Source organism: Physcomitrium patens, chromosome 14, assembly GCF_059467195.1.
Source record: "Physcomitrium patens ecotype Gransden chromosome 14, ASM5946719v1, whole genome shotgun sequence".
Taxonomy (NCBI): Eukaryota; Viridiplantae; Streptophyta; class Bryopsida; order Funariales; family Funariaceae; genus Physcomitrium; species Physcomitrium patens.
In genome coordinates this window covers 3,620,752-3,692,840 of record NC_143423.1, presented here as the reverse complement: position 1 = coordinate 3,692,840, position 72,089 = coordinate 3,620,752, and the positions used below count along the sequence as shown (strand labels likewise).

The window sequence follows — 72,089 nt, the reverse complement described above, 5'->3', positions numbered from 1 at the left end:
GTTTATCAGCATTTATTTGTGTGCCGAGTAAGAATTTAATCAAACAACTAATATTTGGTGTGTGAGTAAGTTCATTTGCATTACAAAGTCCAAAAAATCACTAATCAACTTTTTTAAAAAAACAGATTATTGAACCATTCTTAAATTTATTTTGTCCTTACAAATTGCAATAAAAAGTAAACGTGTCAGTAATAGATGTTTCATTCTATCCATCATCTTACCCAAGTGTTGAAATTTTTTACATTTAACTTTTAGCTTAGCTTAAGCATAAAAATGAAGTGCAAAAGAAATTGTGATACATAAAGGAATAAAATGAATCAATTAATTGTCAATGGCTCATGGAGTAACTTTGGTTATTGTGATTTGAAAGAATATCTGTAAGATGGGCTTTGAACCAGCATTGCTGCTTATAATAAAGGTTTCAGATCTTAATAAATTTTTGAAAAAAAAAAAAAAAAAAAAACCCCTTTGAAGTATGAATTACCTAAGGTTTACAATACTTGAAATTAAAGTCAAGGAAAATTTGAAACCAAAAATAATAGGTGAATTTAAAGTGGTTTCAAAAGTTTAGAGATAGATTAGAAAAAACACAAAAAGAATAAAACTACAAAGCAAGAGATAAAATTTAATACATTTCTAACCTTAAAATTGTGTAAAATCTTAAATTTAATAAACAATTATATAGTTTTTAAAAGTAATATTTCCTTACATTTATATGCAAATGTTATTCAAAAAAGATAGTATCAAAATGTGTGCTGATAAAAGAAAGAAAGAAATTATTTGTTGCTTTAAAATTAACCTTTATTCTTTTTATTAATTTCCTTGATTACAAGAGTATTATTGTATAAGTAAAGATTGTATGCATAAAAACCATCATTAAGTATGTAATCAAAAATTAAATAAGAATGCATGACAAATACACTCCTACAGAACTCTAAGCCTTTACTTGACAAGAATGTCAAGTCAAAGGGGCTCTTCCACATAAATCCCTCAAATCTTAGTTGGTACTAACAAAATTAACTAACATAAAATAATAAGTGGATGAAAATCTATTAATTTAAAATAGAGTATATCTATCAAACGTGGTTTGGTATGTAATGCCATGTCATATGACAATTATTATATAAATAAAAATCATTATATACAATAGATTAAATTTTAGAAACTTTTATCAAGAATGCAATAAAAAACGCAAATAAAAATGTATAACAAACATGGTATTAAGTAATTTCTTAGTTGATTAGGAGTCCTACCAATTAGTTAGGACTATAATACATATGTCTCAAGGATATGAATCTCAAAGAATAAAAATTTCAATACACTCTTATATCACTCAAAAAGACTAAAAAATCACTCAAAGATGGTAATATATTGAACTAGAATGGCTATTGCCAAAAAAAACAAGACTACAAAGTCTTGAAACAAGACTACAGATTAGTTTGGTATTGGCAAGAGTAAAAAAAATCTTTATTCTTGCTTCTATATATGCTATCTAATTAAGAGCTAAGTGACAACATTCTATAGGACCTCCAACACGTGTCTAATTTGCAAGACATGTGTTTTAAATTATTAGACAAGTTTCTTATATATGCACCACATTATTAGCTTGTACTACAAGTTAACTACACGTGCAAGACATAGTTAATTTTTTAATCAAATTTCTAATCTATCAATAAATTATAAATATATACAAAGTCAAATATGTGTCTATGAAGCTTCTAAGAAGCTTGCCATCAAGATAATATCAAATCTACCTATATTTATCTTCTATGTAGCACTTCTTATTTATATAAATATATATGTTCGTGATAATATGTAATCAAAAATAAATAACATAGTGATGGTGTTTCAAAAATTCTACACAACCAAGCTAATGTTGTAGTATAGAGACTATCAAAACATGTGATAATCCTAAATGAAGAACTTATCAATTCTTATTAACAAATGGAATGTTGCTAGAAGACTTTCTATAGCAAGAACAATTCTAATCTCATGAAAGAAGAGTTAAAAGAAGTGGTGTGAATTATGTTATATGCCACTTATATTAAAATTAGTCACACAATAATGTAATAGCAATTTTTTTTCTTACTACATATAAAATAAAAGATACTATTTGACACAAGTCTAGTTAAAGATGTATAGAATCATCAATAGGAAGATGAGAAGGAATACTATTTCTTAAATGCTTCCAATAGTCTAGGCTTTTAAGCAATTAAATGATACTAAACATCACATCCTTCCTACAAAGAATTGTATGAGCTTTCTTTGATATTTGGTATTATAAACTTGATCAACAAGTTAGCCACGTGTCACACATTGTTGTGTTGTAGTTTGACTATCATGTGAAAATAATGTATATATATATATTTAATATACAACTTATTATATAATGTGATAAGAGCCATGTTATTAGATTTTAGTTAATTATAAAATATAGTTAGATTAATACTTTAAAGTAGTTAGTTTAAAATAGCTATTATTGAGGTTGATTTTATATTGATAATAGTTTTATATATTTAGAGCCACCTTTATTAGATATTGGCGACTCTTGAAATCTTGTTTGTTTCTTTTATTTGGTGTTTAGGGCATATATTATACAAAACTTATTAGAAAAAAGATTAGAAAAGGATTTTTTGTATAAAAAAGAGTAATCAGGCCAACCATATAAATAAATGGAGATAGATGATAAAAATCTCTATTCTTATTGGCCAAAATTCATATCTAATGGACTTCAAGGAAGCTACTTGAGGCCTTATTAAAGATTAGAATTATTTATTTGAGACTATTTGAACTTGTAAGGCTAGGATTAAATTTTTTAGATATTTGACTATGGTTATGGTGCAAATTTTGTGTAATTTGAAGTTTTTATGAAGGAGATATAGGTACTCAAAGTTAAGGTAATGGTTTTGTACCTATTATCATTCTTTTGGACATAACGTATGCATATAAGAAATAATGAAGGATTGGCAATAAGAATTGGTGAGAGGATTTTTTTGGCTATACTTTTTATATATTATTTGATGAATTAAAAGCTGAAATAAAAGAGATGTAGGAAGTTGAAGTTAGCACTTATAATCTAAAAATAGTAAGTAATCTAATTTACTAGTGGTTATATTTTAAGCTATATCTTGAGCAATTTGACAAGATTTTGGCTAAAATTATTCAAGAATGTGTATTATCATGTTATTAAACTTTATATATAAATTTTATAAAATTGGAATTTTGGATTTTTAAGATATGAAGAAAGTAGTACTCAAGTACTTATAAATTAGGGTTTAAAGTACATTCTAGGATTTTTAAGATGCCACACAATTTGTAGTAGATTTACAATTGATTTTGATGTAGTAAAGTTGAAGAATAAAGTCTACATCATCTAGAAATTTGAGAAATATTGAACGGTTAAGTTAAAAGATATGAATTTCTAAAGTTTTTAGAAAAAAACTTTTGCAGGAGAAAAATATTTTGAAAAGATTTTGCTATAATTTGGAAATTTTATACAAAATAAAGGAATTTTTGGAAGCCAAGACTTTATATATATGTTAAAAATGCAGATGCAGAGCTATAGTAAAATTGTGATATAATGATAGATTTTGTAAGAAGGTTATGAATTATCTTTGAACTTATGGAAAATCTAACTTATTGAAAAATATTTATTTTTTACTTGGTATATCAAAGGATTTTAGGATATTTTTACATGCTATAAAAGGATTTATATACAAACTTTTTAAATATAAAAGATTCATATTATTAAAATATTTTTTTATCTTTTTATATTTATTTATCTTTTATAATAAGAATAAATCATTTATTGGACCTTAGCTAATAAATAAAATCTAAATTTTTTACAATTAGATATTCATTATATTTTTAGATAGAAAATCACACCATACAATAACATATTGATAGTTAGTAGAACAAGTTCACTATGTGGCACACATATAGAAAACTTGCTTAGCAAGTTAAGACATGTGGCTTATAAAGTCAATACATGTTAAAGGTCCTATAAAACATTGCTACATAGCTCTTAGGTGGATAGTATATATAGAGATAAGAGTGAAGCCTTCTTCACTCTTGTCAACTTTTTTCTTGCTCTAGTCTAGATTCAAGAATCTTTAATCTTTTTATCTTTTTGTAATAATTTTTTTAGTTTTTTTTAAATATGTATATATATATATATATATATATATATATATATATATATCTTATTTCTATTTTATCATAATTCTTTAAAAATAGTCTTACTTAATTTTTTTTATTGGGATCTTATCTTTGATAAATTGATAAGAATACACTTATAATATTTGAGCTTTGTCTTTTTTTGATTAAGAGTAGTTTATTACTTTTTCTTAATAAGACATAAACATTTTAGAAGTTACAAATTATCTTTTTTTAAATTGATATTATCCTTAGTAATTTTTTTGCTCTTAAGTCTTTTCTTCAATTTGTCTTGAGTGATATTAAATATCTCTTCTTCACTAAGTATTATCATAGTAGAGCTTCTTGAAATGAAGAGTATAATAGTACAAATACAAGAATAATTAAAAGAGTTAATGCTTGCAATGCATCAATTCAATTTACTACCATAAGAAATAATAAGAATGGTAAGAAATAAAGATATAGATATGATTGGAATTGCTTCAATATTTTTACTAAATCATACCCCTTCTCTTATGATGGAACATCCTTCCAATATTCAAGAACCAAGGATTGCACTATTTGAGAAGTTTGATGGCATAAAATCCAAATTTTGAGGATTTATCAATTAAGTATAACTTGTGATTGAACTTTAATATCAAAGCCATGTAATTATAGGATCTCAAGTTAGATTCATTAATATACTTTTTTTAGATTCAACGTTGTGGGGATAGAGAGAATTTGTCTCAAGACAGCGTTGGACTTTTGGCTGCTACTAAATATTCAATCAAGTCTAAGATATAAAAATACCAAATTTATACATATAATATTTTCTCTTTTTGGGCAATTATATCAAAACACAAGTCCAAGTACTAAGAAAACACCCAAATGTATGATAAAGATCTTAAAACCTTATATATCCTTATAAGAGATGTTTTCCAAACTTCAACAACTCATATCTCATGATTGGACCGTCCAAAAAATCCTAAATTTTACATAAAGTACTGATATACTTTCAAAAACTTCCACAAAAGAAAATCAACTACAAATTCGTTACAGATCTTGAGATATCACCAAAACCGTAACAGTAGCTTTAAACCATAGCTTATTTACACCCACATGCTAATTTCTTCATATCTCACAAAATAAGTACTCAAATACCATGAAACTTTGATCTTTAGCTTCTTAACTTAATAACTTACACTTATAGAAATTTTTAGCCAAAAATTCGTCCAAAAACTTAATATATGGCTCCAACCATTACTATCAACAAAATGACTCACTTATTGCTTTTGAATTACATATGTTGTCTTCAAATGTCTATAACTCCTTCATTCAAACCTGAAATTCGTCAAAAAATATATGTAAAGTGTAGTCAAAAAAGTTTCCTCTTTAATTCTAGTTGCCAATATTTCATTGCTCTCCGTACGCATATATTATGCTTCAAAGAGTGATAGTAGGTACAAATTTGATATCTTAACTTTGAACACCTACATCTCCTTCACAAAAATTCGAAATCATACAAACTCTTCACCCAAATTATACTCAAAACCCTAAAATTACTGATCCCAGTGTCTAAAACTCGAATGACTTCGAAAGAGAAACCCTAATCCCTAATAAGGCCTCGAGCAGCCTCCTTGAAGCCCATTGGACATGGCCTTCGACCAATAATAATGAAGTTTTCTATTTCTTGCCTTTATCCAACCATGCCTTGCTTTCATCCCTCCCAATAAGCCTCCTATTAGTTAAGATTTTCTTCTTTAAACTCTAATCTCCTTTCAAGGCTTCATAGTAAATATTTAGGTTCTATAATATATTTTTTTGAAATACTATAAGTAAAAAGATAAACTCAAAATAATTTTTTTTAAATCCACTCTTTTAAAATTAATCTATTTAACCATTCTAACATACACCAAGTCTTATGAACATATTATATGTTCTAACTAATTTTTACATATTATAAACTTTTACAGTACGACAACGTTATCATAGACCTCATCTTTTTTTTAAACAATGAGATCTTATACTGATTAATTTGAAGGCTTTTTTTATCAAAGTTTTGTTTCTTGTATGGAGAACATGATACAATTTGTGTTGCAACCAATAAGATCTATATTATGCAACAAGACAATTGACTACTACTATTATATGCTTCACAGTTTGAATAACTTGTAATTAATATAGTTTATAATAATATTGTACTTATTAGCCAATTTTTTTATAAATTATAATATAAGATAATGAATGTTATTTTAGAACCTAAACATTACAAAGCCTCTACTTTGTTAGATTCAAAAGCCTCAATTAGTTTCTTAGATAAAAAACTTCCTAAAAGATATAGCATACTTTTAATAAAAGAAATTAAATTTGTTTGCGTAGAAGTCATAGATGGTCATCCATTATCTTCAAAAGTTGTTACTCATAAAATCTTTTCTATAGAAGTAACAACTATTACTCATAGTAGCTTTATAATATTTAATACCATTATATTTTTTTTTCTAATCTAGTTATTTTAAATCCATCATGGTTAAAAAAAAATAATCTTAAAATAAATTGGATTTTTCATAGTTTTGACTTTTTTAAAAGTATAACTAAGAGTGTAGTTAATCAAGTAAAAAATCATAAATTTACTATAACTAAACTTGTATTTATAGGTGTAAGAACTTTTTTACATACTACAAAAGAAGGATTATCTTGTGTCATTTATGTTGCACTTAATTTTAATCTTGGAAAGACTTCAAGTGGCACTTTAAACAAATATCAAGATTTTTAAGATGTATTTGAAAAGAAGAATGTGAAAATTCTTTTGGAACATTGTTTCTATGACTACTCAATTGACTTTCAAGAAGGAGCTCAATTTCTATTTGGATTAATCTATAGTTTTTCAAAAAATAATTTAGTTGAATTCAAAGAATATATTAAAGAAAATTTTGCCAAAAACTTCATATGCCATTCCAAATCTCCAATAAGAGCTCCAAATTTATTTGTGAAGAAAAAAGATAGATCATTGCAAATATGTATTGATTATCAAGGATTCAACAAAATCACCATTAAGAATAGGTATTCACTATCTTTGATATCTACACTTTTTAATCAGATAAATTAAGCTAAGATCTATACAAAAATAGATTTACAAAGAGTATATAATTTGATACGCATTAAAGAAGGAGATAAATTGAAGATTATATTTCAAACAAGGAAATGATGGACTTATGATAGATCCTAAAAAAATTGAAATTATTATGAATTAGAAGTTTTCAAAAATAGTAAGAGATGTCTCATATTTTTTAGGATTTTTTAACTACTATTGGATCTTCATCAAGGATATCTTTCAAGTTATAGCTCCACTTATTTGTTTGACTTGTAAAAACAAACTTCAATAGAATTAAGAAGCAAAAAGAATATTTGAAGCTTTGAAGACAATCTTTATTTCTGTTTCTGTACTAATATTATATTATGTTGGCTTTTTTAAGCCATTTTTTATAAAAATAAGTGAATCAAATTTTTCTATAGATGTTGTATTATCACAAATGAGAAAAAATGATATACTTTACTTGGTAGCTTTTCATTCAATTTTTTTTAGTAGTTGAGATCAATTACAAGATTTACAAAAAAGAACTTCTTACAATTATAGATTTATTTTAAGAATGGTACTAATATCTAAAATAAACTTTCAATCCAATTTTTATTTATATGAACTATAAGAATCTTGAATATTTTATGTCAGCACATATTTTGAATTGTTGTCAAGTCCATTGGAGCATTTTTTTGTAAAGATTTGATTTTAAGATTACTTATCTATCCAAAAAATAATAAGGTTTGTAAGATGCCATTTCTAGACATTCTAATCTTGGGCCAAAAGAAATAGATGCATCTTTTAAAAAATAAAGAAAGATTTTTTTTGAAGCCAAAGCATTTTTATCTTTGAATAATAAAATCATCATTGACTATTGATTCAACTTTTGTCAAACAAATTCAATCAAGTATATCCTTTCATTTTCTTATTAATAATATCAAGAATCCTTCTTTTAAATCTTATGATGCTTTCAGGTTCAAGTTCAAGGAAAATCTATTCTATTTCAAAAGATGCTTATATATTCTAGAATAAAAAATCATTTAGATGAAGAATAGTAAAACTTTACTATAAAAGAAATAAGATGAAGAGAAGATAACATTCTATCTTCTATCATTGTTTGTATCTTTTGTATATATTGTGGCACTAAAGAGATGGAGAACCAACAATAAACAAATTCAACTCAAGAGCTATCATTTGCTGACTTGCTAAATGAGATATTGTAATTATCTCAATTATTAAGATAATATAATCAAAATAGAGATCTTCAAGAATGACATTTTTTTTTTGAATAAATAGCATGATATAATGTATTTGGTATCACAACCTTGGAAGAAACTCCCGATGTTTAGTGATTTTGTTAGAAGTAGAAACAACTCTTCATGGTATTTCAATTGTTTATTTGAAGGAAGTTATGAAGGCCTCAACAATGATCAAATAATAGAATAGTCTTCTTGCCTTAGTATGGAATATTATCAATGGCTAAGAAGATCTATTAACTATCTTTAAATAAAAGAAAGAAAAAGTATTTAGTAAATATAATTTGTTGCATCTTATATTTTTTCAAGATATAATGACAGTGCCTTGTGAAACTTGTTCTTAGAAAGAAGAATAATGTCACAAACATATTATCATAGATACATATATTTATTCTAATAATTACCTATATAATTACATAAAAATAAGTAAAAGTAGAGAAAAATAGATTAATTTCATAATATCTTTTTAAAATAATTTTTAAAAGCTCTATAGACAAAATTTTGACTTTATATATATTTATAGTTGACTTTTAGATTGAAAACTTGGTCAAAAAATTAGCCATGTGTTACATGTCTGGATAGCTTGTAGAGTAAACTTACTATATAGTGCATATATAGAAAACTTACCTTAGAAGTTAAGACATACGGCTTGCAAAGTCATCACACGTTGGAGGTCATATAAAACATCTCTATGTAGCTCCTAAGTGGATAATATATATAGAGGCAACAAAAAAGTCTTCTTCACCCTTGTCAACTTTTTTTTGCTCTTTTCTAAATTCAAGGGTTTTTAATTTTTTTTTCATATATATTTTCCTTTATATCTATTTTATCATACTTCTTTAAAAAAAGTCTCACTTGATTATTTGCTTTCATCAAATTCTTGTCTTTGATACTACTTTAGAATGATTTATACAATGGTTCAAGAATCTATCAAAGCTTTAGTTTACAAAGCATCAAAAGATCCAACTAATTCTTTGTGTTGATCTATCAAGATTTTTACAATTATTCTAAAATAGGCCAACAAATATTCAAAAAAAACTATAGTTCTTAAATCTTAAGAGTTTTATAGCAAAGCCACAAGTTCAATGCACTTACTAAAATGCTCCTCCATCACCAACATATATTAAGGTCCATATGGAAAAATAATAAGAAGCTCAACAAGGTCCAAAGATCAATAATGACTCAAACCTATGATGGATAAAGATTTCAATTTTGGTATTAAAGTATTATAAGTTGGTTTGGCTTAATTACATAATTTATAGCAAAAAATACATATGATAGCTTATTAATACATCTTAATCTATTAATATTTATTATACAATAAAAAAACATATTATATATATTTTAAAATATTTAAATTCTTTATGTAATTATTGTACTACAAAAGCTCTTTGATCTAACCTTGGAACTACAAATTGAATTCTATTAGGCCATACACAAAATAATAAAATATTATTTTAATAAAACCTTATTATTTGATGATTAATCATATCTTACTTTATAGAAAAGATATCTCATAGAAATGTCTCTTATTGAAGCTTGTATAAGATCAAAAGATTCTTCCATATATTACTAATTACTTGGATTTTATCAATTTTTTTATTTAAATATTAATCAATACCAAAAATATAGAACTTGATATCAAATTAAAATAGGTGGTAGCATGCCATCCAAAAATTATAACTTTATTACAATCCCTATGTCATTTATATCAAATTAAATCTTTTTTTAAAAGAGTTAGATTACAAGAAAGTTTATTCACATCCAAATTGGTAATTCATGCTTAATATACAATTTTAAAGTCATATTTAGGAAGTAACATTGCAAATCTAGTAAACTTGCTAGTAAGTTTATCTAACTTCATAAGTTACTTCAAAGATTGATGGTCAATCACCAATATAAATTATTGCTTATACAAATAAAGTTAGAAGTGAGCAATAGCTGAAATTGTCTACAAAGCTTATCTTCAATAAGATGAATAGTTAGACTTTATATTACTATTTCTTCTAAAAATAAATATAATAATATATTCCTACCTTATATTTTTCTTTTATGTCAAGACAACTTCCAATCCTACTATGCTTGAATTTATGTGCAGTTAAAAAGATCTTACAGTATCTAGATATTAAAGCATTAGAGTTGAATCTAATTTTTCCTTCAACATGTTAAATGCATGTTGTTGCTTATAATACAAAGTCTATGGATAAGCCTTATTTGAAAGAATAATAAAAGATTTTTATATTCATCAATTCTATAAAATATTATTTATAAGAAATCTTCAATAAATAATAGTAATTAGTGATAAGCACATAATAAATCCAAAGTCCTTCATATTTGAAAAAATTCCTATTACATCCAATAATTCTTCTAGCATTTATAAAAAATATTAGTCTAATTTAGTCTTATGATTAAATTAATAGTAATCTTTATACATCTTTTTTTTACTCAATTGCCAAAAATATCCTTTTTAGAAGGCATGACTATAAATCAATTATATTTATCATGAAAAAGTTTAATCAAACTTACTACCAACAACTCATACCAACTAATTTAAGTGTTAGTATTTTTTAAGATATTAATTTTTTAAGGTTGTCAAAAAAATGGGTGATTATTTTACAATTAAATATAAATAAATATGAAAGATATGACTTATAAATAAAAAACCTCAATATAATCTTAATCAAGAAAAGACAAAGCTCTAATATTATAAGTATGCTCTTATCAATCTATTAAGGACAAGAATTCAATGAAAGAAAATAAACAAGTGAGACTCTTTCAAAAAAATATAACAAAATAGAAATAGAAAAGTATGTATATTAAAAAAAGAAATTAGAATGGCTATTGCTAAAAGAGAAGAAAATTTGAGACTCTTGAAACTAGACTAGAATCAAGAAAGAAGTTGACAAAAGTCAATAAGACTTGACTTTTGTCTCTATATATACTATCTACTTAGGATCTATGTAGCAACGTTCTATGGGACTTCCAAAAATGTGTTGACTTTTCATGACATGTATTTTGACTTACAAGGCAAGTTTTTTATATGGGTGCCATATAGTTAGCTTGTTTTACAAGCTACCAATACATGTGGCACATGGATAATTTGTTGATCAAGTTTCTAACTTATCAATTAACTAAAATCATATATAAAGTCAAAACAATGTCTAGAAAGCTTCTAAGAAGTTTTTCTATATTTCTTTAATGCCACAATTATATAAAAATTACATACAAAGAAATGAGATAGAATGTGATCTTTTTTAAATTATATTTATTTTATAGCAAAGATTTGCTATCCTTCATCTTGATTTTGATGGATGTTGTTGATAAAAAGCTTTGACATTTTCTATTGTATTTGTAAGATTTTTTATTGGCTCCCATGTGGATTAGCTAATATTATATTTGTACTAATAAATAAGATATTCTAACCTATGTCAGCGCTTCTTTGAGTCTAAAACTTCTTCTACTTTAAATTTTTAATTATTATCCACTTCTATAGGAGGCAATGGTATTTGTCTTCTTTCCAAGATATTCACAGTCTTATATGACTCTAAAAGAGATACGTGAAATATGGGATGGATTATTATTGACTCCAATAGATGTAATTAATAAGCAATTAGATTGACTTGTTCACAAATAGAAAATGGTGTAAGTCTATAATAATCCAACTTGTTATAAGAATAAATAGTTTTAATATTATGATGAAGTAATCATACCTTATGACTAACATGAAAATATGGTTGTTCTTTGCAATCAATATCTGTGTTACTTTGTTGTTATTCTTGAGCCTCTTTTAATCTTGTTTTTATTATTGTATGTAGCTCAAATAAATGATTTACCAAATCTTTTGTTATAAGATTATCAATTTTTAAAAAGTCAAAAGCATTAATTCATGGATGATATCCATAATTAATAAAGAAAGATGTTTGTTGCAAAGAAGAATGTATCATATTATTATAAGCAAAATCTATGAATGGCAAAAAAATTGTTTAATCATCTTCTTAGTAGTTGATGGTATATCTCAAATATTGCTCCAAAATTTGATTTATATGCTTTGTTTGTCGATTAGTTTAAAGATAAAAAATTGAAGATAGTTTAATGTCCACTTTTAAAATCTTAAAAAGTATTTTTCAAAATCTTGATACAAATTGAGTTCTTCTATCTGATATAATATCCTGAGGTAATCCATGATAGCAATAGATATAATTAAGAAAAAAATTGGTTGTTTCTTTACTTGTGATGGTTTTTGTATATGGTACAAAATGCGCCATTTTGGTGAAACAATCTACTATCATGAATATAGAATCATAAGAACTTGAGTCTAAAAGATCTATGATAAAATCAATAGAAAAAGAAGACCATAATTTTTTTGGAATAGATAATGGTTTGAAAAAGTCATAGAGTTGATGACGAGGAGTTTTTAACGTCAAACAAACATCACATAATTGGACAAAGTCTTTCACTACCTTTCACATTTGTAGCTACCAAAAATCTCTAGATATAAGTTCTAAAATCTTATTCTATCCAAAATGTCTGACTATTAGAAAATCATGACATGTTTGAAGAATATATTATTGTATTATGTGGCATTTGGCTTGAGAATGCACCAAGCACCTGACTGTAGAAGATATATATATATAAAAAAAAAAAAAAAACAAAAAAAAAACAAAAAAAATGCAACAACAAGTCTTAACAACTCTAATAGATTCTTAAATAAATTATAATTAAAGATTAACAAATATAATCAAACATCAATCAAATTCAATTAAAATATCAAAGGAATTATACAAGAAATACAAATAATTTCTAAAAATCTTTAAAAGAAATCATAAAAAAATAACACAAAAATTCAAAAAATACATATTAAAATAAAAAATTAATAAAATATTAAAATAAAAATATTAATTAAATCATAGTCAAAATCTAGTCAAAACTTAATCAAATCTTAGTCAAATCTTGGTCAAATCCTTATCAAATCTTAATAAATACCTAAATAAGTCCTAATCAAATCCTAATTAAATCATAGTCAAAATCTAGTCAAACCTTAATTAAATCTTAGTCAAATCTTAGTCAAATCCTTGTCAAATCCTAATAAATATCTAAATAAGTCTTAATCAAATCCTTGTCAAATCTTAATAAATACCTAAATAAGTCCTAATCAAATCCTAATCAAATTCTAGTCAAATCCTAATCAAATCCTAATCAAATCTTAAATAAATTCTAAATAATTTCTGACCAAATTCTAAAAAAATTCTAATAAAATTCTAATCAAATCTTAATCAAATCCTAAATAAATCCTAATAAAATCCTAGTCAAATCCTAGACAAATAATGTAAAAAGGCAACATTAGCACTTTTAATTTTTCTACTCCTTGTCTAAATTTATTTTTTCAAGATAATTTATTACAATATATTTAAAATAAGATCTTTAAAAGTATGATATTTTTTTCACCTTTTCATCTATTAGCCATTTAACATCATGACAACATAAACTTGTTTCTTCTTTAACAATGTATAAGCGTCTTTTGAAATAGAGTAGATTGTTTTTGAACTCAAACTTAGAAGTATCATGAGACTTAGAAGAAGAGTTTTTAATACCATAAACAAAAAGATTAGGAGATATATTTGATTGAATTTGCTTAATAAGAGTTGAATCAATAGTCAATATTGATTTTATTGTTCAAAGATGAAAGCTCTCTAGCTTTAAGAGAATCATTCTTTATTGATCAAAAGATGCATCTCATTCTTTTGGTGCAAGTTAAGAACATTTAGAAAAGACATCTAACAAATCTTATAGTTTTTCAAGTTGATAAGTGATCTTAAAATCAAATCTTGACAAAGACATCTTTCAATGGACTTGGTGACAATTTAAAATACATTTTGACATAAACTATTCAAGATTCTTGTAGTCAGTATAAATAATGACTAAATTAGAAGTACCTTCTAAATAATGGCACCATTCTTGAAATGAATCTACAATTGTAAGAAGTTTTTGTTGTAAATCTTGTAATTGATCTCAATTACTAAAAAATTTCTTGAATGAAAAGCTATTGAGTGGAATTTATTATCTATTTTCATTTGTGATAATACAATACCTAAAGCATAATTTGATGTGTCAATTTCAATAAAAATGGCTTAAAAAAGTTGATGCAATACAAGATTGGTGCAGAAATAGAAGCTCTCTTTAAAGCTTCTAATACTGCTTTCACTTCTTGATTACATTGAAGTTTGTCTTTATAAGTGAAATATGTAAGTAGAGTTGCAATCTAAGAGAAGTTCTTGATAAAGATATGGTAGTAGTTAGAAAATCCTAAAATAATAGTTTAAACTTACTTAAGATCCATCATAAGTCGATCATTTGAAATGATATATCTTAAGAAGTCAACTTGAATAATATGAAATATGTAATTTTTTATTATTGTATAGAATCTTGAATTTCTTAATTTTTGTAACACATGAAAAATAGGAAATTTATGTTCTTTTATGTTTTTAGAATAGATTAAGATGTCTTCTTTGTAACAAACAACAAAGTCATTTAAAAACTCTCAAAAAATATTATTCATTAGATGTTGAAATTATTGGTGCATTTGTAAGTCGAAAAAGCTTGACATTATATTCAAAATATCCATACCTTATTTGAAAGATAATCTTCCATTCATCTTGTTGTTTAATGCATATCACATTATATGCTCTTTGTAGATCTATTTTTGTATAGATTTTAGGTTAATTTAATTCATTAAGAAGTTTAAATATCAAAGGTAGTAAGTACTTATTTTTAATGGTGATTTTTTTAAATCATCAATAATCAACACACATTCATAATGATCCATCTTTTTTCTTTAGAAATAAAATTAAAGCTCGTATTAGAGATTTGAAGATAATGGACGACCATTCATAACTTCTATGAGAACAAATTTATTTTTCTTCACTAGAGGTATATTTTGTCTTTTAGCAAATTCTTCATCTAAAAAATACGCTGATGTTCTTGAATTTAATAAGACAAAGGCTTGTAATGTTTAGATCCTAAAATAATATTTATTATAAAATAAAGATAAGTTTTTGAAGAGAGAATAGGACCTTTACTAGATGTTGTACAAGGTTCCAATTGCACGATTTCTATTGTAAGTAAATAAACTCATTTTTTGACATACTATCTTCTTTGATAGTCATATTCCTCATTTGTTAATTGTGCCATTTCTTTAAACAATGTTGAATAATGTGCTTAGGTTCTCTACAATATAAGTACAATCTTTCTAATGATGATGAGTCTTTTTTTGTTCAATAAGAGGTTTAAAATGTATCGTATCAATTTATAGATCCTCTACTTTCAAATATATGTATTGAAAAGACATTAGCGTTATTATTGAATTATAATAATATTGAAGTGTACTTGTATAATTTTCAGATCAAAATTCAAAAAGTCAATTATCACATTTCACAGCAAAATCAATTGCTTGATTCAATGTTTGAGGATCAAGTAAGTTGAGCATCAATTTTTTTACTTCACATTATAATTTATAAAGAAATTGGCTAATAAGTATAGTATCATTATATTTGATATCATTTACAAGTTGTTAAAATTATAAATCATATAATACTATTGATTGATTGTCTTGTTGTAAGATATGGATCTTATTGGTTGTAACACAAATTGTATTATGTTCTCCATATATGGTTTGAAATTCTGCCAAAAAAACCTCCAAATTATTCTATATAAAATCTTGTCGTTCAAGAAAAGATAAAAACCATAACAATATTGAATTTAAAAGGAATGTACCTATGAATTTAACTTGTGATCATGGAGTTGGATAGCTTTGGAATTGAAGTTCAATCACAAGTTATACTTGATTAATAAATCCTCAAAACTGAGATCTTGTACTATCAAACTTTGTTGACAATATAAGCCTTGGTTCTCTAATATTGAGAGGATGTTCTATTTTAGGAGAAAGAACATGATTTGGTGCAAATATTGAAGCAACTCTAATCATCTCTATATCTTCATTCCTTACTATTCTTGTTGCTTTCTATGATAATAAATTGAATTGATGCATTGCAAGCATTAGCTCTTTCAATTGCTCTTGTATTTGTGTCATTGCACTCTTCAATTTAAAAAGCTTTTCTATGATAATTATTAAAGAAAGAAAGATGTTTGATATCGTTCAAGACAAATAAAAGAAAGACTTGAAAAGGAAAAAAAATAAAAATAAAAAAAATACTAATAACAATATCAGTTTAAAAGAAGAAAATTTATAATTCCTAATATGCTTATGTCTTATTAAGAGAAAGAGATAATTCACTCTTAATCAAAAAAAGATAAAGCTCCAATATTGTAAGTATATTCTTGTCAATTTATTAAAGATTAGAACTCAATGAAAGCAAATAAACAAGTGAGATTCTTTCAAAGAAATATGACAAAATAAAAATAGAAAAATATGAATATTAAAAAAGAAATTGGAATGGCTATTTCCAAAAGACAAGAAAACTAGAGACTTTGGAAACTAGACTATAAGTAAGAAAGGAGTTGACAAGAGTCAAGAAGGCTTTACTTTTGCCTCTATATAAATTATCTACGTAGGATCTATGTGGCAACGTCCTATAGGACCTCTAAAAATGTGTTAACTTTGCATGACATGTATCTTGACTTATAAGGTAAGTTTTTAATATGGACGCCATATAGTTAGCTTGTTCCACAAGCTAATAATACATGTGGTACATGGGTAATTTGTTGACTAAGTTTATAACTTATCAATCAACTACAAATATATGTAAAATCAAAACAGCATCTAAGAAGCTTTGTCACGGCCATAATCATGTAAGCTAATAATTACATATAGAAATAGGTAGAAGTAAGTAAAAATAGATGAAAGTAAGTTAATTCTATAATATTTAATATGGAAGCTTCCTAGAAACTTCTTAGACGTTGCTTTGACTTCATAGGTGTCTTTAATTGACTTTTTGGATTAGAAACGTGGTCAACAAGTTGGCCATGTGCCACACATGTTGTTAGCTTGAAGATCAAGCTAACTATGTGGCCCACACGTAGAAAAACTTGCCTTGTAAGTCAAGGCATGTGTCCTACAAAGTCAACACATATTGGAGGTCCTATAGAACGTCGCCACGTAGCCCCTAGTTAGATAGTATATATAGAGACAAGAGTGAAGGCTTCTTCACTCTTGTCAACTCCTTTCTTGCTTCTAGTCTAGTTTCAAGGGTCTCTAGTTTTCTTGTCTTTTGGCAATAGCCATCCTAGTTTCTCTTTTCAATATACATACTTATTATTCATATTTTGTTACTTTTCTTTGAGTGAAGGCTTACTTGTCTGAACTATTTTTTCATCGAGTTCTTATCCTTGACAGATTGACAAGAGTGTACTTATAATATCAGAGCTTTGTTTTTCTTGAGTAAGAGTGGATTACCCCTTTATCTTGACAAGGCATAAGCGTATTAGAAGTTTACAGATTACCCACTTCTAAACTGATATTGTTCTTAGTATCTTCTTTGTTATCAAGTCTTTCTTTTCTTTTGTCTTGAGTAGTATCAAACAAATTTTTCTTCTTAGTGTCATTATGGCAGAGCTTCTTGAAATGAAGAGTGCAATGGCACAAATGCAAGAGCAAATGAGGGAGTTAATGCTTGCGATGCATCAACTCAATTCACCAACATAGGAAAGAACAAGAATAGTAGAAAGTGGGGATATAGAGATGATCGGAGCTGCTTCAACATCTACAACAAATCACGTTCCTTCTCCAATTGTACAACACCCTGTAAGCACTAGAGAACCAAGAATTGATGGTACGAGATCAAAGTTTCGAGGATTCATCAATCAAGTACAATTGGCAATTGAACTTCAACCACAAAGCTATCCAACTCCAGGATCACAAGTCACGTTTATTGGCACTCTACTTTCTGGTTCTGCATTATCGTGGTTTTCATCTTTTCTTGAACAACGAAATCCAATATTGGACAATTTGGAAGTTTTTTTGGTGGAGTTTCGATCTATGTATGGTGAACACGATGCAACTCGTGTCGCAACAAACAAGATCCGAATTCTGCAACAAGTAAATCGCTCAGTAACAATGTATGCTTCACAATTTCGACAACTTGCAATTGACATCAAGTGTGATGATGCTGCACTCATCAGTCAAATTTTTTATGGATTGCATTACGAAGTAAAGAAATTGATGCTCAACTTACTTGATCCTCAAACTTTGAGTCAAGCAATCGATTTTGAGATAAAATGTGACAATCGACTTTTTAAATTTCGATTCGAGAGTCGTACACGGGAACCTCAATGTTATTACTCAATGGCAACATCAACATCTTTGCCAAACATACATTCAGAAGTAGAAGACATGCAAATTGACGCGGTACGTTTTAAACCCCTAACTGAGCAAGAAAAGATTCATCGTCGTCAAGAAGGATTATGTTTATATTGCGGAGAACCTAAGCACACTGCTCAACATTGTCCAAAGAAACGATGCAGCTATAAAATGAGAGGTACGACGGTCAAAAAAGACAACATATCGGAAAACGGATTCGTCCAGCTACAATAGGGACCGTGCAGCTGGAACCTTGTACAATTCCTAATGAAGGTCCTATCCTCTCCTCAGAACCCTCTCCTTGTTTTATAATAGACTTATATTTAGGACCTAAGAATTACAAAGCCTTCGCTTTATTAGATTCGGGAGCCTCAGCATGTTTTTTAGATGAACAATTTGTTAAAAGTCGTAAAATACCCTTTGTACAGAAACCTAAACCAGTACATGTAGAAGTCATAGATGGTCGTCCCTTGTCTTCTGGAGATGTCACTCATGAAACTCATCCTATAAAAGTAACAATAGACGGTCATGATAGCTACATAGCTTTTAACATAATTAAATCCCCGTCCCATCCAGTTATTTTAGGTTTATCCTGGCTAGAAAAATATAACCCTCGAATAGATTGGAATTTACGTAAACTTGACTTTTTTCCAGAGCGTTATTAATAGTTCTACCAACCAAGTAAAAAATTATAAGACTAGTATAGTAAAACCCGTACTGATACGTGCAAAAGCATTTATACACGCAGCAAAAGAATGATCAACTTTTGCTATTTATGCTACAGCTATTTCTGAAAATGTAAAGACTTCAAGTGGCATTCTAAGTCAATATCAGGAGTATCAAGACGTTTTTGAGAAAAAGAATGCAGATATTCTTCCTGAGCATCGCCCATATGATTGTTCAATCGACCTCAAGGAAGGAACTCAGCCACCATTTGGACCAATTTATAGTTTATCGCAAGATGAGATGGCTGAACTCAAGACATATATTGACGAGAATTTAGCAAAGAATTTCATACGCCATTCAAAATCTCCAGCAGGAGCTCCAATTCTATTCGTAAAGAAAAAAGATGGATCTTTACGAATGTGTATTGATTATCGAGGACTCAACAAGATCACAATCAAGAACATGTATCCATTACCTTTGATATCAGGACTCCTTGACCAGTTGAATCAAGCTAAGATCTATACAAAAATAGATCTAAGAGGAGCATATAATCTAGTACGGATCAAAGAAGGAGATGAATGGAAGACTGCGTTTCGAACCAGGTATGAACATTTCGAATATAATGTCATGCCCTTTGGACTCACGAATGCACCAGCTGCTTTTCAACATCTCATGAATGATGTATTTCGTGAATTCTTAAATAATTTTGTCGTCTGCTATCTAGACGATATCCTGTTCTATTCTAAGAACGTCGAAGAACATGAAATACATGTTCGTCAAGTATTACAAAAACTTAGAGATGCAGGATTGTACGCCAAGATGGAAAAGTGTGTATTTCACACTACTCAAGTTGACTTTTTAGGATACATCATTTCAAATGATGGTCTTATGATGGATTCTAAGAAAGTCCAAACAATCATGGATTGGAAGATTCCAAGGACAATAAGAGATGTCCAATGTTTCTTGGGATTTGCCAATTACTATCGGATCTTCATCAAAGATTTCTCACGAGTTGCAGCTCCACTTACACGCTTGACTAGTAAAGATAAATTCCAATGGAATCAAGAAGCGGAAGCAGCATTTGAAGCCTTGGAGACATCGTTTGTATCTGCACCAGTCTTATATCGTGTTGACTTTTCCAAGGCATTTTCTATGGAAACAGATGCATCAGATTTAGCCTTGGGTGCAGTTTTATCACAAATGGGAACAGATGACAAACTTCATCCGATAGCTTTTCATTCAAGAAAATTCTCAGCAGCCGAGATCAATTATGAGATCCATGATAAAGAACTTTTTGCCATCGTGGATTCCTTTCAAGAATGGCGTCATTATCTAGAGAGCACTTCTAGTCCAGTCACTGTGTATACAGATCACAGGAACCTCGAGTATTTCATGTCAACACGCATGTTGAATCATCGTCAAGCTCATTGGAGTATGTCTTTGTCAAGATTCGAGTTCATTATCACTTATCGGCTAGGAAAACAACAAGGTTTGTCTGATGCCCTATCTAGACGTTCTTATTTTGCACCAAAAGAAGGAGATGCAGCTTTTGAGCAACAAAGAACGGTCCTCTTGAAACCGGAGCAATTTCATCTCCGAGCAATGAAATCAACATTGACTGTTGATTCAACTTTTCTCAAGCAAATCCAGTCCAGTATGTCCTTAGACCCTCTTGTTTATGATATCAAGAATAATTCTTCCAAGTCTCATGATCCTTCTAAGTTCGAGTTCAAGAATAATCTATTATATTTTGAAGGACGCCTATATGTTCCAGAAGGAGAAGCACGTTTACGTGTTCTTCAAGCACGTCATGACTTTCCAGCAGCAGGGCACTTTGGATATAATAAGACTTTGAAACTCATATCAAGAGATTTTTGGTGGCCACAAATGTGGAAGTCAGTCAAAGACTTTGTACAATCATGTGATATTTGTTCAAGATCAAAAATTCTTCGTCATCGACCTTATGGACTTCTTCAGCCATTACTTATACCAGAACAACCATGGTCTTCTGTTTCTATGGATTTCATCACAGATCTTTTAAGCTCAAGATCTTATGATTCTATATTTGTGATAGTAGATCGTTTCACCAAGATGGCACATTTTGTGCCATGTACAAAATCTATCACAGGTGAAGAAACAGCTAAGCTTTTCATTGATAATATCTATCGCTATCATGGATTACCTAAAGATATCATATCGGATAGGGGAACTCAATTTGTATCAAGATTTTGGAGGACCCTTTTCAAGATTTTAAAAGTGGACATAAAGCTATCTTCGGCTTTCCATTCTCAAACTGATGGACAAACAGAGCGTGTAAACCAAGTCTTGGAGCAATATTTAAGGTGTACTATCAACTACCAACAAGATGATTGGACAACCCTTCTGCCATTGGCAGAGTTTGCTTATAATAATACGGTACATTCTTCCACGCAACAAACATCTTTCTTTGCCAATTATGGCTATTATCCACGACTTGATACTTTTGATTTTTCAAAAGTTGATAATCCTGCAGCAGAAGATATAGCAAATCGGTTATCAGAGTTACATGCAATAATGAAGACGCAATTGAAGGAAGCTCAAGAACGACAAAAGATAAACGCAGATCTATATCGTAAGGAGCAACCACAACTCAACGTAGGTGATAAGGTATGGCTACTTCGTCGCAATATCAAGACTACTCGACCTTGTGACAAGTTGGACTATCGTAGGCTTGGCCCCTTTTCTGTTTCTGAACAGATCAACCCAGTTGCATATCGGTTACATCTATTGGAATCAATGAAGTTCCATCCTGTATTCCACGTGTCTCTTCTTGAACCATATAAGACAGTGGATATACAAGGAAGAAGACAAATGCCACCGCATCCTATAGAAGTAGATAATAATGAAGAATTTGAGGTGGAAGAGATATTAGACTCAAGGCGGCGTCGAAATAAAATAGAATATCTTGTTCATTGGCGCGGATATGATATTAGTGAACGCACATGGGAGCCATCCAAGAATCTAGCAAATGCATCAGCTAAAGTCAAAGTTTTTCATCAACGACATCCATCAAAACCAAGATGAAAATCTCTCTTATAAAAGAGACAAGATTGAGGCAAGATAACATTCAATTTCCTATCCTTGTTTGTAACTTCTTTGCATTTGTGACGCTAATTAGATGGAGAGCCAACAACCAGCGGATTCAACTCAAGAACCTTCGTTTGCTGACCTATCGGAAAAGACATTACGATTGTCACAACCTTCAAGACGACGCAATCGAGATGAAGATCTTCAAGAACGACATGTTCTTCCTCGAATAGATGGTGAGATACAACGCGTTTGGTATTACGATTTGGGAAGGGACTCTCGATGTTTGGTGATTTTGCTAGAGGTAGGAACAACCCCTGATGGTGTTTCGAATATTCTATTCGAAGGAAGTTACGAAGGCCTCAACAATGATCAAATAATTGGGGGTCTTTCCGCCCTGGTATGGAACACTACCGATGGTTGAGAGGCCCTATCAATCATCTTCGAAGAGAACAGAGATCAGAGTATGTGGCGAATACAATTCGTCGCATCATAGATTTCCTCAACATATGATGACCGCTCCTCGTGGAACTCGTCTCTAGAAGGGGGGGTAATGTCAAGGCCATAATCATGTAAGCTAATAATTACATATAGAAATAGGTAGAAGTAAGTAAAAGTAGATAAAAGTAAGTTAATTCTATAATATTTAATATAGAAGCTTCCTAGAAACTTCCTAGACGCTGCTTTGACTTCATAGGTGTCTTTAATTGACTTTTTGGATTAGAAAGGTGGTCAACAAGTTGGCCATGTGCCACACATGTTGTTAACTTGAAGATCAAGCTAACTATGTGGCCCACACGTAAAAAAAACTTGCCTTGTAAGTTAAGGCATGTGTCCTACAAAATCAACACATATTGGAGGTCCTATAGAACGTCGCCACGTAGCCCCTAGTTAGATAGTATATATAGAGACAAGAGTGAAGGCTTCTTCACTCTTGTCAACTCCTTTCTTGCTTCTAGTCTAGTTTCAAGGGTCTCTAGTTTTCTTGTCTTTTGGCAATAGCCATCCTAGTTTCTCTTTTCAATATACATACTTATTATTCATATTTTGTTACTTTTCTTTGAGTGAAGGCTTACTTGTCTGAACTGTTTTTTCATCCAGTTCTTGTCCTTGACAAGCTTTTAGGAAGCTTCTCTAGAAGATATTATGAAATTATTCTACTTTCATTTACTTGTACTTATTTATATTATCTAAGTAATAATTACAATATATATAAATCTTAATTGATATTATACTAATAAAATCAATTAATATAAAAAAATAAATAGATAAAAATTAATTAAATCAATATAAATTACATCCATCCAATGTAGTTTGGTATCCAATGCTATGTCATGTGACATTATTGATAGATAATGCAAGATAATATTTTAGTAAGTATGAAGCTAAAATTTCAAATCCAAAATAATTATTTTTTATGAAACTAATTAGTGAAGTATTCTTTTAAAGTTCTTTTAGAAGATTTTAATATTTTGGTACGTAATTCTCAATATTAAATCAACATTAAAACTTCAATAAGTATTATCTACAAAATTTATAAATAGTTTTAGCACATAAAAAAATAAATATAAAGATTTATGTTAAATTTTTTATATTATATATGTATGTATGTGTATATATATATATATATATATATATATATATCATTTTTTTAGATAAATATTTTGAAAATGAATTTTTTTATTTTTTTGTTTTTATTTTTATTTATTTTTGTTTATTTTTATTTTTTTCTAGTTTCAAATTTTGTTTTCTATATTGATTTTATTATTTTTAACAAATATAATAATGTACATATTTATATTCCCAAACATAAATTAGAAAAAACTATGAGCAACATCTTATAAGATTTACATGTCATAGAATAGTGAATGGGCTATAAACTTGGTGGGTTTATTTTATTTGATTTTTTTATAAAATTTTTAATCATATTTTTTTTTGTACAAGAAGGTGAAAGCAATCTTCAAAATGGTCTTGAGATGGGATTACAAAAACAATAAATTCAATTTTTTGTTGAAAGAATAACAATTATATTGTAGATTCATTATTGGTGTACATGTGAGATGAGAATAATTGTATTTTCCACTGAATTTAGAACACTATAAATGACATGGTTTTATTTTTTAAACATTAAAAATAATCACATACAAAGTTTAAATGGGTGTAACAATATTTAACAATATTTAACAGTATAAGGATGTTTAACACCTTCAAATAAATACGTTTTGAATTAAGTCTTTGCTTTAGATTTGAAGAGAATTCACCCAATAATCCTGTAATTACTAGTCGGTGAAATAACATTTTATAATCTCAGTGTAAAGTCATTGAAGTAGTAACTTCTTATTCCTACATACTTTTATCAGTTAGTTGATCAATTTTGTTATAATTCTTCATTAGGAGCCATGTGCCTTGAGTATTAAGGACGTCAAAAGTAGGCGTGGACTAGAAAAAGTTCATGGCTTCAAAGGAATAATGAAAAAATCTTTTCTCACATACATTTATATGCATCATTAAACCTAAAAAAAATCAAAACAAAACAAAACAAAACGATCATCCCAACATTCCAGAATCATGGGCAAAGTTGCTCCTCATTCGCAGGGCTCCATGAGATACCCACACTCACTCAATAATTCCAGGCAGGGCTATTATTGTCCACCGTTGCCACCAAACCCTAAAAGTCAAAGTTAAGGTAACATGAAGACTTGGAAACACATTTGCCGAATATTTCAAACGAAGAAAAAGAAAAAAAGGGGGTTTGGGTATTATTATTGTTGGATTTGGTACCGGGGGTGGGGAGAATAACCGGCATGAATGGGCCTAGAAATTGAATGACGTGGCATTTGCCATGGCTGGGAGGCCAAAAGTGTAAGGAAGCAAAGAAGGAAGGGGAAGAAGGATCATCCTCCTTCTCTGGGATTTGTATTCTGCAATGGAAGCAGTCTCAGCCTTGGAAGCAACAACAACACCTACAAAACCCGAGGGAGCCATGCTGGCAGCCAGCTGGACGCCCCCCCCCACCTTGTTGCTGCGTTGTCAAGAACCTCTCATTCCAAAGCCCCCTGCTCCGCTACAATAATTGTCGCCAAATCATACCATTCCTTCCGATTCCTAGATTCTACCGCCATTCCATCTACGACTTTTGTAGACAGTTTTGACCAGACTGCCCCGAATTATTAATGATGAAGATTGGTAGATTAATCTGATGTATGTACAATTTGTGTGGATAGAGATCTGGTGCGTAGGTGGATTGAGGGGCGTAGTAGACTGGGCCGTGTGGACAGGGATGGAGGTATGGAGGAGGAGGTCAAACGCGGAGGGAGGGAGGGAGCTCGCTGGAGGAAGGTCACCATAGCCGTGCTCTGTCTCAACCCCGCGTGCTTTGCTCGCTCTGCCGCTGGAGTTGTGGTTTTTTTCGCTCGTGCGGGGTAGTTGCATCGATACCCTTATCTTCTCCTCTCTCTTTTGCTGTCTTTCTCTCCTAATCTGACCTCCTCTCGCCTTTTTTCTGGTCGGAAACGTCACCGCTGGGGTCTGAGTTTAATCCTCTTTGGCGGAGTTTGAGTTTGTCCTGCGCTTTGGCCTCGGTTTGGGCTGCACGCTGCCGTGGTTACTGCATTTCTTTTCTTTTTCCCTTCATGGTTGTACATCAACAGCGAACTGTCGTGGATGTGTCTCGTACGGTTTGCAGCGTGGAGAATCGTAGTGGCGTTTCGGGAGTCGGAGAGGGAGGCCTAGAGGAAGAGAGAGGTGCCTTGCGCAGTTGTTGCGGACAGCGCAGTATCCTAGCGGAGGTAACTTTGTGCCTCGATGATGTGCGACTGAAGACTGCCTTGCTTTTTCCCTAAGCTTTTTGTGTGTTTTTGTTTTTTTCGGTGATAACGTCTGAGATTCTTTTTGATGTGGTGCGAAGTTAAGAGTGCTGCCTTAGACATGGCCTCGCCGGCTGCTGCGGCGAAGTTGCGAGAGTTGCAATCGCAGCCTGGGAACAAGGTGTGCGTGGACTGTTCCCAGAGAAATCCACAATGGGCGTCGGTTTCCTACGGTATCTTCATGTGCTTAGAGTGTTCCGGGAAGCATCGAGGTCTCGGCGTGCACATTAGCTTTGTCCGATCCGTTTCCATGGACTCGTGGTCGGAGATCCAGCTGAAGAAGATGCAGGCAGGAGGTAATGCTGCCCTGAATAGCTTTTTGGCAGAGTACGGGATCGCAAAGGAAACGGACATTGTGGCGAAGTACAACTCGAGAGCTGCAAGCATTTACCGAGAGAAGATTCAGGCCCTAGCGGAAGGTCGGTCGTGGAATGCTCCGCCTGTGTCAAGGGAGAGTTCCGGCCTTACCTCGAGTATCCCGAAGACCCAAGGGTGCACCAGAGCATCTCCTGACTGGGATGATTGGGACGCCTCTGAAGTGAAGATGGATGCCAGGAGTAACTCACGAGAGCTGCCACGACGAGGGTCAGATGGCTCCATATCGGGTTCAGGCGGTCACGGTCCCGTGCGCTCTCACAGTTCTGGGGATATTTATAGCAAATCACAGCTCGAGGCTTCGGCTGCTGGGAAAGACGCATTTTTTGCTAGGAAGCAGATGGAGAATGCCTCTCGCCCGGACAATCTGCCTCCGTCACAGGGTGGCAAGTATGTGGGATTTGGGTCTGGAGGTGGACGGCCTCCTCCAGCCAGGGGTCCACCTGCGGGAGGAGATGTGTTGAACGAGACAGTGTCGGTATTGACCCAGGTACATCCCCGATCTTTGTCATCGGTGACGCAAACAAGAGTTTCTGTAGTCAAATTACTGCACATTCATCTTCATGTAGTTGTAGTTTTAATTGTTCAATTTGAAACGGAAAAAATAGCTAGGGTTATTTTTCCTATCAATACCGATCGAAGTTTTGGTCAAAGCCTGATAGTGTCTGTCTTCGCGCAAGGCAACGCATTATTTCGCTTGATCTCTTTTATTTCTGAGAGCCGTATTATCTTAACAATAAAGTCACATTGTCTGCCCGAAGGACGCTATCTCTTCGTTTTCCGTTTTTCTAACCATAAGTTGACGAACAATTTAAATTTTGAGTATGAAATTCAACGATTTCTTCAAGGGTTTCAAAAGCAGCTTGTGCTGATAAAGGCTCTTATGCAGGGTTTTGGCCGTTTATCAGCAGTAGCAGCAGTAGCTGCCCAGAATGCGGCTTCTGTTCTGCAAGCAAGCACTAGTGACATTCAAGCTAAGGTACGAGTTCTTTTTGGCTTTCCTAGAGAGATTTCGCAGTTACATGTATGTTTTTGGTGACGGGTAGTGTGGACTTCATATCAACTTTCATTTTTGAAACTCTCCTGCTTTCTGATTGTGCGATGCCATAAACCCTGACTGCATTGTAACGTGGATTTGCAGGTAAGGGAAGGTGGGTACGACCAGAAGGTAAATGAGACCGTCTCTGTGGTGGCAGCCAAGGGCACAGAAGTGGGCCACAAGGCATGGGGCTTCATGCGTGGGGTCATGGCAATGGCATCTCAACAAGTAGAGGCATATACTAAAGATGGAGTGAGCGGATCCTCCTCACAGCATGGCTCGAGTTATGGTTCCACTCAGAGGTATGGTTCTCTTAATTCCAGTAACACTGGTTACCAGGAGTTGAACGGTAACCATTCTTGGGATGCTCCGGCCAAGTCCAACGACGATTGGCAAGACTGGAATACCACGACGAAGGTTTCGAGAACAGAGTATGACGAGGAAGATTGGAACGCCAAGAAGGAGCCAGACTCCAGGGCCCAAACTAACACGAACAAGGAGGCTTCAGCTGGTTGGGCTGGGTGGGATGATCACGATGATGATGGTCACGACAATGGAACTAAATCCCGTCAGAAGGCAGAGGATGGATGGGGTGATGACTCTTGGGATGCTGGTTTCAAGTAAGGTAGTGTTAGTAGGTGATCAGTACAATACCTTGGACATCTGATGCACACTTTTTTGGTTACTTTCCTGGGGTTTGCCTGGATACGATTCAGTCTATATTAAAGCTGAAGGTATATGCTTAGTTAGAGCTATACAGCTGCATATAGTTTCTGGAATAGATTCGCAGAGGTTGCAATCTCTTTGCATGATAGTTTGGGGCACATTGCTCCCATAGCATTCAAGCCTTCATTTATTCCCTCTGCAATTTTAAAAGTGATGAATAGTTGCGACTTCTCTAGTAATATGTGAACACGTTCTGTTTTGGAAGCTTACGAAACCTGCTTTCTGGTGTCAAACAGAAGTCTGTATTTGGTCACTGAAACTGTATCACATGACCCTAATCGTAGTGTGTACTTTTGTCCTGAAATCATGAATCAAAGCGGCTGTTGGTTCTCGAAAAGTGAAAAGAACATCGTTTGCTGGTGTGGAACTTGCATAGACCTTTTCAGTTCTCATGAACCTTACTTTCTAATGCTTCCGAAAATATCTTGATGTATTGTTAACACCAAGAAAATTAGTTTGTAAGATATCTTTGTCTGATTAATAAGTTTCTGACAAAAGACAAGTCCAAATAAGACAAAAGTTGGGTCATTTCATCCCCCCCTTGAGAAGATACATGGAGAACAGGAAGTATGCACACTCCCTGTGAACCATATTGTCTACCAAACTGAAATGCACAGTTTTGGAGGGGAATTTGAATTTAAAGAAGAAATCATTCATATTGTAGACACACCGGACTGAAAATTTATTTGGTTTTAGATTGAAAGCACAACCTTGTGCGGCATGAGCAATACCTAAACTACAGTAAAAGGTTTGGCCTACACATGGGAAATGTGCAGATAATATGGATTGAAGAGTTGACTGAGTAGATTAAACAGAAGGGAGACAGCCCTGCTTCAACCAGAGGATACCGATGAGATATAGACGCAATGGTTTTACCCGGGCAAACTTGCCCGAACCAGCACCAGTGCCCTAACAAAAAATCTCTGTTCACAGGAATCACAAGTTGACCACGGCTGCTACATAGGACTTCAATCTCTACACTTGTCCCATTCTTTCCCCAGTGGAGAGTCTGATACTCGCATCTCTGGAGTCCACATAAGTACCATCAGCTACAATTGATTTAATGGTCTTCTCCAGCCCAGTATGGCATCTTCAACCTGGCCAGGATCGTTCTCCACCCCTTGACAGGTCATAATGCAGCAGTCGAGTTCTGAGGTCACGCAAGCCACCCTATGTCCAACTTGCATCAGACCGAATGTCCTGAGCAGTTGAGCAGCTTCACACAAACTGAAGTGGTTAAAGCTGACTTATTCCACCATCACTGTTTTGAGGAGCAAGGTTGAACATGAGCTTTGATGGTTGTTTCGAGATCGAGTGGTGCGCCTATGTACCTATCATTTCATCTTGAATTTCAATTGGGGCTATCAGTCCAGGAATGCTGGGCATTCGCCTTCCCTCCTCATCTCTTTGAAAAGCAGCTTCTTCTGAATATAGATCCTTGTTGTCCTGCACACTGTCTCCACCATAAGTAATTACTATACACAACAAGCAACTATTTTGCATTGACAACTACTACAGGAGCCAAGTTGCGACTGCGCAGACTTCTGTGTGTCCCAGTCACAAGGAGTTGTCGCAAAAGCTTCAAAACAGTGACTAGCCATAAATTTGAAAACCAAAAAATGAGGATGTATCAAAGGTCATGTGATTCCACCTAGGCTGAAAACTCCTTGGATCCAATCAAGAAGTCACGAAGTTGGTTTTTGAAAGCTCCCGACTCATTTCGGGTCTCAAAAAGCCCGTTCACAAATGTCTACAACTGTAGACACATCCAAAATACAAAACAAGGAACTGTTCACATCACTGAGGTAATGTTTACAAAGCGCACAAAATTTCCAGGTTTCTCGGAATAAATTCTGAAAAGGAAAGTTGCGCAAAGCTGCAGATGATATAGCATTTCAAAACCACGACCAAGTTACATGGCAGAAATTCACAACTAGCACCTGACGGACGAAAACATGTTAGAAATAGTTGAATGACTTGCTTCAACGGAAGTCATGTTGGGAAATGACGTTTCCACAAGCATTTTTTGTGTAATCCCGAACAAATTCCACATTGTTAGAAAAGGCTGTGGAGCCTAATCCCAGAGCGGCTGGGTGAGCGCCCCTGAATCAACCTAAAAGAGCAGAAATGACTATGTTAGAGGTCTAAGGTAACATGCTCAACGGAACTGGAGATAAAGATACCAGAGTACAGGAATCCGGAGGTTGACAAGGCTTGGAGGCAAGACGATACCAGACAAAATAAATGTTGAAGAATCAGAACATGGAGTTTGAATCCTGGCTTGTGAAAAGTGTCAGTCAAAACTGCAAATACTTCTTGCTCAGTGGTGAGAATGTAGGTCTGATGGAACTGGTTGCAGAACTCTGAAGCCTACATCACCAAATAAATTCAGAAATACAGAGTGAGGAACACACAGAAAAACATGCACTGATTGATAGTGCAAACCGAAAATCACCCATTAAAGAACATACAAAATCAATAATGGATACGCCGATTAAATGTTAGGTTCTCCACATGCAAATGCTAACAGATAGATGCGAGGTTGAAGATTACTTGGAAGTTTGTAAGCCTTTCAAGGAGGAGATTAAGACCAGTCTCTGCAACATTGCGCTCCGTGTAGCGGAATGCCCAGATAATGGAATCCACCACGAGTTTCAGTTGCTGGCGAGGGCAAAGAAATTTAGCTGCACATTCCCCATCATTCCAAAATTACGTCAGGTTTCACATTTGAAGGATTACCTTCATTAATTGTGGATCGATAGTTGCTATCCAATGAATATCAAAAAAGAAAGCAAACGGCAGAGAAGAGAACCAGGATATTTCAAGCAAATAAACAGAGAGGGAATAGATCTCCCAAAATGACAACACTTGTCAACAACAGGATCGACTTACTTGGCTCGATAACGTCAAAAAGGGCACGGAAGCAATGGCTTGCCATTGCTCGTAACAATTAGAAAAACTTCAGACGATGTACTGGATAGTCTTAAAAGCTTTTAAGTGATCATCTACATGACCACAGAACCTAGAGTTAGAGCGTCAGCTCTAGTTAATATATTCATCGGCTCTCTATAAACTAAGGAAACTTCGACATAAAACAAGCCCTTAAAAACAATATATACCTCAAGGGTGCATGCAAAGGCAACGTCAAAGATTTGGGGACCATCATCCATCATGGCGCTCTTTGACCTGCAAAATGACCCAAATGTGTCCAAATTTGTCACAACCTAATGCTTTCATTAAACATGATACACCTAACCAACTTCACAGTAGAACAAATTCATCGATCAATCAACACTGGTAATAATCAGGCTAGAAACGGTTCTTTACAGCACTCAACAACAATAAGCAACTCCAAATAGCTGAAACCCACTATTAGGCGAGAACGCACTTGTTAGTAATGGTAGCAAACAAAGACAAAACTTCAGATTCGCGTGCATCAGAAATATTGCGGGCGTAATCACTCAGGATGGGGTCCATCATAGCAGGTACAAAGTTCATCCTGTCTTTGAAATGCAAGCAAGATGAGTTAAAGCTTAAATGATTTGATTGATATTATCAAAAATTCCAGTGACATCATCATTTTTAATAATTTCTTAGCAAAGCATGAAAAGGTAAAAACACAAACTTATACATTTTTTTGAAGTACAATGTTTTCAAAAGTTGGTATTAAAAATCATTTTGACTTTGGAAGCTTTGATGTGGATTATTTATTATTCTTCTATTAATCTTTTATTCTTTTTGTTATTATTATTATTATTATTATTATTTTATGCTTGTGGAAAATAATACAAGTAATATTATTGGATTCATTATCAAAGGATGTAATGGACAAAAACATGAGTGTGACAATTGCCTTCAACAAATTTGGATCCAATCTTATTCAAAAAATGCCAAGGTTAAGATTTATTTTTGTTTTTATGTTTTGTTGGATTTTTTTTTTGAGTTTCCTTCAAGGCCTTGGAAGTTAAAAAGAAATGACTAAATAACTTAGAAATATGTATCTTTAAATATAGAGCTTCACATAGAATTATCTACATTATCAGTAATGACTATTCAAATGGTTGGAACAAGTCTGCAATTAGTAGAAGTAAAGGTCGAATTATACTGAGCATAGACAATTATTTCAAGCCAACAAATTTTAAAGAAGTTACTAGACATTTCAATGAGCAAAAAAATTGAAAAAAATGGAATTAGGTATTGAATGGTGATTTTTTTTTGAGAGATTTTTTTTCACAAACTCAAGAGACAGCATAAACTCTAATATTGTGTACAACAAAATTGCAAGCACATTGGCATATCTTACTCAAATAGTTCTAGACATTACCAACAATATTAGACCTTTGTCTTCTAAAAAACTTCAAAATTAGATTTTTAGTTTTTGTCAAAATTCATTGATAATAATAATGATTATTAATCCTTAATATTAATAAAATAATGACTAAATTTGACTTAAAAAAACCATAAGATAGATGTGATATTTATTTATTAACATAGATATATATATATATATATATATATATATATAATCTTTTTATTTATTTTTATATTTTTAATATTTGCAATACTACATCCATCTGTGGTACACTGCAAAGATATTTTTATAAAAGTTTTTATTTATTTATTTTTAATTTTATTTATAGATTTTTTTCTTTAAAATTTAATAATATTAATAATATATAAAAAATCTAGACCTTACAAAAATATTAATAGACATTAAATCTACCATTATAAAAAAGTTAGATACATATGGAAAAGACTCATTTGTACCTTCATTTTAGAACACAAGATCTAATGATTTGTTGATGCTTGTCTCCATTATAAGAGCATTTTATCTGATCATTTCAAGCATGTAGATCCAATAATCTGAATTTGGATATTTGGCATTCCATCATATACTTCAAATTTCTAGCAATTGTGAAATGAAATAGCAATACATGTCTTATTGTAATATATATAACTCAAACATCTTTTAGTTTTTTTTTGTTTATGATGCTTAAGAATTGGTCCAAAGTTTTATAATTAAAAAAATTGATCTAATTTAAAATAAAAATATAATATAATTCAAAAACATAATTTTAAAATTTATTATTATCAACATATATAATTATTAAGATAAGAAGTATTATTTAAAAGATAAATGAAGGTTGATTTGATAATATCTTATAGAGAAGTTTATATAATCTTCATAGATGTGGATTTGACTTTATACGTATTGATAGTTGATTGATAGATTGAAAATTTAGCCACATGTTATATATGTTGATAAATTGTGATATAAGTTGGCTATGTGGCATATATGTAGAAAACTTGTTTTGTAAGTTAATCATGTGCTAAAGGTTCTATAAAAAATTGCCACATAGATCCTAGTTAGATAAAAAAATATGAAGGCAAGAATGAACCCTTCTTCATGAATACATATCAAGGATATGAATTTCAAAAAAAAATCTCAATACACTCTTATGTTATTCAAAAAGTTTAAAAATCATTCAAAAATGATAATATATTGAACTAGAATAGCTATTGCTAAAGATAAGAAGATTAGAAAGTTTGGAAGAAAGACCAAGGACTAAAAAGGCATTGAAAAGAGTAAAGAAGGCTTTAATCTTGCATCCATATATACTATCTAACTAAAAGCTATATGCCTAACTAAAAGCGATGTTCTGTAAGACCTTTGATATATGTTCAATTTGTAGGACACATATCTTAACTTGCAAGGCAAGTTTCTTATATGTACGCTACATCATTAACTTGTACCACAAGCTACGGAAATATGTGTCATGTGGATAGCTTGTTGGCCAAGTTTTTAATCTACCAATCACTTATAGACATGTATAAAGGTGAAATCATATCTATAAAGCTTTTAAGAAGCTTCTTTATATGATTTCATCAAATTAACTTAATTTTACTTATTCATAATATCTAGGTAATTTTTCAAGTAAATATGTATGCTTGTGACATTACCCCTTCTTTTAAGAACAAGTTTAATGAGGAGTGGTAATCACATATTGAAGAAGTCTATGATGCGATAAATTATATTTTGTCACATATTTTGAACTTTGTTCCCTTTGAAGGTAGTTGATAGGTACTTTCAACTACTAATAATGTCCCATTTTAGGACGGAAAGATTAACTTGTTATTTCATCATTGTTGAAGCCTTTGTAACTTCCTTCAAATAAAACATTTGTAATACCATCAAAAATTGTTCCTACCTTCAATAAAATCATCAAACATTGAAAATCTCTTCTAAGGTCATAATATCAAATCTATTGTATTTTTCCATCTATTGAAGAAAGAAAATGTCATTCTTGAAGGTCTTTAGCTTGATTATGTCATTTTGAAGGCTATAATAATTACAATATCTCATCCAATAAGTCAACAAATAATGGCTCTTGAGTTGAATTTTTTGGCTATTAATTCTCCATCTCTTTAGTCCAAAAAATATACAAATATTAAAAACAAGAATAGAAGATCAAATACAATTTTTTTTGAATTGCAATTCTTTTATAGCAAAGATTTGTTATCATTTATTTTAATTTTGATAGATGTTGTCAATAAAAAGTATCAACCTTCTTTACTATATTTATAAGATTCTTGATTAACTTTCATGTGTATTCACTAATATCATATCTATATTAATGAACAAAATAATTTAACCTTTTTTGGTGCTGCCTTGAGTCTAAGACTTCTTTGACCTTATATTCTTGGTTATTATTCACTTCTATAAGAGGAGGTGCCATTTGTTGTCTTTTTGGTATATCTATTGTCTTGTATGGCTCAAAGAAAGAAACATGGAATAGATGATGGGTCTTCATAGACTATGGTAGATACAATTAATAAGCAATTGGATTAATCTATTTACATATAGAAAATGGTCCAAGTTTATATTATCATATTTTGTGAAGTTTGCTTGAAAATCTGCCAAGTTCCTAAGTCTAGAAGATAAATTAGAACTTGTAACAAGAAGATCTTAACAATTTTAATTCAATTATAACAATACTAACCAATTTTTAATTAAATTCCAAAAAAAGTCTCAAAGAACTTTAAAAAAAATATATAAAGAAATCATATATTAATCTTAAAGAAATATATATAATAAAGAAATTTTTTTAAAAATATATTAAAAATATAAATACTAATTAAATCTTAATTAAACTCTAATATAATCTTCAAAAAATCCTCAATAAATTTTAATCAAATTCTAATAAAATCCTAATAAAATCCTAATAAAATCCTAAATTCCAATTTTAGATAAAATTCTAATAAAATCCTAATAAAATATTAATAAAATCCTAATAAAATCTTAGATCAAATCTTAATCAAATTCTAAATCTTAATCTTAGACCAAAACTTAATAAAATCCTAATCAAATCTTAAATTAAATCTTAATAAAATCTTAAATAAATATTAATAAAATTCTAATTAAATCCTAAATTCTAATTAAATCCTAATCAAATCTTAATTAAATCTTAAATCCTAATTCTAGATCAAATCCAACTCAAATCCTTAATCAATTATAATAAAACTCTAATAAAATTCTAAATTCTTAATAAATCCTAATCAAATCCTAATAAAATTCTAAACAACTTCAAAAAAAATTTAAAAAATTTAATCAACTACTATGGCTATTTTGAAACTTCAATAAATATTAATTGAATCATTGATCCTGACTAAAATTCTATCTAGAATTTAATCTACAAGAAATTTATAATTAAAAAAGTTTTTAGAAGAATCAAAATCATTAATTTAAAGAAAAGCTATCAAAACCTCTCAGATGATGGGTGCTTTCTTTTTCCAACTTGAATGTTGATCTCCTAACAAAAAAAATTCCTTGTTGAATTATTTAATTATTTCAAAAATTGGTTATTATGTAGGTATTTAAGTCTAAATTGCTTTCATTTATTTTGGCTTCAATCAAATTGGTAGATATTACAAGATCCTAAAAATTCATACTAACTCTAAATTTCAATTATTTAAGACCATAATCCACAAGAATTCTTAAAACCTTTAATATAACCACTTAATTGACATCAAATTTCTTACACATATTGAAAACAAGCACAATAACACACTAAAAAAAAATCTATCTATAAATATACTATAACACTCATAAAATCATTAAATTTATAAACTTCTTTTTATTTCTTCAAATCCAAATCTATTGAATACACCTTTCAATTTGAAAAGCCCCCAAAACCTCAATATATCTTAAAATCAAATGAAATAAACTTTCAAAAATCTTTTCACAACTTTGCTCTCAAATCTCATTTTTTAATCAATCAAAGAATCTTAAAATTTCCGTAGGTACATGGTTTTGTGCCTCAAGGTCTGATTTCAACCTTGGTTCACAATTGGTTCTTTCAAAGTATCAATTCTTCATATTTTTAGGTTATTTTTGCTAAAAACTATTTTTAATCTTTTCATAAATATGCCTTTATAAATTACATATTTTATTTAATTTTAATTGGCTCATTTTATTTTTCTACAAAGTAAATAGAAGTCTCTTTTATAAAAAGATATTATTAAGACTAAAATTTTTATTATCTTTTTATTATTTATCTTTATTTTTTTATTATATTTTTTATTAGACTCTTTTATAATAAAATAATTTTTTTCTTCTATATAATAGCTATATTATTATACAACAATAGTAATCCAACTTATCACAAGGACAAATAGTCTTGATATTATGACAAAATAATCATACCTATCAAAGATAAGAATTCAATAAAAGCAAAGAATCAAGTGAAATTTTTTTCAAATGAAATATGATAAAACAAAAGTAAGAAAATACATATATTAAAAAAAAATTATAATGGCTATTGCCAAAAGTTAAAAAAAAATTGAAAAATTCTTGAATCTAAATCACAACAAGAAAAGAATTGACAAGAGTAAAAAAAACTTCACTCTTGCTTTTATATATACTATCTACCTAAGAGCTATGTAGCAATGTTCTATATGACTTCTATAATGTATTGACTTTGCAAACCACATATCTTAACTAGTAAGACAAGTTCTCTATATGTGCACCACATAGTTGGCTTGTTCCATAAGCTATCTATACGTGTGACATGTGGCTAATTTGTTGACCAGGTTTCTAACCTAAAAGTCAATCATAAACACGTGTAAAGCCAAAATTATATCTATGAAGTTTCTAGGAAGCTTTTTTAGAAGATATTATAAAATTAATCTATTTTTATCTATTTTTATTTACTTCTATTTAATCATGTAGATAATTATTAGAATAAGTATGTATGTTTGTGATATTATCTTCCCTTCTAGAAATGAGTTCTATGAGGCATGGTCATCATATGTTGGAAAAATCTAAGTTGCAACAAATTGTGTTTGCTACATACTTTGATCTTTGTTTTCTTTAAAGATGGTTGATAGGTCCTTTCATCCATTAATAATATACCAATCCAAGGCAAAAAGACTAACCTATTATTTGATTATTGTTAAAGCCTTCATAACTTCTTTCAAATAAAACAATTGAAACATCATCGAGAATTATTTCTACCTCTAATAAAATTATAAAATATTAAGAATCTCCTTGAAGGTTGTGATACTAAACATGTTATATCTTGCCATCTATTCAAGAAAGAACATGTCTTTTTTGAAGATCTTCATCTTGACTATATTGTCTTGAAGATTGAGACAATTGAAATGTTTCATTTGACAAGTCAAGAAATGATATCTCTTGAGTTGAATCTACTATTTATTGATTCTCCATCTGCTTAGGACCACAATATACACAAAAGCTACAAATAAAGATAAAAGATAGAATATTAACTTTTTTTGATCTTTTTTCTTTTATAGCAAAGATTTTCTTTTATCTAAGTTTTAATAGATATTATTGATGAAAAGCCTCCATCTTCTTTGAAGCATTTGTAAGCTTCTTTGTTGGCTCCCATAAGCATTTATTAATATCATATCTATACCAATAAATAAGATATTTCAACCTATTTCAGTGCCACTTTGAATTTAAGACTTTTTTACCTCAATTTTTTTTTATTATTATCTACTTTTATAAAAAGAAGTGCCACCTATTTTTTTTCTTGGTATGTTTATTGTCTTATATGGCTTAAGAAGAGATACATAGAATATAGAATGCATCTTCATTGACTGTGGTAGGTATAATTAATAAGCAAGTGGATTGATTTATTCACAAATAGAAAAGTTTTCAATCTTATAATAGTCTAACTTGTCACAAGGGTAAGTAATCTTGATATTACAATGAAGTAATCATACCTTGTCATCCACATTGAATTGTGGTTGTTCCTTATAATAAGTATTAGTATTTATTTTTTTCATTCTTGAGCTTCTATTAATTGTGCCTTCACTGTTACATGTAACTCTTTGTGGCTATAAAAATTCTTTGAATATAAGCTTCAAATTATTTTTGTAGCCAAAATTTTTGACTATTGGAAAGTCATGACATGCTTCAAGAATACATAAACGTGCTTCTCGTTCTGAAATATATGAGCATGCTTTGAAATAGAGTAGATTATTTTTGAACTTGAACTTGGAAGCATCTTGAGAGTTAGAAGAAGGGTTCTTGATATCATGAGCAAGAAGATTACAGGACATATTTGATTGAATTTATTTGATGAAAATTAAAATTTATCATCTATTCTTATTTGTGATAATACAACATCTAAAGCAAAGTTTGATATATTTGTTTTCATAAAAAATGGTTTAAAAAAATCAACAAAATTTAAAATTGGTACAAAAATAAAAGCTATTTTTAAAGCTTCAAATATTTCTTTTGCTTCTTAATTCTATTTAAATTTTTCTTTATAAGTTAAATATGTAAATGGAATTGTAATTTGAGAGAAGTCCTTGATGAAGATCCAATAATAATTGACAAATTCCAAAAAGCATTAGACATCTCTTACCATTTTTGAAAACTTCCAATTAATAATAGTTTGAACTTTTTTAGGATCCATCATAAGTCTATCATTTGAAATGATATATCTTGAGAAGTCAATTTAAATAATATCAAATATATACTTTTCTATCTTTGCATAGAATCCTATATCTCTTAGTTTTTGTAATACATAACAAACATAAAATTTATATTTTTTTATGTTTTTAGAATAGATTAAGATGTCATCTAAATAACAAATAACAAAGTCATTTAAAAAATGTCAAAAGATAACATTCATTAGATGTTGGAAAGCTTCTAATGCATTCGTAAGTCCAAAAGGCATTAAATTGTATTCAAAATGTCTATACTTAGTTCTAAATACAAACTTCCATTTATCTCTTTTTTTTGATATGTATCAAATTGTATGCTCCTTGTAGATCTATTTTTATATAGATCTTAATTTGATTCAACTGATCAAGAAGTCTAAATATCAAAAGAAGTAGGAACTTATTTTTTATAGTAATTTTATTGAATCCATGATAATCGACACATATCTGTAATGATTCATCTCTTTTCTTTATAAATAAAATTGGAGCTTCTACTAGAGATTTGAAATGCCATATGAAATTTTTAGATAGATTTTCTTCAATATATTCCTTGAATTCAATCAATTATAAAAGACATGAACTGGAAGATGATGCACAAATCAATGAAATCCGTGTCAAAGAAAAAAGTAAAAAAATAAAAATAAAGAAGTACATATATTAAAAAGAAACTTGAATGGCTTATTGCCAAAAAACAAGAAAACTTGAAACTCTTAAAACTAGACTAGAAGCAAGAAAGGAGTTGACAAGAGTGCAGAGGGCTTTACTCTTGCCTCTTTATATACTATCTAATTAGAAGCTACATGGCAATGTTCTATAGAACCTCTAATATATGTTGACTTTGCAAGATACATGCCTTAGCTTACAAGATAAGTTTTCTACCTATGGGCCATATAATTAGCTTGTTTTTCAAGCTATCAATATATGTAGTATATGATTAACTTGTTGACTAAATTTTTAACCTAAAAGTCAACAATAGATACCTATAAAGTCAAAGAAATATCTATGAAGCTTCTAGAAAGTTTTCTTAGAAGATAATATAGAATTCACTTATTTTTATCTACTTCTATCTACTTCTACATATTTATATAAGTAATTATTGGCTTACATATGTATGACTGTGATATTACTCTCCCTTGTAGGGATGATACCATAAAGAGCAGTCATCATATATTAAAAAAGTCTAAGATGCGACAAATTGTATTTGTCACATAGTTAGATCTTTGTTTTCTTTGAAGATGGTTGATAGAGCCTCTCAACCATCAATAGTATCCCATACCAAGATAGAAAGACCACCCTATTATTTGGTCATTGTTGAGGCCTTCATAACTTTTCTCAAATAAAATATTTAAAACACTGTCAGGATTTGTTACTACCTCTAATAAAATTACCAAATATTGAGAGACTCTTCCAAGGTTGTGATACAAAATGCATTGTATCTTGCCATCTATTTGAGGAAAAATACGTCATTCTTGAGGATCTTCATCTCAATTACATTGTCTTGAAGGTTGTGACAATCACAATGTCTCATCCGATAGGTCAACAAATAAAGACTCTTTAGTTGAATCCATTGGTTGTTGATTCTCCATCTCCTTAGCGTCACAAATATAAAGAAGCTACAAACAAGGATTGAAAGTAGAATGTTATCTTGCCTAGATCTTGTGTTTTTTATAGAAAAGGTCTTCATATTGATTTTGATGGAAGTCATCAATGAAAAGCCTCCACCTTCTTTACTATATTTATAAGATTCTTTGCTTGCTTCCATGTGCATTCACTAATATTATATCCATGCCAATAAACAAGATATTCCAACTTATTTTGGTACTACCTTGAGTCTACGACTTCTTCTACTTTAAATTCTTAATTATTATCAACTTTTATAGGAAGAGGTGGCACTTGTCTTCTTTTTAGTAAGTCTATTATCTTGTATGGTTGAAAAAGAGATATATAGAATATTGGATGGATTTCTATTGACTCCAGTAGGTATAAATAATATGTAACTTGATTAATTTTTGCAAAAATAGGAAATGGTCGAAGCCTACAATAGTCCAACTTGTCACAAGGACGAGTAGTCTTGATATTGGGATAAAGTAACTATACCTTGTCACCCACATAGAATAGTGGTTGTTCCTTTTGATAGACATCCATATTGATCTTTTATTTTTATTGAGCTTTTTTTAACTGTGCCTTCATTGTTGCATATAGCTCTGACAAACGATTTACCAAATCTTCGACCATAAGATTATCAGCTTTTAAAAAATCAAAAGTATCAAGTCATAGATGATAACCATAATTGACAAAGAAAGATGTTTTTTTTGTAGAAGAATGTACTGTGTTATTATAAGCAAACTCTATCAATGGCAAAAGAGTTGCTCAATCATTTTATTGGTAATTGATGGTATATCTTAAATACTGCTTCAAAACTTTATTAATACACTCTATTTGTCTATTAGTTTGAGGATGGAATGCCAAAGATAGTTTTATATCTACTTTTAAAATCTTGAAAAGAATCTGCCAAAATCTTAATACAAACTGAGTTCTTATATCTGATATGATATCCTTGGATAATCTATGATAGCGAAAGATATTATAAATAAAGAGTTTAGTCATTTCTTCACTTGTAATAGATTTTGTACATAGTACAAAATGTGCCATCTTGATGAAATGATCTATTAACACAAATATAGAGTCTTAAGAACCTAAGATTGGAAAAGATCTATGATAAAATTTATAGAAATAAAAGACCATGGTTGTTTTGGAATGAATAATGGTTGAAGAAGTCTAAAAGTCAATGACAGGGAGTTTTTGATCTTAAGCGAATGTCACATGAGTGAACAAAGTCTTTTACACCCTTCTACATTTGTGGCCATCAAAAATCTCTAGATATAAGCTCTAAAGTTTTGTTTTATTCAAAATGTCCTACTGGTGGAAAGTCGTGACATGCTTGAAGAACATGTAATCATGCTTTTCATTTTGGAATATATAATCAATCTTAAAAATAGAATAGGTTGTTTTTTATTTCAAACTTAAAAGTATCTTGAGACTTAAAAGAAAGATTTTTAATATTATGAATAAGAAGATCAGAAGACATACTTGATTGGATTTGTTTCATAAGGATTGAATGAATAGTTAATATTGATTTCATTACTCAAAGATGAAAATGCTCTAGTTTCAAGAAAATCATTCTTTGTTGATCAAAAGATGCATCTCCTTCTTTTGGTATAAGATAAGAATATTTAGAAAGAGCATCTGACAAACCTTGTTGTTTTTTGAATCGATATGTGATCTTGAAATCAAATCTTGATAAAGATATGCTCCAACGGGCTTGGCGACAATTCAAAACTCATACCGTCATGAAGTAGTAGAGATTTTTGTAGTTCATATACATGGTGAGTGGATTAGAAGTGTCTTTTAAATGGTGATGCCATTCTTGAAATGAATCCACAATTACAAGAAGGTCTTTGTCATGGATTTCATTGTTACTCTCGGCTACTAAAAATTTTGTGGAATGAAAAGCTATTGAATGAATTTTATCATTTGATTTTATTTATAATAATATGACACTCAAAGCAAAGTCTAATGCATCTATTTTCATAAAAAATACCTTGAAAAAGTTGATACAATATAAGATTGGTACAGAAATAAAAACTGACATCAAAGCTTCAAAAGATGCTTCAACTTCTCTGCTCCACTCAAGTTTATTTTTGATTTTGACATAGAGTCCCACATCTCTTAATTATTGTAACACATGATGAATATGAAGTTCATATTCATCTGTATTCTTAGAATAGATGAAGATGTTGTTCAAAGTCATCCAAAAATTTTCAAAAAACATCATTCATTAGATGTTGAAAAGTTGTCGGTGCATTTGTAAGTCTAAAAGGCATGACATTGTATTCAAAATATCCATACCTAATTTGAAATGTAGTCTTCTATTCATCTCTTTTTTTAAAACGTATTAGATTAAATGCTCTCCATAGATCTATTTTTGTATAGATCTTAGCTTGATTCAGTTGATCAAGAAGTCTAGATATCAAAGATAGAGGATACCTATTCTTGATGGTGATCTTATAGAGTCATTGATAATCAACACACATCCGTAATGATCCATCTTTCTTCTTCACAAATAAGATTAGAGCTCCTGATAGGAATTTGGAACGGGGTATAAAATTCTTGGCTAGATTTTCTTCAATATATTCCTTGAGTTCAGCTAATTCATTTTGTGATAAACTATAGATTGGCGGTTGTGCTCTTTCTTGAAGGTCAATTAAGTAGTTATAGGAATGATGTTCTGGAAGAGTATCTCTATTCATCTTCTCAAATATATCTTAAAACTCTTGATATTGGCTTAGAATACTACTTGAAGTCTTTGTATCATTAGAAATAGGTGCAGCATAAATGACATAAGGTGATCCTTCTTTTGGAGCATATAAGAAAGCTATCGCACCTACAAACATAGGATTTATTATGCTAAACTTTTGACTTTCTATTGGATTAATTTTACTCTTAATATTACTTTTATAGAAGTGAAACATACGAAAAATCTAATCTATGCAACAATTATACTTTTTTAACCATGATAAACCTAAAATGATTAGATTAGGGAGAGATCTAATTATATTAAAGATTATACAACTATTATGAATATTTATTGTTACATCTATAGGAAGTGTTTTATAAGTAACATCTCCAAAAGACAACAGATGACCATCTATGATTCCTATATGAACAAGTTTAGTTTTTTGTACTAATGGTATTTTATGACTTTTAACAAATTCTATGTCTAAGAAATAAGCTGAGGCTCCTGAATCTATCGAGGTGGAGGCTTTATAATTATTAGGTCTTAAATGCACATCTATTATAAAATAAAGAGAAGGTTTTGAGGAGAGAATAGGACCTTCATTAAAAATTGTACAAGATTCCTACCGCATGGTCTCTATTGTAGCTGGACAAATTTGTTTGCTGACACATTATCTTCTTTGATAGCTGCGCTCCTCATTTTATAGCTTCTTTGTTTCTTTGGACAATATTGAGCAATGTGTTTGGATTTTCTACAATATAAGTTCAATCTTTTTTGACAGTGATGAGTCTTTTCTTGCTCGATAAGAGATTTAAAATATATCCCATTAATTTGTATATCCTCTACTTTTGAAAGAATGTATTAAAGAAATGTTGGTATTACCATCAAATTGTAGTAATGTTGAGGCCCACTTGTGCGACTCTTAAATCATAATTCAAAAAGTTGATTGTCTCACTTCACAGCAAAGTCTATTGTTTGACTCAATATTTGAGGATCAGGTAAGTTGAGCATCATTTTCTTTACTTCATATTGTAATCTATAGAAAAATTGGCTATTAAGTGCAACATCATCTTTCTTAATATTAATTACAGGTTGTCAAAACTGTGAAGGATATAATGTTACAGATTAATTGTCTTGTTGCAAAATATGGATCTTGTTGGTTGCAACACAAGTTGCATCATGTTTTCCATACATGGATCAAAATTTTATCAAAAATACCTCTAGATTATTCAATATTGGATCTTGTCATTCAAAAAAAGATGAAAACCATGATAATATTGAACTTGAAAGAAGTGTACCAATGAATCTAACTTGTGATCCTGGAGTTGAATAACTTTGAAGTTGAAGTTCAATCACAAGTTATACTTGATTGATAAATCTTCAAAATTTAGATCTTGTACTGTCAAACTTCTCAGATATGGCAACTTTTAGTTCTCTAATACTTAAAGGATGTTCCATCATGGATGGAAGGACTTGATTTGGTACAGATGTTGAAGAAACTCTAATCATCTCTATATCCTAACTTCCTATCATTCTTGTTGATCATTGTGGTGGTAATCTAAGTTGATGCATCGCAAGCATCAACTTCCTCAATTGTTCTTACATTTGTACCATTGCATTTTTTATTTCAACAAGCTCTGTCATAATAATACTTAAAAAAATATCTAATATTATTCAAGATAAGTAGAAAAAAAGTCTTGAAGATAAATAAAAATATTAAGAACAATATCAGTTTAGAAGAAGGTAATCCATAACTTCTAATAGGCTTATGTCTTATCATGGGAAAGGGATAATCTACTCTTAATCAAAACAAGACAAAGCTTTGATATTATAAGTATACTCTTCTCAATCTGTGAGAGACATGAATTAAAAGATGATGCATAAACCAATGAAATCCATGTCAAAGAAAAAAGAGACAAAATAAAAATAAAAAAGTACATATATTAAAAAGAAACTAAAATGGCTTATTACCAAAAGACAAGAAAATTTGAGACTCTTGAAACTGAACTAGAAGCAAGAAAGGAATTGACAAGAGTAAAGACGGCTTTACTCTTGTCTCTTTATATACTATCTAACTAGGAGTTAAATGGCAATGTTCTATAAGACCTCTAATATGTATTGACTTTGCACGATATATGCCTTAGCTTACAAGGTAAGTTTTGTACATGTGGACCATATAGTTAGCTTGTTCTTCAAGCTATCAACATGTGTAGGACTATTGACTAAGTTATTAATCTAAAAGTCAACAATAGACATCTATAAAGTCAAAGTAGTATCTATGAAGCTTCTAAAAAGCTTTTTCAGAAGATAATATAGAATTAACTTATATTTATCTATTTCTATCTATTTCTACCTATTTATATAAGTAATTACTAACTTACATGTGTATGTCCATGAGACCAACTCATTTTGTGATAAATTGTAGATTAGTGCAAATGGAGATAGAACTCCTTGTTAAAAGTCAATGGAATACTCATAAGGATGAAGTTCTTAAAGAATATTATCATTCTTCTTTTCAAATATATGTTAAAAATCTTGATATTTTCTTGAAATATCACTTGAAGTTTGTTTCTCTTTAGAAATAAATGTGGCATAAATGACTCAAGATAATCCTTCTTTTGGAGTATACAAGAAAGCTTTTATATCTATAAATACAAATTCAATTATACTAGACTTATGACTTTCTACTTGATTAATTATTTTTTTAGTTATACTTCTAAAAAAGTCAAAAATATATAAAAAATTCAATCTATTTTGGAATTATATATTTTTTAATCATCATAAATCTAAAATGATTGAATTAAAGAGAGATCTAATGATATTAAATATTACAAAGCTATTATGATCGATAGTTGTTATTCCTATAGGAAGAATTTCATAAGTAACATGTTTTGAAGACAATAGAGGACCATCTATGACTTCTATATGAAGAGGTTTAGTTTTCTTTATTGAAGGTATGCTATGTCTTTTAGAAAATTCTTCATCTAAGAAATATACTAAGGCTCCTAAATCTAACAAGACAAACACTTTATCATGATTAGATCCTAAAATAAAATTTATTGTAAAATAAGGAAAAAGATTACATGAGAGAATAGGACCTTCACTAGATGTTGTAGAAGGTTCCAACCACATGATCTCTATTATATTTAGTCAAATATTTTTTTTGACATACTATCTTCTTTAACAATCATATTTCTCATTTTTTGGTTGTGTCGCTTCTTTGGATAATATTAAGCAATATATTTAGATTTTCTATAATACAAGAATAATCTTTCTTGATGACAATAAGTCTTTTCTTTCTTAGTAAGAAGTTTGAAATGTACTACATGAATTTGCATATCCACTACTTTTGAATGTATGTATTGAAGAGATGTTAGTGTTGCTATTGAATTATAGTAATAATAATGTAATAATAATGTAAGATGGAAATATGTCATTGCATTTGCTTTTAGAAGTAATAACAATACAAAGTCAAATTACTTATCTTATGAAGGATAAGCTTTGGCATTAGTTTGGGCCATTTCACACTTTCAACCTTATTTATATGATCAACATTTTATATTAGTAACTAAGCATGTTTGAACCTTTTATTATATTCATGTAATAGCAATAAGTTAAAGATCACAAAGAAGATATGGTAAATAAGGCTTTACAAGAAGTTGATAAAATTGATCAATTTGAAGGAAAAGATATTATAAGATATTTAAGGTGTTACATTAAAGAAATGGAATTGAAGCATTGTTGTATTTTATGAAGTTTACTTGAGAATGCATTGAGAACTTGATTGTAGAAGGTAAAATAGAACTTGTAATAAAATGATTCTTATAATTCTAATAAAATCTTAAACAAACTTTAATTAAATTATAATGATACTAATCAATCTTTAAACTTCAATTTGTAAGACCTCAATCCACTTAAACTTCAATAATCTTCAATCTAACCATTTGATTAAGTCCAAATTTGTAATACACATTAAACACAATTATACAAACTTACAAATTTCTACCTATAGACTTATATCAAAATTTATGAAATTGTCCAAAATATCAACTCTATTTAATTTTATAAATTTAAAAATCATCTAAGACAATCCTAACTTTTCACAACTCTTATAAAGTCATTACAAATTCAAATATGTCAAAATTAATACTCAAAGAAGTTTAATCTGCTCGACTCTTAAATTTTACTTTTTAATTTTTGACATATGTGATATATGGCTAACTTATTGGTCAAGTTTTTAATCTATTAATTACCTATATATATGTATAAAGGTAAAACTGCATCTATGAATCTTCTAAGAAGCTTATCTATAAGATATTATCAGATTAACATACTTTTATCTTTTTATAATATCTACATAACTATTAGAATAAATATGTATGTCTATGATAATAGAATCTAGTTAAGATTTTCTATATTTTGATTTTTTTAAAATTTTATTTATATCTTTATTAAAATTTATTAATATTAATTTAAATTATAATAATAAGTATTCATTGCTTACAAATTAATAAAAAAATTATTCATATTTCTATTTTTTACTATTCTAAAAGATAATAGTTCAAAATAATTTTATCATAAAAGAATTTTTAACAACCATTCTACTTGCTAAAACTAATTCACATGCTTCATTATTGCATAGTGCTAGTTCTGCAACCTCAACTACTCTAATGACTAAAACTCCTATTTGAGTTAGAAAAAAATTTATAAATTACTTCTATCTAATGAAATATGGCTACATAAGATCATAACGTTAATGCTTTAGAACCAATCATTTATTTTTACTAAATTTAATAAATATTTAAAATTAATTATGATTTCTTATAGAATCACTAAGAATTATGTTGCTACAATATTTATTTATTAATTTTTTAAAATGATTTTATATTTTTATATTTTTATCTAATTAAAATATAAAAAATTAGAAAATTAGTATCCAACAAGCTTGATTGAATTTTTCCTAACAAAAAATAAATTATTAAGTAAATCTTTCCACATACCTCATACAACATTATTCTTACCTAAAAAGAACTTTTTTCTTGTCATTCAATCTAACATCATTCCTTCAAGTCTTTAAAGAGCCAAAACACATTTACATTTGGATGCAAATTTCATAAAAAAAATATGGAATTGCAAAAAGATAGTTCTATGTAATTCTTTTGATAATATTAAATGGTATCAATTACATATAGTTGAATTTAATATATCTATGGAAATCAAAGCATTATGACAAGCATAACATTTTTTCAATAATTTGAAAATAGATTTTGAAGTTTTTCAAAGCTTTTTTAAACTGAAATTATAAGAAACTTATATATCTTTATAATTACAACCTTTTATTACTAGTAATAGATGTCATGATTGAATTGTAAAATTATTTAATAAGTAAATTATTAAATTTTTTTAAAGGGTTATATTAATAGTTGTATGTTAAATTGATTCAAAATATCTCTTTTAGTATGTGAAGAAATTTTAATTATTTTAATATTAAATTTTATAAAATATTAAAATTAAGTTGTGGATTTTGCTAAAATTTCTTTATAAACTTGGAGCAAAGTTTACATATTGAAAATCTAGAGAATTTCATTGTTAAGTGACAAAGTTAAGGAGCCATAGAGAATACTTTGATTATGTATAGTGAATTGGTTGCTTACATGGCTAGGCTCTAGTTCTTCCAACACATTGTACTAATGACATAAAAAATATCTTCACATAATGATAAGATAAAGGTTTTGATATTTCTTGTACTATGAGCATATGAACTATTTAAGAATGGATACAATTCTAAACATAACTCCATTGCAAAGAAAAGGATAAAGCAAAATTAAAAATAAATAAAATAAAGTTGAATTATAATTATATTTTTTATTCTATTTATATATATATATATATATATATATATATATATATATATATATATTATGGCTACTTACTATAGGAAATAACAAAAAAAAGTTCCATAAATAAAATTCTCTCTAATATTTATTTTGTTATTATTTATATTAATAAATAATTTTTTATATTAATTTTAATCAAAAAATTTATAACCAATAAATAATTCTATCTTCTAACACTAAAATATTGAATTTCTTTAGAATATGTCATATCATTACTATAATAGATAGAATTATGCATCTCCTTACTCAAATATTTTTTTACCAATTATTAACACACTTGTCCAAAACTATACTTGGATTTTAACTCTTTTTATCTTCAACTAGGTGTGAGTAGAAAAGCTAAGCAAGATGAACAATTTGACTAAAATAAGTAGAATTGTATTGACATAACATGTTGGATGAAGTAAATAAATATATCAGTGTGCATTCTTGTTTAGCAAGAACTCCTCTAATAACACAATATGCAATGTGCAATATTTTCTTCCATTGCAGTCTCCGCATCAGGTTGTGCACACAACTGCCACCCGATGCATCCATCCAACAGGCTAGAAGAGATCAGCGTTTGGGAAGATCAATGATTCTACACACACCATCGACTTCTAGATCTGCAACAATTTGAACAATGTGGGTCATCAGCTATTGTTTCTCAGTACAAAGCTCTCTCTTAGCTTCATAGTCCTTGTGACTGGGTCCCTCGTTGCAATCTTTGTATAGGTCATTGTATTGGTTAGAGTTTTTGGGTACTCCCCATCAGGTCCTTGTCTGCACATCATCACCGTGAAGGACCAGCTCATGGAAGTCATTGCTGTTTTTATGTATTCAGCGGTTTTCTCATGCCGTGAAATCATTAAAGAATGGCCACTGGAGCTGGTGTTGAGAGATTCAGAGCTTCCAGCGTCAGAGAGAAGATGTCTGGATCCCATGTGCACGCTCAGGCTTGAGGGTCCAGGAAATCGGCGAAGTGCGCAGGAAGTGTGGATATAGATCCATCAAACTCCCTGATACGAGTCGTTACAGCTAACTCAGACGTTACTGCTCAAGCTGTCTGGAAATGAGCTTTGTTTTTAGCAGAAGCTGAGTTTTAGTAAGTACAATCTACTGCCACTTGATGTGTTGAGCAATCACTCATGAATGGTGGAATGCTTATTGGTGAGTTCTCAGATAGATTGAACCATCAACTGTCCATTTGGATCAGACATGTTACTTGTGATGTGTCCAGGCTCTGATAGTGGGAGGTGATAGGTGAGCATACTACTGATGCTTGTTGGGGGCACGTGGCCTTTGCAAAATTATCAGGTGCTTTAGCTGATTCAACCAGAATTACGTTTGATATGCTTAATAAAGCTGCGCCAGTTCTCTTGAAAACACACGTAGAACACAGTGGCAGAATGGATATCATTGTTATGGGGATGTTCACCAGTGTTCAAGGTTTATCTATTTACATCGCCACGTTCCAGAGGGTCTTCTTCCTCTCCACAGGTGGGTAAATGCCTACCTTCAACTTCTGATGAAAACTACGGTACATTGCATTCAGTTTTGATGTCCAGGTGTCTAATCAACCGTTCTCACTTTAAATCTGTACGTTTCCCAGTTTTACATTCGGCAAGTAAAGCATTTCCGCGTACTTTTTTTATTTCAAAAAAATTATATGCATGACAAATTGAGTGATAAATTTCACAAAAATGCTGCTTTACGTCACAGAATGCCTTACCCCTCAAAAGGCGGAAGAGAGAACCCACTTCCGCATCGCAAACCGTTTTTGCAGCTCTGAATCAAATATTCTTGAGGCATTCCATACCGTTCACTTAGTCTTCACCACTGCTATTACACTATCCAACTATCATCCTATCATCGTCGTCCTGACTGGCAATTGTGGCAACTTCCCCCCACAAGCACTACTACATTGATATCAATACTGTTCCTCATAAAGCTTCTTAAGCTGTGCTTACGACTTCAGACCCAAATAATCAATGAAATCTACACCCTGAATAACCTGCACATTCAGCGACAAACCAATGAGCACAATATTCCTACACGTCACCACTTTCAACAATCTCCCGTGACATGTATAAAAAATTGCTCGAAAACTACTGGTAATCTTAATGGGAAATCATGTTATGTACACAAACCATAGCAACACTACGGCAAATGACAACCTACCGAAGTGGCAGGTATTCAAATTCACTCGTTTCATATTTTAAGTATGTAGTGTTGTACGTGTACTCATGACAGCAATGTTAGACCCGCAACCAGACAGGAAACGATGCAGCGGATTACAACTAATAACTGCGAGTCTTCATGGTGAAACATGGCTGATGACCGTGGGCCGCTTTCACAACAGGGGTAAACTTGCGACAAGAGACAGCTGCGAGACAGCTGGGATTAGATTTTGTGTCTCTACGCAAATATTCTTCCTAAGCTATTCGCAGAGGCTTGGTCTGAAATGGGTCTCACTAATTCTACGACTGCCAAGGTTTGTCATGATTTCTACGAATAGTTATGGATGGTGAGTTCGTACGACTTACTTGGATCCGTTATGGTGATCACACTCGTCCCTCCAAAGTAGCAGTTCCAGTAATTCCTACCCATCTTCTGATAGTAAGTGTTGAACGCAAATGAAGCGTGCGAAAGCACAGTGTTAGGACTGTAACAAGCCCCACCGGCCTGAATCTCCCCACAATCCGCACCCCCTTCACCGCACGCAAAATTCAATGCATTCGCCACCTCTGACTCGCCCGACCCTGGCTTCGCGACGCACCATGTCTTGCCGGGATTCCCACTTTGAACCGGAGCATAATATGGAGGACTAGGAGTAAGCACAGGCGGTGTCGGAGGAGTAGGATAAATGTTCGCAGGCGGAACTGGCGGAGAGTACACAGGCGGTGGAAGCGACGGCTGCGGAGGTGGGTAGACAACAGGAGGAGTTGGAGAAATCGGGGAGGTGTAGGGTGGAGTTGCAGAAATCGGTGGATACGTGTTCGTCACTATGCCCAGATTGTACACGATCGATTTGTCGGGGTTGAAAAGGCCGAAGAATCGCTCTGATCCAGGTCCAGGTTTCATGTTTTCGTTGAAGAGCGCGAAGATGTACGCGTCGACAGATGTAGAAGGGCGGAGAGGCGTCCCCTTGTTGGATGTGACATATTTGATCAAGTTCTGATTATAGATCTGGGCGTTTGTGGCGCTGACTGCAATCTCGGTGGGGTCACCGCTGGAGGGCCAGCCGGTCTCAGAGATCAGGACTGGGATATTGTGGTAACCAAACCGCTCCATGGCGGAGTATACTGAATCTAGCTGCGCATCCAGCATGTTGTTATAATGTAGGCCTGTGTTGACGTCCGTGACGCCTGTGTTGGGCTGGAAGAGGGAGTAGTTGAGCGAGACGTTCTTGGGGTCGTCGCGGTATGCAAAGTAGGGATAGAAGTTGACCATGATAGGACTGCTGGTGGCGGACAGAAAGGCCAGCAAAGACTTCACCTCGTTGGTGATGTTAGCCCGAAAAGCGCCGGATGACGGTGGGAAGGACTTTTGCAGCACCTGGAGGTTGTGTGGAGTGCTCACCTTGATGTAATCGAGCTTGAGGTTCACGAGAGCGGTGTGTATGTTGACCATGGCGGGAACGAGTTGGGATGCCATCTGCGGGGATGTGGTGAAGACCTCGTTGCCGACTGCGAGGGCAGTTATTTGAGTCCCCGGCACATACGCAGCAATGTTGGATTGCACCCAAGCCTGCGCGGCCGTGGAGCTGCTGGCGAGAAGTGGAATGGATTCTGTCCCGATGCCAACAACAAGTTTGATGTTGGTGTTGGCGAAGGCCTCCATGATGGCTTTATCAGCGTTGTAGATCTTGACATTGCGGAGGGATGTGGAGAGGAGCAGCTGGGCGACTTGGGCTGAGGAAGGCAAATTGTTGCCTAAAGTGCCGTAGTTGACGCCCACGGTGCCACCGGTGCCCACTGCAAATCAATGGATTGCTTGAACAGCGTCATGATCGGAACATGGAGCCCGTCATTGGGTTGTCCATAGAATATCAAAAACAATTCAAGATGGTGAGCAGCTAGCTAGCTAGCTGCTGAGCGAAACAGTGCAGAGGAACTTTCTCGTATCGGACATTTAGGCCTTACAACACTAATAAACAAAGGCCAAAACCTGTAACACAGTGGACATAGGCAATGTGCAGACTTGGTCTAACTAGGTAGCACAATACGTCATAGCTTTAGAAACAGCTACTCTGAGTAGATACCTTAAAAGAAGCCAGCGAAGCAAGGTGAAAGTAGTTGTCCTGACAGTGTGTCTTGAGGTGGGAGTACTCAATATATGTCTAAATATTTTCTTGACTCAAGGTAGCGGTTAAAGAATGCCATGCCATGCCGTGAAAACTGAGAGCCGGCAGCACTAAACTCTTCCTAGCAACAAGACCGACTCGCAATCGAAGCAATCCTGCTAATTTTCACCAGCCATATAACAATCAAAAAGCATCCGTTCCCACCTCACGGAGCACTCAGCAAAACTCTTCTCAAATCATCTAAACTGATTTAAACTAACATCCAACTGGTTTATTGTGATGTCGTACCTGCGAAGGAGAAACAGGAACAACCGAGCACAACGAAAATTGCAAGTTTTAGGCAACTCCTCCCATGCATTGAGGTCCTCATCGCCTTATCCATTCGATACACGCTGGAAGGAGGAAAGAAGAAAAACGAAAAAACCCCTCTTCGCGCAACTCCACTGCAATCAATCAACTCACCACAGTAGACCACTGCATTACATTACCACGCAGCCATTGCAAAGCCGACGCACATGGTGACCGCTCCTGCTGTCGCTCAACACGCACTCAACTCCACGGAAGTGAGCAGCTTCTGGACTTCCTCAAAAGGGACCCGTAACTTAGGTTATCTACCTCAACGAAACACCCTCAGCATTACAAACCCGCTCGCATAACCGTTGCAATGGCTCCCGCGAACGACTGAGACTAACAGCTGCCACGTTGCCGGGACAGACACACCTGAACCAACTGAGCAATTGAGTTAACTGGGCTGCTGCTGCTGCTGCTACAACAAATACATGAGGATCTTCTGCCGAGATTTGGCACCAGCTAGGACATGACGCTGTGAGATAGCTGGATGGCAGATGGCGAGAAAGGTGCAGACGGCATTGGCATGGCAGACGCTGTGCTACCTAAGGGGGGGAGTTGAAGGGAGATTAGTAGGGGCCGTGGAGTAGAGATTCGATCGGTGATGATCTGGGTCTGGTGGCGGCAACTGCAGCTTGATATTCAAGGTTTTGGGGGCGGGGGCATTGATCAGAGCCTGTCCTCTCTAGCTCTGTCAGCTTTGATTTTGATCTCCTGCTCCATGTTGTCACGCTCCATTACGGTATTCCGGACAGCAACGTCTCTCTGTCTAGTCCTGCTGGATACGGCCCCCCATCGTCGTAGTAGAAAGTTGGCAACCTGAGTGCCCAGTCCTCTATGACGGGCGCTGCCCTCTACGTCACCATTGCGGAGATGATGTCCACAATATAGTAGAACAAAAACTACTTCATTCTATGACTCACTTCCTTTTATTTGCAATTCTACTGCAAAAACTCGGTATGCTACTTCAGTTTCATGATCTGATCCATAAGCTGTGGTCTGACTTGCACTTGGCCATGTGTGTGGCCTGTCTTACTAGAATACAACTTTTTGTCTGTTCCTCTAGTGCTCCGTCCTCTTGTCCACTTGCATCTTGTGCTCATGTACCTTCGACAATCTGTATAGTGCATACGAGTGATTATATAGTTGGACATGATATATGGGTATTTTTGTACTTTAAAAAACTGAGCCTTGACTTAAGTTGTAAAAATACATCACCTTTTCTCTTTTTCTGGATGAGAGAAAAAGAAAAAAAAAACATTAAGATGTTAGTTGTATGTATAGATGTAAAATGGGTTAAAATTTATAACTTTGGTCTTTTTATATTTTTAAGTGATGGATATATGGTGCATAAATGTGGCGTTCTAGAAATAATTTGATTTTATATGGAAAAATAAAATAAAACTAGAACAATATCTTTGTTGAATTGAACTGGTCAACAGATACTTGTAAGAGGTTATTCAAAGTATCATGGATGGTTTCAAGGTTTCAATTTTACAAGTAACTTTCATAATTATTTATACCAAAATTGTAAATAGTGTACATGATCTGATGATTTTTATCTTAGATGTTAGACTATTTTATAACTATAAGAGAAAAGGAATTTTAATCATTTATTTATTTATGTTTCTTTAATTATTATAAATGCTACTGTACATTATCTTGCTGTAAGAAATAAGTACCTATTGTAGTATCGAATTTATTTTTATTATACCACTATTCTTGGAATCTCAGCATCATTTTTTATTTTTTAAATCTACTGTGAAGATACATATAACAAACAGTGTTAATATATATAATTCAGGGCACTTGATTATTATTTTATATGATCATTATTATTATCTGATTGCATACATATGTCTTGCATATAATCATGCATCAACCTAAACTTAGATAAAAATTTCACAATAAATCAAACATACCAATCAATAATAAATTTTATTTAAAACAAACTTATTTATTAAAAATATATGTAATATCATGAACATTAAAATATCATCAGATGTTATAGAATAATATTTCTTATTTTTCTTTTTGGCATAACATATGCAAATATTTTTTATACAAATGTATACATTAAAAAATAATTAAAAAAACATAAATACAATCAACTTTCATATAAAACTAACAATTTTTTTGTATTGTCAATCATAAATATGCTAATTCTTTATAAAAATTGGTGCATAATTATCATCTTAATTTTGATTATATATATATATATATATATATATATATATATACACAATAATGTAATAACTTTATTTAAGAATAGGTGCAAAGTTTTAGCTATGTTTAAGGTTACAGAATTATAACATCCTATTATATGACATCCTATAGATGGAAATTTTACCACTTCAAAAATCACTACCTATAGGAAATTTATGACAAAAATAATTAAATCCATATTCATCTTTTATTTAACCCTTATTTAAATACCTCTGAAATTTGGCAAAGATTTTTATACAACTTATGCATACTACGTACATATTAGTTGAGAGCTTTTTTAATCCTAAAATGTCTTGAGACTCTACTTAGAAATTTACAATGCAAATAAAAAGACCCTTTGTATGTTCAATTCCAAAGAGTATACTAACACTATACAATAGTAGTGTATAAAGCCAATGGTAGCCTTATTTAGATCTGCCTAAATTATTTATACCATTAATATAGGACTTTTGAGTCTTCGAATATAATTAGAATTAACTTGTTATAAATATTAAGAGAGGCACATTAAGTATGTCTGAGGTTTATTTCAATACACCAAAAACATCAAAAGCTTTAACCTAAATTTAGATAATTTATCAACATATATATATATATATATATATATAGATATCTCATTTTTGATATTTATCTTACTTATGATAAAAATATATCTAAGATAGATTTTGTTATACTTAAAATTAGAATATTGAATTTTTTTGAAATTTTGTAAATTCAAATTTATATATATATATATATATATTATATTTTATATTTATATTTTATATTTTAAAAATACTTCATTCTAAAAATAAAAATAAATAAAATGAATTTTCCTGAAGATTTTATATATTACAATACTATTTTAATTTTATTTTATCTTTTACCATATATAAATCCAATAATTTCTTAATTACACCCCTAAATAACATATATATGTAAATATATATTTTATGGAATAAATTGAGTACAAAACATGTATATTTACTCCTTGTGGCATTCAAATTTTATATGCCTTTGTTGTATTTTAAATGTCTCTTTCATTTCTTAAGGCCACAGTATTTTTTGAAAAAGTAATTTAAATGTATAACATTTTCTTCCACTCAATGATGATTTATTTAAACTTTTATTTGAAGCCTTCAGGACCCATAATTTTAAGGTAGTTGTGTTTTAACTGTTTTTTTGTAATTTATCATTTAATTAAATATCGATTATTTCATGGATTTTTATTTAATATTCTTTGCTTTAAAAATAAACCATAGATTACATTAGTAAAACTGACGCTATTGATCTTTTTTGTACAATTTCATTGTAATACTTGGAATGAATATTTCAATATAATCTGTCATTATTGTTTCTATTCCACATTTTTTTCAAGTAAAAAAAAATCATATATATATATATATTTATATATATTGATCTGGACCATTTTCAAAAAGGAGAGTGTAGATATTAGTTTTTAATAAATTTTAAAATCTGTCTGGAAAATAAACCATTTTTCTTCTGATTACTTACATACCTTCATCAAACACAATGTGTCAGCCATACAACAAAATAAAAATAAAATAAAAAAACCCCCATTTCCATCATTCAATCACAAATCAAAAATCAACATGCATGGAAACAGTTTACAAAACACCATAAACAAACCAAGTCTTGTGCATGTGAGACCATAAGCAAAAGCTCCCATAACTTGTGATATTCATGTGGAGGGTCTGAGACACTATTGATCATAAAAGATCACCTCACCTTGCCTTATTCCAGTTGTTTAAAGTCCCTGTCACACAGACATTGCATCGTGTAAAGCTAACCATTCACACCCTGTCAATTGTATCCAGATCCCAGTACAAGGATGCTAGGTATGAAAGATGGGTGAATTCATACCCATTAATGGCTTTGTCTTCGTGGGTCGCTTGCTAACTGCGAGTTGAAGATGCTTACAAGGTTTCAGTAAGGAAGAAGTGGTCATAGACTTCAGTGAATGCGTCTGGATTAAGTTAGGAGGCGAGCTGTGACTCCGGATATGGTGACACCTTCATAACTTCAGGACACAACAAGATTCTTCTGGTGTTCCCATTGTCTGCGTCAGGTAATCGACCTCAAAAAGTCTCAGTACCTCAGAATCCTGAATGTGCTAGCGCAAGTCAAACTGCCAGGTTTTGAGAACATCAATCGCCATTCGTTGCGACGACGCCTAAATTTTAATGGCCCCACGAGTAAAACCCACTGCAAGATTCTTCCTACACAATGGACAGAAGCGAAGAAATTCTTCTCTGGCAAACCTTGGGCATCAACAGCCAAGTGTATGTGATCGGATGTCATATGCTCTTACTGTATAATTTTCTAAGCCCATTGCACAGCTGCTCTAAGGCCATTGTATAGATGCACCAGATGCATAATGAAGTTAGAAGAAACAATAAATCCAGTGTCTGAAAACCACGTACATTACTTCAAAACGCACCAGCACCGCGAAATGGCATTGCACGTTCACAGTTTAGGATATAAAAAACATCTAGCCTTCGGAAGAGTTGATTGGCAATGCACTGGGACTGATAATCGAGTCCACAAGAACTATAATTGTACAAGGAAACTCTTGACAGCTTTCAATGTTTTATATTAAAATGGGTAAACGGTTACATCCTTGAAGGCCGAGTCATCTGCTGCAGCTGCCTGAACTAAAACCACCGCTTACAATGATTGGATCTAATTTCTGAGTGTCAAGGTGTGCACTCTGGTTTGACATCGATATTTGACCGTTTTATCTGGTCAGTACTGCCAAACTCAGCTCTCTGCACCAGTGGATCAGAACGGCATTCGCATCAGACTTGTGGAAGCAGTCACATGTAACTGCAGGAGAAAAGCTCAGTAGCAACAGTCTCTTGTTTAGGAAAAGATGGTTCCTTGAAGATCATCACGGTTCAGTACTTTCCTCCAAATATCTGTAATCAGATACCAGTGCCTCAAAAAACCACTTCATGTTGAGAAACTGACTTACCAAGTCGAGCCTGTATAGAATAACTCAATTACCAGAAAGCGTCATACATCTCAAGATCTCATGGTTCTCACATGTGATAATAGAGGAACATACAGAATCAGAACCAATAATATGACAGTTCTAAATTTATTCATGAGTGAAAAATTCCTACATATCTAATGTTGTCAAGACCAATGAGGTCGTATCAGAGCCAAACTACTTCCACTGTCGCATAAATATAAGAAGAAAATTATAAATTGGAGTATCACCCACGTGGAGGCTACAAGCTGCTACTAGTGTACAACTGGATTGAAGATAAATGCTCATGACCTGGCCACATGATGCTAGTAAATTATTCATTTTTCTCGATATTTGTAGCTAGTCAGTTGTCCCAAAGCTATCATTGACTGGAACCGTTGGGAAAGCTCATCGTCATTTAACCTTCTCGGAATTTCCGCATCATTATTTGCGAAAACACCAAAAGCAATGCGTCGGCGCAGCTTTCTGGATCCTAGGAGCGTCTGCGGGCCACGGAACCTTGTTTGAAGGGTAATTCAAGTCATTCTAGACCTTTTCTGAACAAGGCAGAAGTCTCCTGTACGCGACAATAAGAATGGTTACAAACTCCAGCTCCTACGCAGGGTAATCAGACCCTTCTCAGTCAGCAATCCAATCCGCGACTCCTTGCTACCACCAAGACCACGATCTCGACTCGCAGTAGAAATATCCAATGAAGGTATATCCTTGATAATACCGCAAGGATGCAATCCCTTAGCAGTACCCTGAAGATGATCCAGACCTCAATCTGCAAACGAAACCATCAAACATCTCCTTCGATAGCCACTTCTCGGACTCATACTCTATTCATAAAGAATTGAAACGCTATTTGATCTCATCAGTGAAAGCATACAGCAGTGCAACCCATGAGTGCTGTTCTAGTACAATCCGAGCGATACCCCTTCTGACATTCTAATAGGAGCTACCTCAACAGAAAAGCTTTCTGCGATAACACCTTAAACAGGAACCAACTCTGAGCAGGGCCAGGGATTAGTGAAGTGAAATTCGATTTGCAGCAACTGATGGAGAGGGACCTTCCCAAGTAGACCCTTCTTAATGTCACTTTGAAGCTCTCGCAGAGGCAGAGCAGCGAAAAATTCCTTTATAAACTGACAGCAAGAAGCTGTTCCCCCATGGCATGTCGCAGTCGAAAGGACTAGTTCCATGGGAACTCCACAAGTCGAAGCAACATCATCAGAAGGTGGAGAAACAGTGTCGCTGTCGCATCCCGCTTTCACTGATGTCATATAATCTGACACCTCTGCTGCTATTGTTTCCGACTGACTTGCAATCTTGACATCTTCAGGTTTTGGAATTGGTGTCGGACCAAGACTGGTCTGGGCATCAAACTGTAATATATAGGCTTGTTCACCACCTTCTTGAAGCCTCTCTCCTAATGTGTCAAATATGTAGCATCTATCATCTTCCAGTTTGAGCACAAAGAAGTGGTCATTCCAGCTTACGATGTAGACAGCTGGTCCTGCTCGCTCGATCTCCTCCCAGATGCTCTCAAATGACATAGCGTCTTGCAAGAACTCCAAGGACTCGTGGCTTACACCTTCGGGAACGAAAAACCCAACGAAGGACATCTCAGGTACGACTCTAAGTGGCCGCACTGCTGCTTCAATAACAGTTTCCAAATCAAAGTGTTTGTCTGCGAACCGATCCTTATATGCTTCCACAGTGCATAGTTTTCTCCACTCAGCAGAACCTTCCCGAATCAGCATGTCAAATTCAGTTTTGCTGGGCACAAGAGTGGGGTGCTTATGTAACCAGTCGGCTATGACCGCTACAAGGGCGGTGCAAGCACTCTCCCCCGCTGCGCTCTCACTACGCTGATCAAAGGAAGCGAAGAACACCTTCGTCGAAAGCTGTGTCTGTCCATCCCTGCTAATAATATTCTTTTGCTCCCATGTTCCTACGGCGAAAAGAGTTTCCCCAAAATCCAGTGCTCCGGCGGCAAGTGCAAGGCTGTCCTCGCTCTTTCGACTCTGAATACATTTGTTCAAACAATAAGTTACATGCAAGATAAATGTCATTACATTTAGGCACGCTAGATTATGGTGATTCAGGAAGTAAATATGAGATAATCTGAAGCAGTCTGTTTGTTAAAATCCAACGTGATGTGTTGCCAATCATTTCACTTTGAACATGTCCAACAACAGAACTTTCCGAAGTTCAATGTCACACAGGCTCTAGAAAAGAAAAAAGAAAAAACAGGAGATAAGTTAGGAGCTGACTGTTGGATCTGCCTGCCGTCGATGCCAGTCAATTTCATCACCACCTTCCTCCCCATAAGCTTTGTTCAGCAATGGCTCCCCGCGAGATCGAGGTGACCTGAAACTCAACTTTCTCTTCCGCCAAGAAAGCATACTCATCAAAGAGCCTTGTGACACCAATTCCGCAGCCTCTGATGTTGAGACCTCCTCCAGAGTCGCATCCACTTTAGGAATTGCCATGAGAGCGGCTCGACTGTACATAGTGTCACGACCTTCAGTATCATCAATTACGGTGCTAGCTGTTTCATCCGCATGGTGAGGCAGCGCACCCTCAACAACCAGGTTGACCCCAGCTAGTGTTCCATAGCCAACAAACTGCCCAATGTTAACTACTTCAACTTCCTCGCCATACTCCTCCACATCAGAATCATCGACCCAGTCCGAGTCAAAGAGATCCAAGCCATCCTGTATGCTTCCAACACTACGAGGGGAGAACTTTCCAGTATCCGTTGGATCAACATCCTCAACCTGAAGATTTCTCTTGGCTTTCAAACCCAACACGTGTTCCCTTGATAATTCCTTGGAAGATTTCTTCTTCTTCTCCGGATCAGGATGAACCTTCACCACATCATCACCCTCAGGCTCCCAAGTGTGAGCATTCCCACCCATACATGCCATTGCAGGTGCCACGAGCCTATGCACGCTCTCAAATCCTGTCTCATACACCGTCCGCAGCTCTGAAAAGCTGAAGGTAATCTGCAATTCGCAAGCACAGTCTCATTATGATTATTTAGTATCCACGAAATCGTCTGACATCTGATAGTCAAGTCAGCGAGCACCAGGGGATTGAAATTTGTCGAAATAGATGCAAGAATTCAACTCTGCGCACGCTGCAACAACCCTTGGAGCTGGCAAACGCAATGATGTGTACAAGTGTTGTCCTTGCAACGCAACCGTGCTTTCTGATGGGCTAAATTGAGACGTCAACGTGTACGAAAGACATTTTCAGTATAGGTTCAAAGCAGAAAATAGTAATAATATTTAAAAAAAAAGGTTTGACTCAATACCCCAAAAGTCGCTTCAACGTTACAATCTCCACGTTTGCATGTCACAGGCAAGGATATGGGATTGTGAGAAGAGGTTGCAGAGGAAGCCAGAGCTCCGAGGTCCAGAATGACAGTGCCCAACACAGAGACCTTGCCTTTCGAATTTTCCGGTAATGCCTACACGACCAAAACCCGCGTGTAAACAAACCAATGCATAATTGCCTCACTGACATAATTTTTCATGAAGTGCTGAGCAAGCAAGAACTTGCTCGCCAAATGTAGGAAAAAGAAAGCGTGATGAGCAAGATCCAATAGAACCACGGCCACTGCAAAGGCATCCGGTTTCCCAAGCTAGAAACGAAACCAAATAAGAGAATACAATATGTTACCTCGCAAAGAACGAGGTGCACATGCCACGGTTGAAAGACACCATCTTTGTCGTTTGTAAGAACACACACATGTTCGAACTTTTTGTCCCATGATACTGATCCGCTGTTCTCCACCGGCAGAGCATTCGTCTTCTCCCGCTTCATACTTCGAAATCGGGAACCAAGGGCACTCTTTGGTCCCTTCCATTTCAAATCGACATACAATTTGGCTTCCTCGGAATCATTTGGAGACAGCCCTTCAAGCTTGTTCAAAACCAGATTGACTTGATATTTCTTGGAAAAGTGCTGACGAAGTGGCCACTTCATCGCCTTAATGACCATAGTGACCGTCTCTAAGAGACGATTACTGCCAACTTGTACTCTGCTTGTTCAATTGAAAACTTAATTGATCTCTCCGGCACGAACACAAGCTTCTGTTTTCAACGCTAGAAAAAAAATAAAATCCCCGGTCGAGGCTACAAACTTGCAAACGAAAACAACCGTAATTCCTGCGCTAGATCCTTCTGCTTCTTTCTCCAACAAAGAGCTGCAAACTCTTAAACACTTTCAACAAAGCTCCACAAAAATCCGCAAACCAACAATAATTTGACGAGTGCTCTTTTCACTCACAGCCAGCCGATACACTGCCATGCTATTTCCAACAGCACAAAACCCCACCTCCAACCCCAAGCTCCACCAGCGACCCCCAGTCATAAACACTCCAAAGCACAAATACGGAAAACTCACATTCTGACAGAGAAGCTACGTCATAGGAAGAAAAAAACTCCTACATCAACACATATCCTGGAGCCTTCCTTCCTTCCCCTACGCGTAATTCTCCACCTCTCCTAATCCCTAGCGCTAGGCTCAGTTCTGCTCCACTCCACACAAAAGCTACAACACCAACAACCCTTACTCCCCTCGACGAAAGTCCACGGGAAGACGCAGCCCCCGCCAATGCAACCCCGCAGCAAGGAACCGCAGCACCTGTAACATAACAAAACACCTCCAGACCACTCCAAACCTCCGGCACAACCAATGCAAGGCACCACTTCACGAGCCACACAGCCCCGGGGGACAGGGATCAGCGTACACTCCCACAGCTAAACTCATCAATACCACCGCACAAGAAACGCAGTGCATTCCGGTCACGTTGCTCCAATTGAGGTCCGCTTAGCCCTGATGAGAGTGGAGAAGCTCCCCTCCCTTCCCAGCGGAAAACAGGGGGGGGGGAACGACAGGACGCTGGCTGGAGCGTGAGGAAAGCTCCCAGCACCTCACCAACCACCACGGCGCCGAGAAAGCGGGGCTCCTCCGTGGTTGGAAGGCTGTCTGTCTGTCTGTGCCGTTGGCCACCAGAGGCTTGTCTCTCATGTCCCGGGGGGGTGATCCCACGCTACCACTGCTGCTGCTACTACTTCTCTACCCAATTGCCCCCTCATCGGAGTCCGTTGCTGGGGGAGGGGGGGGTGAAGCCATCCGCCGCCTCCTCCTCGGGAGGTGTGACGCCGCACCACCGACTGGGTGACGCCGGGCTTTCCCCGCTTGAACAGGCCCTGCCTTGCCCGGTCTGACCCCACCCACCCTGGAGCCCGCTCTGGGGCTTCTACTTTCCGCGAAGGTGATCCTTTCATTGATGAACGTACTTGATCATCCTCCATGACCATCGTTATCCGTTCGTTTGATTGATGGATGTTTTGGTTATCATCTCTATTTACCGTGGTCTGTTCATCCGCTCTGCTTGGTGTCAGTCGTTGAGTGTAGTTTCTTTTTTTCTGTGAGAATATTTATAAAAATAAATAATAATAAATAAATAAATATTTCTTTCTAAATTCCAAATGTTATATAATAAACCAAAAAAAAAATCACTTAGTATGATAATCAATATATTAAAAGAAATAAGTTTTTGTATATGTTTATTTTAAAGTTCTTTTTTCTTTTTTTCTTCTTCTTCTTCTTTGTACAATTCAAACATCACCAAAAAGAAAAAAGAAAAAAATTAAAGAATCATTATTAGATACAAGATGTAGTTGTAATTTATTTTTAAAATATTTTTATGCTTAAAGCTCCATAACCATTTGTTAATTAATATTACAAAAGTAGAAAGATAAATTACTCATTTTTATAAATCAAGTTGCTAGTGACACCACTATAATTTCAAGATGTTGTATTATTTGATTTAAAGTTTGATTAGTTAGATAAGTGTATTATTACAATAAAATATAAAATTATATCAAATGTAAAGTATTAAAATTTAAAAACTTACAAATAATGATACTAATAAAATCAATCAAATATAACATTGAAAAATGAAGATATTTGACACTAAAAAAGACAATGGTAGGCTCACCTTTGATGAATGAAAAACTTGAGTTTATAGAATACTTTATGATAATACATTTTAATATGACACACAATAAATAATTAGACTTAAATATTACTCTGCAGAAACCTTTAGTCATAACTTATGTATACACACACACACATATATATATATATTGAAACTCTATTAGAATTTAATTAAGTATATAAAATTCTTCAAAAAGTAGAAATATAAATATAACAAATGATTCATAACTAACAATTCCATACTAAGTGTGACAAAACAACTCATTCAGATGGACAAGGCAGTGTCTAATACAAATTGAAGCATTCATAACAGAACACACACAATTCTAATGATATTGACAAAACTATTATTCACTCTGGAAGAACTTTCCAATGAAAACATAGATCACAACTTGACATAAATGCTTCACGTGCTGAATAAGTAATACAGAATACTGCTAGATGGATTATAATTGATTAACATGTTCTAGATTTGTATCATATTGGTACATTTTCCATACAAGATACCAAATGTTCAAGTGCTATGAACCTCAGTGTAAGCATATTGGAGCATGGTTAATAGAGACCATTACTACCATGCCATTTACATTGAATTTTGATTTGGAGAGTAGGAATCTTGAACATAGGCTCAGCTTCACTACAGTATTTTACAGAACAAAACTAGGTACTTTTGTATTCTTGTTCAATACTTATTCATAATATGCTTGAATAAAACCATGGGAAACCATGATCAATTTTGACAGGAAATTGTTCACAAATTTTAGAATTCGCATACAAGACTCACATTTGGAGTACCACACCTCCAAAAAGATCAAACTCATTTCATATTACGTAACAGAATCTTAATACATCGTAATTAATAAAGAACATATTCAAGAGCATACAGATAACTAAACCTGTATAATTAATTGAATATGATAAATTATAGTGGGAACTCCTTCGCCAAAGCGCTCAAATCCTTTCTCTCAACAGCATCCAACAAGTCATTTCGTGATGCAATGCTGCAAGAAACAAACATACCAAATTAGTTCTGATCACAAAATTATCGTGAATTGAACTGAAGTTCACACACAAAAAAAGTTGCAAGTGAAATGTGAGTGTATAGCCATGCCTATTTGCTGTGGTACCGTAAGAAGAGGTAATGCAAATCACTTAACCGAACAAAGCAAGCTGAGACATACTTTTGTGTAAGAGCTACACAATTGTTATACTGTACATCACATGAAAAGAAGTTTCATGAGGGACTCCATGAGCACAGATAGAGACAAAACCCCACACCCCACACACTCTTCATTCTCACTAACTCCTCACAAATTTATCTCCCGGGCCCATCGTTCACACTCCCACAGTTTCTCTCGAAACTACCGCACTTCTTATTAGACTCTGCACAGGCTTTCTATGCATTGCGTTTAGAAACCTTGCATCATACGTAAATGAAGCAGCTTGGGGAGACAAATCTGTGAAAAACTGTGCATGCGCGTAATCCTAAACAACTCTCATTGAAAAGTTGGGAAAACAATATGGCAGTAGGGATCTAAAAGCATTTACACCATCACATGCCAACTGACTTTGTGTTGATAAAATTGCCATGAAAAAATTGCCATGTCTGAATTTTTCTCTCCTCCGTAGTTTCAGTTACATGTATATAGAATGTGAACATCTTATAGAAATTGACAAAGACCTCGAGAAGTAGAGAAGATGACGGGAGGTAAAATTTGGAGAGATGGAATATCAGGGAAAGCGAAAAAGTACAGGGTTGTATCTTTCCACACTGTGAAGGAGCCGATAGAGGGAAGTTGGCAGTGCGTCAGCAAAGATACTAAAAAATCATGAAGTCATCCAGAACAAAACTATGACGTTAAGAGGATATATAACTTGAATACCTGAGAGAAATGCGCAAGTACTGCCAAGCGTTATCTGCTTTCGGATTCATCTCCAAGGCCCGAACATAGTATCTGATCGATTCCTCATAGAGCCCCTGCAGAAAGGATTTTTACCTCGAATTGTTAAGAAGGCTATATCAGGATCGAACATGACTCTGCGTGACAAACCAGTACTAAGTTGAGCAGAAAATAACTTTGTTGTTTTTTCGTAACGCTGAAAGTAACCGAAATCAGAAGTTGAAGTTAATGGCTAAAGAATAATGCCTGATTTGCATAACCAATTCCCATATTTGACCATGCTCGCACATAGTTGGGCTTCAAATCCAGAGCCTGTACCACAAAAAGCTGTAGCTTGAGCAACAAGAAAAGACCATACGAGAATTTCTTACAAGGATTGAAGTGTTCCAAACTATGTGAAACTGAAGATTCCTCAGAAGACAGATCAAAGAATGAATAGACTAACTTCTAAAACATCACTCTAGAAGACAAACCTCTTGGTAAGCATAAATAGCTTCAGCACTTCGTGAACTATTTGCTTGAGTTGCGCCTAGTTTATTCCACAAAGAGTAATCGCGGGGCTTCAACTGAAGAGCTCTTTCGAATGAACTGATGGCCTTGACATAATTTCGTGATAAATTGTAAATTACACCCAAAACTGTGTGTATATCACTGTCCTCTGGGGACATTTGAGCAGCTTCTAGGAAGAGGCCCTCGACCTGAAAGAACAAGAGGTCAATATCTGAGCGAGATTCCTTAGAGACTTATTTTTCTTCTTAAGCTGCGTCTGGGTTCCATTGCACTATACCGAGTTTATAGAACCATTTAAAATTGCTATATTCAAACATCAATAATACACAACCTACAGTCTACACCAGTGGCAGCCAATCCAAAGCTTACCTCTGAAGGAATTAGTTGTTCCGAAACATTTCCTGGGACAAGTGCGCCATACTTAGGATGGTGCTGTAACCATCCTCTAAGGTACCGCAAAGCTTCGTCTTGCTCCAGCTCTATAAAGTCAACAATCCAATAAAAGTTTAAAAGCATTCATAAAAAATCAAAGTGATACCTGATCTAAATCTTAACTGTAAAAACCTAATTATATGAGAGTATGCATACCATTAGTGTGGCTCACGCCAAGAGCCAGAAGAACCTCTAAGTTGGAGGGATCAGCATCTCTTGCTTTGACCATAGAAGCAATTGCCTACATTAGAACAGGCACAACCAAACGATCAAAAACAGCGCCTATGGACTACCTGGGTCTTTGATTAGGAACTTTCAATGAACATTATTAATAAAATTTAAACAGTCAAAGCGAGTACACATATTAACGATGCTACACAGTAAGAGCTTTTTTTCTTAAAAAAGAAAGCCACAAGAAATACGGTTTTCATCGCATACTTGTCTGTCATCATCATTTTCAGCATGTGTGATCCCGAGTAACCGCCATCCTTCAGCATTATCAGGATTCTTCAGCACCTCAGCTTCCAAAGCCAAAACCGCTTCACTAAGTAATCCCCTCCGAAAAAGTTCCTGACCTTCTTTGAGCGGGTTGGGATGCCCCACGTAAGGATTATTATCCGCAAATTGATATACGAAGCGCGAGGACCCAGCTTTCATTTGTTCTCCTCTCACTGACTCTTCCACAAACCTGTATTGATTAACAAACTTACATTTAGGTGAAAGCCTTGGACAAGTTTAGAGTCTACTTTCGATGCTCTATCATCCACGTGGTGAAGGGACTATCATTCATGCTGCACCCAATCTACGCCACTCACATATTTTAATGAAAGCAAACGAGAGTGACAAAGTTTTAACTTGAATGTTTAAAATAAATAAATGCATCGGTAATTTACTGTAGTGTCCATTCCTCGTAAAAAGTACTTAACCTTAATCAGCTTACCTCATTGAATGTGCTAAAACCTATATGAGAACTTCTGTCTCTGAAAGTATCACACTATTGACCGACCAGAAAAAATGAAACCAAATTATTAACTAATTCTGATGTTCCATAAGCTTGAAAACGAACACGAAAGGGTAAAAAAATCATTAAAATAGATCTCCCTACTGCAATTTCCTCAAAGACCTACAAGCGGATTTGAAAATTGTTGGAAAATCTGCAAAAAGTCTGCCAAAAGTCTAGTCTAATCCTTAAGCGGAACTTCACATGTAAGGCGAACAATATCTAGATATACGACAGCTTTATATCCTTCAAAGTGTTATTTATGATGATGAAACATTTCGACCGTATTCATTACAAAGACACAAACTATGGAGGATACCTTGCAATAACAGGGTATATATGTTCTACGGCATTCAAAATAACTTACTGATCATATGAATCAACCCATTCTGAACTGACGTCATCTCCGAGAGCACCTCTAGCCATCTGATCCCCGAACTCATCAGCCCAATCCTTCACTCCCAACTTTGAGAACTCGTCAACCCAAGCGTCATTAGTTGTAACAGGTTCAGGTTTACCCCTTGCAAACTCATTTGCCCAAGTGTCACCCCTGAATTGATGCTGTCAAACAAATATGCACGAGTCAGGTTTTGCACATTTTCTTCGAATCCTCCAAGTAACAAACTCCTCAAATCCTATTAGTTGCACTTTGACGAATCACTGGAACAAATGTTCTCAAGGTCATTTCCTAGGCAATCTCTATATTCCCATCCACTTAGAGTGTTGAAATATCATACGTTAGACTCGCCTATAACAAGAGACTCCCCTCACATTTATTTATACTAGTGACTGTACGATAATCAGAAAACTACAGCAGAAGAATGAACTGAACTGTAAAAGCAGAGTGGACACTATTGAAAGTTATTATCAGTTTCAATATCCATTTCCCAATTAGGTATGATTTGAGGTTTCAACGTGAAATTTGATATAGGTTTCACCAAAGAAAAAATGACACGTCAGTTTTCAATTCTAGGAAGTTGGTATTTAAATAACTTGTATCGAATCTGACAGCGAAGATATTTGTGAAACGGACCTCTCCTGCAGTAAACTCTGCAGCCCATGATTCAGGATGCTGTTGTTGAAACTCATTAGCCCAAGCATCGGCATTTGTCGTGGCTGACTTGACCTGATTATCTTCCACGATAAGTTCTCCACGACTCATTTTCGATACAAACTGCAAAAATTTGGAACTCTGGCAAAACACACAGACCAGTCACACGGAGACATACACTGATTTGCAGTTCAAAGCTTGCAAATCTCCACACAATGATCTTATCATACCATAATATACAAAAATATACTAGTATCCTACCTGTCGGCAGAATAAAACTCCAGTTAAATTGTAGGCAAAAAACCATCAATTTCATGACATCAGCAAGATTGCTACAAAAAAAGGCTGAAACCATTCAACAAATAAAAGTACGTATCGCATCTGTGTAGGTCGTCTCTAGGCCTCAAGCAGTTTCTGAGAATGATGGATTCTAGCTAGTACCTGGAATTTTGGGTCCTGGTTTTGAGACAAAGTCTGAACAAGTGAACGAGTTTGCTCCATCCCAGCCATATTGCCCATTTGCCCGTTACGAAGATGACTCAGACTTTGCTGCTGTATCAAGGAGAATGTTGCAAACATGAAAACTTACTTCCGATGGAAACACGCAAGTAAAATTACAGGAGTTAAGAATTAGCGCTCTGAAGATTTCAACAATGATACCAACACGGATGTAGACCGGATTAAAGAATAATCTTGAACTTTTCAGCACCAATGGTGCATTACTAAAACACTACTAGATTAATTCGTCTGTTATTGCATTGACGAGTTATGGAAACACACCTCTTGCATCTGATTGGCCCAATTATTGCCAGTCTGTAGATTGTCAAACTCATCTGCCCAGCCTTGAGGAGCCCCAGAAGGCCCAACTTGGCTGTGAAATTCATTTGCCCACTGAGTTCCAAGTGACATAGGAGGTCTTGGCACAACTTGCATATTACTCTGAGCAAAACCCTCTTTCCACAATTGCTCAAATTCTGGAATCTGACCAGCAAGTGGACCACGAGTTTGGGCTCCCAAACTTTCATCAATATCCAAGGAATGTAGAAGACCATTGACCTGCAGTTAACCAGAAAATCAGAAATAACCAATGGGCAAATCCAGCGCACGTATGCAATTAAGAAAAATACTTAGAAATACACCCTACGTCAAAATATCCAATTATGAACTTATCCACAAATTTAAACACTAAGGCCGGAAAGCTTGAAATAGTTCACAAGAAAAATACACGCAGGAGAAAGTGTACCTGAGAATCAACAAAAGTATCGCCCTTGTCAGCAAATATGTGGCGTCCCATGATGTGACTACGGTCCCTTATCCGACGCTTGTCAGCCTGAGAAAGTCCAAGCTCTGGCAGCCTAACAGCAGGAAAAGGAGCATTCGTTCGACTGCTGTCGAAGAAAGAATGAAGAAAATTATTCAACACACGCTGTGGTGGGGCTGCACTCACACACAGGTGTAACAAAATTTAGTTGACTGTGTGGAGGTTGGCAATTTAATACATGAAACGAATCTATTAAAAAGGGGTAATGCGGTAGTCAAACTCACTAAGACAGCTATTAAGATGGTAGTATTATCATTAACTGATCATATTTTGCAAAACCCTAACAAATAAAATACTCAAAACGTATCATTTAACTTCCAAAGCAAGTTGTCGGGCACGAGTTGA

At 32.9% G+C, this 72,089-nt stretch overlaps 5 protein-coding genes across 11 annotated transcripts in view; 1 reads left to right on the top strand and 4 right to left on the bottom strand.

The window, feature by feature from the left end:
- The first annotated feature begins 25,774 nt into the window (after positions 1 to 25,774).
- Positions 25,775 to 28,754, top strand: LOC112291502 (ADP-ribosylation factor GTPase-activating protein AGD7). 3 transcript variants are annotated; one of them, XM_090255624.1, is made up of 5 exons: positions 25,775 to 25,932; positions 26,196 to 26,298; positions 26,418 to 27,241; positions 27,641 to 27,730; positions 27,893 to 28,754. In XM_090255624.1, exons 3-5 carry the CDS (start codon positions 26,438 to 26,440, stop codon positions 28,412 to 28,414), a joined length of 1,416 nt encoding a protein of 471 aa, XP_090111750.1. In that variant the 5' UTR covers positions 25,775 to 25,932; positions 26,196 to 26,298; positions 26,418 to 26,437; the 3' UTR covers positions 28,415 to 28,754. The 3 variants fall into 3 exon arrangements, with proteins under 3 accessions (XP_090111750.1, XP_024394782.1, XP_024394783.1); XM_024539014.3 differs by having other exon boundaries at positions 25,785 to 25,932; positions 26,423 to 27,241; XM_024539015.3 differs by lacking the exon at positions 25,775 to 25,932 and having other exon boundaries at positions 26,158 to 26,298.
- Positions 28,755 to 29,174: 420 nt separating this feature from the next.
- LOC112291503 (protein EXPORTIN 1B) lies at positions 29,175 to 31,948 on the bottom strand. Its single transcript, XM_090255625.1, has 8 exons — positions 31,905 to 31,948; positions 31,636 to 31,702; positions 31,409 to 31,521; positions 31,070 to 31,200; positions 30,749 to 30,886; positions 30,457 to 30,629; positions 30,168 to 30,272; positions 29,175 to 29,962 (listed from the first exon to the last, which is right to left on the bottom strand). Exons 3-6 carry the CDS (start codon positions 31,452 to 31,454, stop codon positions 30,591 to 30,593), a joined length of 354 nt encoding a protein of 117 aa, XP_090111751.1. The 5' UTR covers positions 31,455 to 31,521; positions 31,636 to 31,702; positions 31,905 to 31,948; the 3' UTR covers positions 29,175 to 29,962; positions 30,168 to 30,272; positions 30,457 to 30,590.
- Positions 31,949 to 51,272: 19,324 nt separating this feature from the next.
- Positions 51,273 to 54,949, bottom strand: LOC112291508 (glucan endo-1,3-beta-D-glucosidase). Of its 2 annotated transcripts, XM_090255623.1 has the most exons (4): positions 54,255 to 54,948; positions 53,925 to 54,121; positions 52,207 to 53,637; positions 51,273 to 51,674 (listed from the first exon to the last, which is right to left on the bottom strand). In XM_090255623.1, exons 3-4 carry the CDS (start codon positions 53,501 to 53,503, stop codon positions 51,649 to 51,651), a joined length of 1,323 nt encoding a protein of 440 aa, XP_090111749.1. In that variant the 5' UTR covers positions 53,504 to 53,637; positions 53,925 to 54,121; positions 54,255 to 54,948; the 3' UTR covers positions 51,273 to 51,648. The 2 variants fall into 2 exon arrangements, with proteins under 2 accessions (XP_090111749.1, XP_024394794.1); XM_024539026.3 differs by lacking the exon at positions 53,925 to 54,121 and having other exon boundaries at positions 54,255 to 54,949.
- Positions 54,950 to 59,601: 4,652 nt separating this feature from the next.
- Positions 59,602 to 63,920, bottom strand: LOC112291507 (uncharacterized). The gene is made up of 4 exons (XM_024539025.3): positions 63,202 to 63,920; positions 62,834 to 62,989; positions 61,788 to 62,522; positions 59,602 to 61,538 (listed from the first exon to the last, which is right to left on the bottom strand). Exons 1-4 carry the CDS (start codon positions 63,520 to 63,522, stop codon positions 60,504 to 60,506), a joined length of 2,247 nt encoding a protein of 748 aa, XP_024394793.1. The 5' UTR covers positions 63,523 to 63,920; the 3' UTR covers positions 59,602 to 60,503.
- A 2,410-nt stretch (positions 63,921 to 66,330) lies between these two features.
- LOC112291533 (peroxisome biogenesis protein 5) overlaps positions 66,331 to 72,089 on the bottom strand; it is a 7,187-nt gene continuing 1,428 nt past the window's right edge. Inside the window, exons 5-16 of one of the 4 annotated variants that reach the window (XM_024539079.3) lie at positions 71,667 to 71,860; positions 71,204 to 71,479; positions 70,865 to 70,975; positions 70,406 to 70,564; positions 69,740 to 69,933; positions 68,811 to 69,060; positions 68,529 to 68,613; positions 68,310 to 68,419; positions 67,904 to 68,128; positions 67,677 to 67,742; positions 67,413 to 67,507; positions 66,331 to 66,530 (exon numbers count right to left, since the gene is read on the bottom strand). In XM_024539079.3, coding sequence (XP_024394847.1) covers positions 66,452 to 66,530; positions 67,413 to 67,507; positions 67,677 to 67,742; positions 67,904 to 68,128; positions 68,310 to 68,419; positions 68,529 to 68,613; positions 68,811 to 69,060; positions 69,740 to 69,933; positions 70,406 to 70,564; positions 70,865 to 70,975; positions 71,204 to 71,479; positions 71,667 to 71,860 — 1,844 coding nt within the window. In that variant the 3' untranslated portion in view covers positions 66,331 to 66,451. The remainder of the gene's footprint in view (positions 66,531 to 67,412; positions 67,508 to 67,676; positions 67,743 to 67,903; positions 68,129 to 68,309; positions 68,420 to 68,528; positions 68,614 to 68,810; positions 69,061 to 69,739; positions 69,934 to 70,405; positions 70,565 to 70,864; positions 70,976 to 71,203; positions 71,480 to 71,666; positions 71,861 to 72,089) is intronic. The other 3 variants (XM_024539082.3, XM_024539080.3, XM_024539083.3) reach the window with 3 other exon arrangements.

Excerpts from the sequence above, each read along its gene's own strand:
- LOC112291503 (XM_090255625.1), bottom strand. The coding sequence starts at position 31,454 with ATGGCAAGCCATTGCTTCCGTGCCCTTTTTGACGTTATCGAGCCAA. Across the intron at positions 31,201-31,408 it reads TTTTGACGTTATCGAGCCAA|CTAAATTTCTTTGCCCTCGC; the intron begins GTAAGTCGATCC and ends GGGAATGTGCAG. Across the intron at positions 30,887-31,069 it reads AAAGGCTTACAAACTTCCAA|GCTTCAGAGTTCTGCAACCA; the intron begins GTAATCTTCAAC and ends TTGGTGATGTAG.
- LOC112291508 (XM_024539026.3), bottom strand. The coding sequence starts at position 54,348 with ATGGATAAGGCGATGAGGACCTCAATGCATGGGAGGAGTTGCCTAAAA. Across the intron at positions 53,638-54,254 it reads TTCCTGTTTCTCCTTCGCAG|TGGGCACCGGTGGCACCGTG; the intron begins GTACGACATCAC and ends ATTGATTTGCAG. Across the intron at positions 51,675-52,206 it reads GATCACCATAACGGATCCAA|GTTATTCAGGGTGTAGATTT; the intron begins GTAAGTCGTACG and ends CTGAATGTGCAG.
- LOC112291507 (XM_024539025.3), bottom strand. The coding sequence starts at position 63,522 with ATGGTCATTAAGGCGATGAAGTGGCCACTTCGTCAGCACTTTTCCAAG. Across the intron at positions 62,990-63,201 it reads TGCACCTCGTTCTTTGCGAG|GCATTACCGGAAAATTCGAA; the intron begins GTAACATATTGT and ends TTGGTCGTGTAG. Across the intron at positions 62,523-62,833 it reads ACGTTGAAGCGACTTTTGGG|ATTACCTTCAGCTTTTCAGA; the intron begins GTATTGAGTCAA and ends TGCGAATTGCAG.
- LOC112291502 (XM_024539014.3), top strand. The coding sequence starts at position 25,799 with ATGGAGGAGGAGGTCAAACGCGGAGGGAGGGAGGGAGCTCGCTGGAGG. Across the intron at positions 25,933-26,195 it reads GTTTTTTTCGCTCGTGCGGG|CGTGGAGAATCGTAGTGGCG; the intron begins GTAGTTGCATCG and ends TACGGTTTGCAG. Across the intron at positions 27,242-27,640 it reads CAGTGTCGGTATTGACCCAG|GGTTTTGGCCGTTTATCAGC; the intron begins GTACATCCCCGA and ends GCTCTTATGCAG.